Source organism: Pelodiscus sinensis, chromosome 22 (assembly GCF_052426305.1).
Source record: "Pelodiscus sinensis isolate ZL-2025 chromosome 22, ASM5242630v1, whole genome shotgun sequence".
In the NCBI taxonomy this organism is placed as follows: Eukaryota; Metazoa; Chordata; order Testudines; family Trionychidae; genus Pelodiscus; species Pelodiscus sinensis.
Window position 1 is genome coordinate 23,201,375 of NC_143073.1, and position 68,698 is coordinate 23,270,072.

Here is a 68,698-nt window from a genome sequence, read left to right on the forward strand (position 1 = left end):
CCCCAGAGTCATTCGAACTCTACTCCCCAGGGTTTCCTGGGGAGCTAAGTTGAGGAAGCGCGTCCACAGTAACGGAACCTGCCCCGGACTCATTTCAAGGCTTCCCATAGCGGGGTCTCACTATTTCGATTTTGTTATTTTGGGAGCTATGCAGTTGGTTTTAGTTATTTTGAAAGAGCTGCCTAGTGTAGACACACCCTGAATGAAGACCTCAAAGTGAATGGGAGTGGATAAAGGGCTAAGGAAGGCAGCCTGGCTCACGCACAGACCATTCATGGAAAGTTATATTTCTCCTGAGCAAGCAGGGAAGGAGGAATCAAAACAAGTGTCTCAATCAACGGAAGCGGGGTGTGCCTGGGCCGTGCCCTGTTACCATGGTTGCAAGTACCCAGAGCCCTTATTTAACCCTCAGACACCCCAGCAGACTCCCACAGAAGGGCCTGGCCTAGCTTTAAGGGACAAACATGGGTATGAAGGAGGCAATGTCCAGGGAGCGCATGAGGGGTTAAGCAAAACAGCTCACTCAGCTGTTGGCCACCCTGACTTTTGGCCTGTCACTTGTAATCACTTAAACTCTCGCTTTTGCAGTCAACACTCTTGTTTTGCTGCTTATCTTGACAAGGACGCTTGTGGTAAGCGTCTGGTAAGTCTGCTTTGGATGGCAAGGGCTGGTGCTGTCATACGTGGGTAGGGTAAGCTTGCAACCTTAGGTACATGGATTGTTTGGGAGCGGTAACCGCAGGAGTAGCAGGCTAGGCCAAGATCCACCCGCACTAGCACTCCTGGTTTTTGGGGCTGTGGCCCTCCTGGAAGAAACAAGTGATGGTCTGTTCGTCAGGTGGCTCTGGCTGTACGTTTACAGGTGCTCTCCACAAGTGAAGTAGAAACCCAGGTATAGATTTGTACAGCCCATCGTGAGCAGTGCAAGGTGGCCCGTCCCTGAGGGGCAGTGCTGGGAACTGGGTGGGTCTAGCTGGGCCCGTGCCTGGTGCAAGTCGTGACTGGCTCTGGCGTGGGGCTCCCCATGTGGTTGTGCTGAGTGACCGCAGGGCCTGCGGGGGTTTGCTGCTGGTCACTAGCAAAGCCCAGGGAGCCAGCTCAGGCCGGAGAGGCAGGGGGGGCTCAGCAGGCCCACAGTCCCAGGCTGCCCCCCAGGCGCCCTGTCCCACTCGTTTTGAAACAGTGGCTGATGCTTGCGTGGTGGTTTGTCTGAGACTGTCCGGTGTTCATTTCCGTTTATGGTTTTCAGAGTAGCTGGGGGCGGAGTGTGTAGGAGACACAGAGCTAAGGGGAGTGAACTCAACACACAGAGGAGGGCTCGGAACTGCAGGAGACAGACTCTCGGATGCTTTGCTGAGCAAACACACCCCATCAGAAGCTCTCTCTGCGCTGGCTTCATGTTTCCACAACCGGCTGCCCAGGTGAGTTGAGTCAAGGACAGAGGGCCCCTAGTTGGGTCTAAAGGGGGATTTCCATGCTAAGGCCTCCTAGAAGCTGCAGATTTTTTCTGTTGTCAAGGAAACCAGTGGAACTCCCTGCCACTGACTTTCATTGGGGTTACTCTGTGCAGGAAGAGTTACACCCTCTCCAGGGAGGGCTGGAGCCGATACCATAGAATTGTAGGACTGGGAAGGACCTGGAGAGGTTATCAAAGCCAGTTCCTGTACCCACGGCAGGACAGAGCACCATGCAGACCATCCCTGACAAGTGTCTGTCCAGCCTGCGCTTAAGTATCTCTAGGGATGGAGATTCTGCAACCTCCCCAGGCAATTTATTCCAGTGTTTAACCAGCCTGAATGAAAATTTTTCCTAATGTCCAACCTAAACCTCCCTGGCTGCAGTTTAAGCCCATTGCTGCTTGTCCGGTCCTCAGAGGCCAAGGAGAAGAATTTTTCTTCCTCCTCCCTGTGACTCCCTTTTAGATACTTGAAAGCTGCTCTCGTGTCCCTTCTCGGTCTGCTCTTTACCAGACTAAAGGAGCCCAGTTTGTTCAGTCGCCCTCCCAGGCCGGGTTTTCTCGCCCTTTCCTCGTTTGTGTCACTCTTCTCTGATCTTTCTCCAGTTTGGTCATATCTGTTCTGAAATGAGGCTCCCTGAGCTGGACGCGGTCGGGCAGGAGGAACAATCACTGCTTGTGCCTTGCTCACAACGTGCCTGCTACTGCACCCCAGAGCGGGGTTGTTTCTTCATGCAGCCGTGTCACCCTGTTGCTGGGGAGACGTGCGAAGGGGGCGCTGGGGGCAGGGGACCCTCCAAACACCGTGGGTGGGAGGAGCCGGGAGCCAGCGCCTCTGGCTGGCCTGGGAGACCAGCGGGGGCCTGGAGCCCACAGCAGGGGTCGCCCCCCACGGGCAGCAGCGGGGGGAGCAGAGCAACGCGGCGTCGCTCTCCCGGCTGCCGGCTGCATTACTCGGGGGGGAGGGGCTGTTGGGGGAAGGCCAGTGTGTACGTCCACCGTGTTGTGTTTGTCTGAGGCGCTGGTCAGCCGCCTGTCACCGACCCCGGCCTGGAAAGGGCGGGAAAAGGAAAAAGGCGGGAAAAGTGGGGTCCCCTGACCTCAATCTGCCTGGTGACAAGAGGGCTGACAAGGGCCCTGACCCCCTCCCCCAGGGCTCTGCACGACTAGGGGGGCCGGAGCCCCTCAGGCCATGGGGTCAAGCTTGCGCTTGTCGCGCTCGCCGGGCACAGCGTGTTCGTTTTAGGTTCAGGTGCCTGCAATCACACCAGGCAGCCAGATCCCTCCCTCTGTCTGTCTCTGTCTCTCACGCACACACGCATGCACACACATGCACACGCATGCACTCATGCACAGATGCACACATGCACTCACGCACAGATGCACACATGCACTCATGCACAGATGCACACATGCACTCTTTCACCATTTGCCTTTGCATCCGCACACCACACGCAGGACAAGGAGCCAAGGGAACGGAGAAGACAGAGGAGAGAGACCTTCCGCCTGCCTGAGCCTTTGACTCCTTCCCTCCATCTCGTCTCATCTCGTCTCATCTGGTTGCTGCAGGACCCAGTACAGCGCCTCAGCTGGGGTGTGTTTGCCCAGAAAAAGGTCGCTGAATCTGACCTGCCCCATGTGGTGAGTTCACTCCTCGGAGCTGTGACTTCTACACGCTCCACCCCAGCTGCTCTAAGAGCCACAAGCTGCAAACCAGAAATGGAGAGACAATCGTTCAGACACCGTCTCATCAGAGAAACCACCAAGGGAACAGCCGGTGGCCCCTGCTCCCTGCCGAGAGCCAGTGGAGACCTCAGGAGTCCTGAGCCACCCTAGCCTGGTTTAACTGCTACACCGGAGGCCTCAGCAAGAGATTCCCCCAGGCACTGGGACTGCCCCCACTGCTGCCTGCGCTTCTGTCCATCCAGCGGTTCTGTCAGGCCCTTGGGATTCCGGCTGCGGGCGGCCATTTGTTGAGAGCCTGTTGGATAACGCAACACAACTCAGCCCGACTCCTTAGGCTGCTCGGGCCAGGGATGCACAGGAATGTGGAGCTTGGTTCCCCCCCGGGAGATCTCAACACTTCCCACTGCCTCTCTGAGGGGTCGCAAGTCCAAAGGGCTCTCAGAGGCCACGTGCCCCAGAGACGCGACGCAGTGGCTGGCAGGGGCTCAGTCAGGTGGATGCCTCAGGGTCGGACGGGAGCGGGCAGAGAGGAAAGGGCTGTTGGACTGGGGGCAGCTTGCAGCCGGGCCTGGCCGACACTGAGCTGAGAACTGCCCACGGCCTCCCGCAGCAGGTGTGCTAAGGTTGCACCAGCATCCGGGCCTGTGGAGAAACCTCCCCCCTACAGAACCGGGGAGTGGCAGGACGCCGACATCCCCTCGCCCACTTGGCTGGGCTTGTGTCTGGCCATCTGAACCCAGGCTGGGGAGGAGTGAACAGGGCGGGCTTGGGGGCTCGTGATCCAGGATGCTCAGCGAAAGCTGCATGAAAAGGAGCCACTCTCAGTGTCTTCACACAGCTCGGAAACCTCCAGTGGCCAAAGCTGCCAGGGCCCTGCTGGAGTCTGCCAGATCAACGGGAGGGTGTTTGGTCAGTGGCATCATAAGATGCAGCCCCCGAGTCCGATCTGCTGTTAATATTCACTCGTTGTACTGATGCCCCCGTGCTTTGGAAACCGGCACTCGGTAATGGAGCAGGAGTGGGGTCTGTGATGCAAAGTTGGGGTGATTTGGCCCAGGTCACCCCATGATGCAGCCCCCGAACCCCACATGCTTGGACTGAACAGCATCGGATGGCTCCAATGTTCTCCGTGCAGAGAGAAAGAAAACGGCAAAGTCACCGACCTCTGCAAAATGTGAAACCCACACGGTCCCTGATCTCAGCTATGCAGCGAGATCAAAGATGGGTGCAGCCACCCTGCAAAAGGGAGCCTGCTCCTCCAGCTGTTCACGTCTGTGCTTGCGAGCGGTTCACACCTCTGTGAGATATGGTCTTCTCTGAAAACCACATGTCAGTAACATGCACACGGAACTGAGTCATGGGAACTTTGACACAGCCACTCAGCCGGTGCCAGTAACCAACTCTTCGGGGCCCTGGTTGTTCTGAAAACCTGGGTTTGGGGGGTCCACAGGGAGATGACCCCAAATGATTTTTTTTTGGCAAATGAAAAGGGCCGGGGGAGGGATTGTTTCAGGCCAAACAATTTTCCCCCCTTGCGCATGGTTTTTACACCTTTTAAATACAAATCAGATTTCAATGTAGCACGTGTGAAGACAAAGCTGTTTCAGACAAGAACACGGGATGTTTCACTGTGAATGTGAACGTTCGGCGGCCTCCAAGCCCAGCCCCTCTGTCTCAGGGGCCAGCCCCAGTCTGTATGGGCCATGCCTTGGTGGCAAGATTGGGTGCAAGGTGAAGGGGGGGACCCAGACCTGCCCACTACTCAGGGTCCCATCCCAGGGACCCTCTGGCAGGAGCTTTGTCCTGCCCCCCCCCAACTCCCTTTCAACTGCCTTGAATTCATGGGCCACTTCCCCTGAGATCCCAGCACCTTCCTGTCCCTTGTCACAAGGTCACAGCCTGGCAGGGACCAGGCAGGGGCCTCCCTCTCCAGCCCCCTGGCGCCCACCCAGCCCTGCTCTCCCCAAGGTGCCTCTCTGGGAAGCAGCTCTGCCCCCTTCCTGTTCAAGGCCTAACTGCGCCCTCTCTGCGGAGCAGTTCCTTTTATACAGGGCTGCCTCAGCCAGCTACACCCTGATTGGCTCCTTTAAAGCTCCTCTCCAATTGGCCAGGGCTCTGCACAGGCTCCCTCCAGCCTACTATAACTCCTTCTGGCCAATGTGGGACAGTTGCTTCCCCCAGTGAGCTAAACAATTTGGCCAATTTGATACTAGTGCATTAAAAGCTTTGGTGTCAGTAAGTCTGCTCTAACTGCTGGACATCACTCCCCTCCCAAAGCTGGGGAATGAATCCAGGAGCCCTGGCTCCCAGTCAAGGCCCACTGCCCTTCCAGAGCCTGGAGCAAAGCCCAGGAACTGAGAATGGAACTTAACAGAGCTCGCAGAACTATACTGGCAGAGGACCTGGCCTGTTTGATCCCTTCCCTGGGACCTTACAGAGTTCATACTCCGGAATACCGGGGGTTTTCTGTCAGGCAGCTATTTTAGGGAGGTTTCCCAGATAAACACCCTTAGGGAGGCCTGGTTTAACAAAGCGGGGGCCTGACTCCATTGTGACTGTTTCTAAAAGGCTCTAGCTTCTGCCGTTTGATGTTTGAAATGGAGCGACTTGGAGCCCAGGAGTGTCCAGAACTACGCACAGAAGTCACAGGATCCTACTCTTTTGTCAAACATCTCGCTACTGGAACTCGTAAGGTGCTAGCGCCTGTCAGTTCTGATTAGGTTTTAAGGCAGTGTCACACCTAGAACTCAAGAGGTTCAAAACAACCAAACATCTAGAAACCAGTTGGTACTGTTGGGTGTGTATTATTGATAGATAGATAGATAGATTAGGTAGGAACCAAATAGAACCCCTTGAGTTCTAGACATATGGATGGTACTTGAGCCTCTTGGGTTCTAGACCTAACAATGTAATTTTTTGACTGGAGTGGGCAGGTGGGATCTCCGGGGTGCAGAGCAAAACCTATTCTGGAATGCCAAGGGCTGGGCGGGCTGTGGAATGGAGAGCAGATTCTCCCAAAAGTGGTGGTAGCACAATAATTACAGTCCCCAATCAGTCACAAATCGAGCTTCTCATCCCCATACACTGGTAGGTTAGAAAGGAAGGAAGGAAGGAGTCAGGCAGCCAATCAGCAAATTGGTCCAGTAAAGTGAGAAGTAAGTTGCAATTCTATTCACAACCCAAAATGTTTTTCTGGTCCCTTGAGGGCCAGCCACGCTACCAGATCAATACCACGCTGCAGCCAACCCTAAACTCGAGGGATTCTTAGTAATGACAGAAAAAGAAAGAGCTGTCAAATGGCCAGAGCAATGAGAGACGTATGTAGGACTTCGGAGTTCCTAGCAGCACCAGTGAGTTTTCTGGCTGATGACCCCCTCTGGACCATGGCTTTGGCTTGAATGGTCTTCCAGCCCTTTGCTCTGAGCATCAGTTTGCAGAAATGTTGCTCCAGATGGGAGAAGCAGGATGAGGAATTGGCACTGGGGTCTCCATCACTCGGTAGTGTAGAGCAGTAATCGGTCTAGAGCAGGGCTTCTCACCACAAATTTTGGTGGTTCCCGGGTGCAATTTTTCTCAAAGACTTTAGGAAAATCAGATAAATATTCACACCTACATGACCAAAGCATTGACATTTATTTATGTAGAGGCTTTTGGCAGACTCAAACCTTGTCTATACTTACCTAGAACGTCGAATCAAGAACCACAACTCCATCTTCGTTAATTGCGTACCATCAGTGCCGTCTTAATTTGACCATCAGTGCCGTCTCCACAGCTGGAGGTTGATGGAAGCAAACACCAGTCGACTTCCCTTACGCCTTGTGAATTGAGGAGTACTGGCGTCAACAGAGGGTTAGAACACAGTGGAAGACCTAAGGCAAGCAGGATCCTGGAAAAGGCTACGGATCTGGTGCCACTGACAACCAACTGAAAAATTGGAGAGACCTAGAATATAAGGAATTCTGGGGAGAGGAGAGACTCTAGAACCCAGGGACACTGCAGGGTTTATAAACAGTGAGATACTTGGAGCTCACCAGGTTTCAGAAACATCGGGAGTCTAGGAACAAATAAATCGCCAAGTTTTCAGCTCTCCCTAAGTCTGGGCAACTTTTTAGTTCTTGACTTCTAACCTGTGTGTTCCACTAGTGCCGGGGCACTGCTGACGAATTAGTCAACAAATGCTGTCTTGACCAAGATGAGAAGAGACATCCTGAAGACCTCCCAGAACTTCTCCCCTCCAGATCCCATCTTGTGGTTCCATTCCAGACCTTCTGGAGATATTGTAATTGTTGAGGCAGGCGACTCTGCCCCCATCCAGCAGGCGGGTCTCCTGGAAAGCCAGGTAGGGAGCGCTGAGAGCAAAGGAGACCAGCCACACACTCATAGCCAGCTTCTCAGCCTGGGCCAGAGAGCAGTGGCTCTGGGACCAGACGGGATGGTGAGTGAGGGTGTAGTGGTCCAGGCTGATGAGGGTGAGCAGGAAGACGGAGGTGAACATGCCACGGAGACGCAGGTGTTGAGGAGTTTGCACGTGGCCGTGCTGAAGACCCCGTGGAAACCCAGGAGGATGTAGATGGCAAAGAAGGGGATCGGCAGGGTGAAGAGGAAGGAGCAGGAGACCAGGATGAGGTTGGGATGGCCCAGGAGGGAAAGGTGCTGTGAGGAGTCAGGCTGATGGGAAGGGGTAGGGGCTGTGAGGGGCTGGGACACGTGAGAAGGGGGGGGTTGTAATGGGCTGTGAGAAGAGTGGAAAAATACAGGGGAGACTGGAGACGAGGGAGAGTCAGCTGTGCAGAGCCCAGGCCTGGCAAACCCCATGTTCCAGTCTCCTCCCTGCACGAACCAGCAAGTCCCTCAGCTTGCTACAGGGAGAACCAGGCGTCCTGGCTCCCAGTCCCCACCCCTGGGCTTTCCCATTCTTGGCTCTCGAGGGTCTGGTTTGCCAAGAATACACACCCAGTCTGGGGAGGGCTTACTGGGGCTGAGGTTTTATGCAGGGCAGGATTTCAAAGGAGTTTTCTCACAGACACACGTCCCCACCACACGTCAATAGCACGAGAGATCTCAGAGCTATTCACCTGCTTTCACCACGGGACTCTTCCCCACTCCCAGAGATGGGTTCAGAACCCAGAAGTCCTGGCTCCCAGCCCCGCCCAAGCTAACCCCTCTTGCTGATCCTTCCCCCACTTGTTGTCCAGATAATGCATCATTTGTGTCTGAGCTTCTCTTGTGAGTTCACAGTTTATTTCTGTGGTTATCTCTGAAGTGCAGCTTGTGTCATGAAAAGGTGCAAAACACAGGCCCTTCCTCCCCACAGGGGCACCTCCCAATAGATGGGCTCCTAGCCCCACATCTGCTGTATTAGTGGGGCTGGGGGCCAGGGCACCTGGGTTCTCTCCCTGCCTCTGGGAGGGGAGCAAGGGCTGGCTCTAAGCTGGTGTCTGATGCCGTGGTGGGTTCTTTGCTTCAACTGTGTCCCGTGACCATTTGTTTACGGTTTGCAGCTTGTGGATCTCAGAGAGGAGCTGGGGGCGGAGAGTGCAGAAGACACAGAGTTAAGGGGAGTGAACTCCCCACACGGAGGAGGGCTCAGGAGTGCTGGGACAGACTCACAAATGCTTTGCTGGAGAAACACACCTCATCCAAGTCTCTATCTGCACTGGCTCCTGCGCCGCCCAGGTGAGTCGAGACGACAGGCAGAGGCAGGTTTTAAGGGGAATTTTCTTTCTAAGACCACGTAGAAGCCAAAGAAATGGGCCATTGTCAAGGCAGACCAGTGGAACTCCCTGCCACAAGGTTAAGATGAGGTAGCAGGGGAGGTCTGTCACAGGGGTGAATTTTACTCTTTTTCACATTAATCGGATGAGGTGTTCGCAACTTGGGAAGTTCTAAGACATAGCACTCCCGTTCCCTCCCACAACCCAAGGGAGGTGGTGGAATCTCCCTCTCTGGAGATATTTAAGAACAGGTTAGATAGACATCTGTCAGGGATGGTGTAGACGGAGCTTGCTCCTGCCTTGAGGGCGGGGGGCTGGACTCGATGACCTCTCGAGGTCCCTTCCAGTCCTATGATTCTATGATTCTATGAACCCTGGAGTTCTCACCCCCATCCCCAGAGTCAAGGAGCAAACCCAGGAGTCATGGCTTCCAGCCCCTCCTTCTCTAATCATTAGGTCATTCTAAAGTTCTTGGTGCTTTGCAGAATGTAAGAATGGCCATACTGGGTCAGACCAAAGATCCATCTAGTCCAGTATCCTGTCTTCTGTTAAAGTCATGGCCTTCACAATATCATCTAGCAAGGAGTTCCACAGGTTGACTGTGCATTGTGTGCATAAATACTTCTTTTTGTTTGTTTAAAACCTGCTACCTATTAATTTAATTTGGTGATCCCAGTTCTTGTGTTACGGGAATGAGTAAATAACTTTTTTTCTTAATTTCCTTTCTCCACACCAGTCATGGTTTTATAGACCTCAATCATATCCCCCATAGTGTCCTCTTTTTTTAAGATGAAAAGTCTGAGATTTTATAACCTCTGCTCATATTGCAGCTGTTCCAAATCCCTGATAATTTTTGTTGCCCTTTTCTGAACTTTTTCCAGTGCCAAGATATCTTTTTTCAGATTTGGTGACCACATCTATATGTAAGATGTGGGTATCCCATGGATTTATACAGAGGCAATAAAGTATTCTCTGTCCAAATCCCAATCCCTTTTTTAATGATTCCTAACATTCTGTTTGCTTTTTTTGGCTGCCACTGCACGCTAAGCGCATGTTCGTAGAGAACTGTCCACAATGACTCCAAGACCTCTCTCAAGAGTGGCAACAGCTAATACAGTCCCCATCAATTTGTACGTATAACTGGGATTATGTTTTCCAATGTGCATTACTTTGCAATTATCAACATTAATATTCATTTGCCGTTTTGTTGCCCCATCACCTAGTTTTGTGAGAGGCTTTTGAAGCTCTTCACAATCTGCTTTACTATCCTGATCAGTTTAGTATCATCTGCAAATGTTGTCACCTCAGTGTTTGCCCCTTTCTCCAGACCATTTCTAAATAAGTTCAGTGCTTTTTTTGGAAGAAAAAAGGTGCCGGTTCTCCGGGGGAAAATTGTTGAGCAAAAGCAAAACAAACAAACAAAAAAGAGGAAAAAAAGGTGGATTGGGGGCTGAAATGCGGTTGGGGCCCCTTTATGAACTGCATGTCCCAAGTGGGTTTCTGTCGGGAGCCAAGCTGCCCCAGGAAAATACCAGTGAAGTCTCCTCTGACAATAGGTGCCAGAACTCTGCAGGGAAATGCTGTTCATTTCCGGTATGCTGGGTAAATAGGTGCTGGCATGCCATACCGGGGCGTACCATCACAAAAAAAGAACTGAATAAGTTGAATAGAATTGGTCCCAGTATGGACCCTTGGAAGACCCCACTAGTTACCTCTCTCCATTCTGAAAACTGACTATTTATTTCTACCCTTTGTTTCCTGTATTTCAATCAGTTATCAATCCATGAGAGGGCCTCCCCTCTTATCCCATGACAACTTACTTTATTTAAAAGCCTTTGGAGAGGGACCTTGTCAAAGGCTTCCTGGAAACTAAGTACACTATATCTACTGGATCCCCCTTGTCCACATGCTCAAAGAACGCTAGTAGATTAGTGAAGCATGATTTCCCTTTAAAAAGAACCATGTTGACCTTCCCCAACAAATCATGTTCATGAATGTGTCTGACAATTCTGATAGAAATGTAGCCGTGTTAGTCTGGGGTAGCTGAAGCAAAATGCAGGACAATGTAGCACTTTAAAGACTAACAAGATGGTCTATTAGATGATGAGCTTTCGTGGGCCAGACCCACTTCCTCAGATCAAATAGTGGAAGAAAATAGTCACAACCATATATACCAAAGGATACAATAAAAAAAAATGAACACATATGAAAAGGACAAATCACATTGCAGAACAGGAGGGGAATGCGGGGGGGGGGGAGGAAGGAAGGAAGGTAAGTGTCTGTGAATTGATGATATTAGAGGTGGGGAGAATGGGATGTTTGTGAGCTAATGGTATTAGAGGTGATAATTGGGGAAACTATCTTGGTAATGGGTAAGATAGCTTGAGTGTTTGTTCATTCCTTTTCGGAGAGTGTCGAATTTTAACATGAATGACAGTTGAGAGGATTCACTTTCAAGTGCAGATGTAAAAGGTCTTTGTAGCAGAATGTAGGTGGTTAAGTCATTGAGAGAGTGTCCTTTCTGCCTGGTACTGATGTTAGACTTACCGGTCTGTAATTGCCAGGGTCACCTCTGGAGCCCTTTTTAAATATTGGCATCATGTTAGTTAAACTCCAGTCGTTACTTGTGGAAGCTGATTTAAAGGACAGGCTACAAACCACAGTTAATTGTTCCGCAATTTCACATTTGAATCCTTTCTGAACTCTTGGGTGAATGCCATCTGGTCCCGAGGACTTGTTAGTGTTCAGTTTATCAATTTGTTCCAAAACCTCCTCTAATGACACCTCAATCTGAGACAATTCCTCTGATTTGTCACCTGAAAAGAATGGCTCAGGTTTGGGAATCTCCCCAATATGTTCTGTCGTAATGGCCGAAGCAAAGAATTCATTTAGCTTCTCTGCAATGACCTTATCATCGTTGAGTGCTCCTTTAGCATCTCAATCGTCCATGGGCCCCACTGGTTGGTTAGCAGGCTTCCTGCTTTTGACATACTTGAGGCTGGCACACCCTGGCCAAGGCTTGATGGGTGCGAAAGCGATTTGGTATAAAAGATTCCAATTTTACAAGGCCATGGCTGGGGTACAGTCTGAGGTAATAACCCAGGGTATGTCTACACTACCCTCCTAGTTCGAACTAGGAGGGTAATGTAGGCATACCGCACTTGCAAATGAAGCCGGGGATTTGAATTTCCTGGGCTTCATTTGCATAAGAGGGGAGCCGCCATGTTTAAAACCCCACTGGTTCGAACCCCGTGCAGCGCGGCTACACGGGGCATGAACTAGGTAGTTCGAACTAGGTTTCCTAGTTCGAACTACCGTTACTCCTCGTGAAATGAGGAGTAACAGTAGTTCGAACTAGGAAGCCTAGTTCGAACTACCTAGTTCGTGCCCCATGTAGCCGCGCTGCACGGGGTTCGAACCAGCGGGGTTTTAAAAATGGCGGCTCCCCGCTTATGCAAATGAAGCCCGGGAAATTCAAATCCCGGGCTTCATTTGCAAGTGCGGTATGCCTACATTACCCCGCTAGTTCGAACTAGGAGGGTAGTGTAGACATACCCCCAGAGAAGCAGCTTTGAGGACAGAGGCTTCCTGTGTTACAGGGAGGGGGGAAGAACCCTGCCCGTTCCCATGGGCCGGGTGTAGCAGCAGTTCCCGTGACAGGTAGATAACAGCTTGTTCCACCTTGTAGCAGAGAGTTCCACTGGTGTCAGGTCCTGCAGGCTAGTAGACAGCAACACCGATGTGACCTTCTGAGCCGACCCCTCCCTGGAGATAGATTGGAGCCAGGCCTCCTAGAGGGGAAAGGCCCCATAGTCCATCCCCACCCCTCTGAGCCAGCCTGTCCTCCAGCTCACAGCCACGTGGTGTTCTCAGTGTAGCTGTGTGTTAGACCACCTACACTAGGGCTTTGTCTAGACTCCACCCCTTTTGCGGAAAAGGGATGCAGATTAGACACAGTGCAATTGCAAATGCAGCGGAGATTTAAATCTCCCCCGCTTCATTTGCATGAACATGGCTGCCGCTTTTTTCCGGCTCGGGGCTTTGCCGGCAAAAAGTGCCAGTCTAGACGCAGATCTTTCGGAAAATAAAGCCTTTTCCGAAAGATCCCTTATTCCTGATTTTAAGAGGAATAAGGGATCTTTCAGAAAAGGCTTTATTTTCCGAAAGATCTGCGTCTAGACTGGCGCTTTTTGCTGGCAAAGCCCCGAGCCAGAAAAAAGCGGCAGCCATGTTCATGCAAATGAAGCGGGGGAGATTTAAATCCCCGCTTCATTTGCAATTGCGATGTGTCTAATCTGCATCCCTTTTCTGCAAAAGGGGTGCAGTCTAGACACAGTCTAGGGCTACTTAACACTCATGTGGCCCACGACCCATTGGTTTGTGGCCCACGGTGCAGTTAGGATTTACATGGGGCTTGACACGTTGCCCACAAGTGGGAGCCAAAACAAAAAAGGAGTCAATAGAACTATGGCATTTTATTAATAACAGCAGAACTGACTTAAGTGGGCCTGTGTATTGTGTAGTCTTGCCTTAATCTTTGTATTCATGCCCATCAGTGTGAAAGAAGCTATTTGCATTTATTTGCATATGTATTTACATGTTTATGCAACCACACTTAAGTTGCGGTCCTCAACATGTGCTGTGAGTATCATTGTGGCTCCCGGGGCTTCCAAAGTTGAGTAGCCCTGGACTAGACTGTCCCCTTCCTCTGTCCTGCCATGTCTGCTCTTCCTCCTCTGCTGCTCATCACTCCACCTTGCAGCAGTGAGTTCCACTGGCCATAGCCCAGTTGCTGAGCATATCCAGCCTGGATGTTCTAAAGGACCAGATAGGGCCCGTAAATTCTGCTAAGATTCTGTCTTCTCCAATGGTATATTCCCAGCCCATTGTGGCATTTCTCCTTTCCTCCTCTTCCACACTCCTCTCATCCTGTGTTGTGCCTTCCAAATCTAACGCCTCTTCTGTCTCTCCCCAGGGAACCATGGAACACAAGATCACAACTCTCCCACCAACCACAGAGGCAAACTCCAGCCAGAGCCCAGCAGCTGTGAGCCCCATTCACCTGGCCACAGTCGGGTTGCTCTTCATCACCTTACTGGTGGGTGTGGTGGGGAACGGGCTGTACCTGTGGGTGCTGGGGCTGAAGATGAGGAGGACGGTGACCACGCTCTGGTTCCTCCACCTGGTCTCCAGTTCTGTTCTCATCACCCTGCTGATCCCCTTCTTCGCCACCTACGTCCTCCTGGGTTTCCACTGGGTCTTCGGCACGGCCATGTGCAAACTCCTCAACACCTGCGTCTCCCTAGCCATGTTCTCCTCTGCCTCCCTGCTCACCCTCATCAGCCTGGACCGCTACATCCTCATTCACCATCCCATCTGGTCCCAGAACCACCGCACCGTGCACCGGGCTGGGAAGCTGGCTGTGGGTGTGTGGCTGGTCTCCTTTGCTCTCAGCGCTCCCAACTTGGCTTTCCGGGAGACCTGTGAGGTGAACAGGGGCAGAATCGCCTGCCTCAACAACTATGCTCTTTCCAAAGACTGGGACAGAGCTGAGATGCTGGATCTGGGGAGACAGATCCATCTGGCTGACTTTGTGATCCAGTTCCTTCTGGGCTTCCTGCTGCCCTTCTGCACCATGGCAGGATGCTACAGCCGGGTGGTGTTGAAGATGAAGGAGAAGAGACTGCTTTGGGCTGGGAAGCCCTTCAAAGTCATGGTGGCTGCAGTGGTTTCCTTCTTCCTTGGCTGGCTGCCCTACCACCTCTACTACGGATTAAAGCTCTACAAGGATGTACCAGAGTCGGTGACGGGCGCTGTCTTGTTCATTTACGCTGTCATGTCCTGCTTCAATGCCTGTTGCACCCCAATCCTCTACCTGTTTGTGGGGGAGAAGTTCTGGGAGGTCTTCAGGACGTCTTTTCTCACCCTGGTCAAGGCGGCGTTTGTCGATGATCTTGAGCGCAGTGTCCACGAGTCTAGTGGAAGACACGGGTCAGAATTGCAGAACATTTAAAAGGGGATGATCTGAATTTGCATGGTCTTAGGGAGAGTTGAAAACATGACATGCCCCATTCATTGTTAGACCCCCCCAATGGTTCTTATGCCTGGTGAGTTCCAGGTGTCTCACTGTTTATAAACCCAAAGTGTTCCTAGATTCTAGATTCACAACTATCTCCAGATTCCCCTGGGTTCCAGATCTATCAATATTTTCAATCTCTGACAGTCGTCAGTGGCACCTTTTACTGGCACCAGAGTAGTAGCTAGATCTAGAACCTTGTTTGGTAAAATCTCTCACTGTGTTGTAACCTGAGTCGCTTGGTTTCTCCATCGCTAGCTGGCTCTAGAATCTCATTCATTCTAAGTCTCTCTGTTCAAACGCCAGATCATTTGTGGGTCATCCTGTGTTGTGAGCTGGGGATCTCTCCAGGTTGTGGGACACCCCTCTGCCCTCATGAAAGGACTTCAGCATACCACGAGCCCTTCCTCTCCCTGGGGTCTGTCTCAATCTGTGAGGTGCTGGTGAAGCATCTGGGGTATTAAAGCGGGGAAGTTGGAAACCAGGAACTTACAGACCAGATGGGGCGGAGCATGTAACAGACCTGCCCCCTGCGGCGGTGCTGACTGACAGGAATCAAATCCCACTTCATTGTCTCTGTGTTAAGCCACAGCGCTGGAGTCCCTCAGTCTCAGACCGTGTCCACGTGGGGGTACTGTGTAGCACTCCATGTCTCAGGCCAAAGGAAATTAAAATGCTTCTCCCTGGGGCCAGTGTCTGTAGGCGTATGTAACAGGAGGATTGAGGGGCTTTCCACGAGCACCCCGGCTAGGCCTGCTTCAGTCAGCAGGAGTCTTTCAAAAGCCTTGCAGCTACTCACCCCTCCAGCCGAGTCCCACGCCACAGGGGTGTTCACAGCCCCCTGCTGGGGTGCACCTCGAATAGGGCCCAGCCTGGTGTTCTTTGCTGAGTGTCCGAGTCCAATCCAGGCTCAGTCTATTTCCCGGCTCAGGAGGAGAGCAGTGCCAGGGGAGCTGTCCTGGAGACAGTGTCCAGACAGCTCCCCCCACTCAGAATTATGTCTGGTTCCACCAGCCCTTTTAACCATCTCCTTTCAGGTCTGGCCGCAACTGAGCTGCTACTGAGCCTGTGGCTTCTCTTATAGTCCTCCCCAGTTCCTGGTTGGCTGGTTATTCCATGGCCTCTCCAGCCTCCTGGAGGACTTCTCTATGGCCTTAAGGCCTAGTCCCATTACACCCCAATACAGCATGTGGCTGGGTAGATTAGGCCCTGAGATTTTTTGCTAGAAGCCTCGTGGCTTTGCCCCAGAAAAGCTCAAGGAAATGGATCCTCCAAGCTGCCTCAAGTGGCTGTGAGGGAAGCAGCCAATGAGAGAGCTGCAGACAGCAGCCAATGGGGGCCAAGCAGGCCCATATAAAAGGGGCTGCAGTGCAGCGCACCGTGGTGTTTCTTGCTGCAGTTGGAGGGGTGTTGCTGGAAGTGACAGGACCTTGGACAGAGCAGTGCTGCTGGGGATGGTGAGATGCGGGTCCTGGCTGAAGAACATGCTGGGGCCACAGGGAATTGTAGCAGTGACTGGGTGTGCTGAAGGGGACAAGGCAGATGGCTGAGGTCTATAGGGCCCTGGGGTGGAGTCTGGCGCAGTGGGGGGACCTGGGTTCTACCCCCCCATGAGGACTTTGGATGCACCTGAAAAGAGGGATCTGAACTCTGTTACTGGCTGGACACGTCCCAAGAGGGAGGAGGCCTCGCCTCCATGGAGGGAGCCCTGAAGAATTCAAGGGCAGGGCAATCGTAGGGAGCCCAGAGGGGCTGGAGCCACCCAGACGGGCTCTGTGCTGGGCCTCGTGGGACAGATCATCAAGTCTGGGACTGGGGAGTCTTTCATTCCCTCTGCGAGGCCCCGTGGGCTAGTTCCACCCGGCGAGCTGGCCGGGCAGTGCCTGTGCGCTATGTGCTCCTGGAAACACAGGCAGCTCGTACGGCAGGTCTCCCACAGCGTCATCATTCTTGTGGCTTGTCTCTGCCCCCTCCCTGATCTATCGCTGCTCCCGGGACTGGGGGCATTGGAACCAGACGCAGGCTCCTGGCAGGCAGGTCTAGCCCGGCCGTGAGGCGAACTGAAGTGGCTGCATCAGGTGCGGGGGGGGGGGGGGGGGACACACCACTAGGACCCAGAGTGAGGACAATTGTGTCTGCTGCGGGTGCATATGTAAGTAGCAGAGCAGTCCCCTGAGAGGAGCAGAACAGGAACAAGGCAGAATTGAACCTTTCAAAGTTTTGGCCCAAGCGAGGGGGCCTGGGGATGTCATTTGAGCTCCCCACCTCAGGTGCCAAAATGTTGTGGGCCGGCCATTCTGTCAGGGATCGAACAGGCCGAATAGTCTAGATCCTAGAAGGGAGAAACCGGGGCAAGGACTCCTGGGTTCAGTCCCAGCTCTGGGAGGGCAGTGGGGTCTATGGGTTAGAGCTGGTAGCCCAGCTCTTTGAATCATAGAATCCTTGCGTGGGAAGAGCTCTCAGGAGGCATCGAGTCCAGCCCCCTGCCCAAAGCAGGACGAATCCCAACTCAATCAGCCCAGCCAGGGCTTCGTCCAGCTGGGACTTAAACACCCCTAGGGATGGAGATTCCACCCCCTCCCTAGGGAACCCAGCCCAGGGCTTCCCCACCCGCCTAGGGAAATCGTTTTTCCTAACCTCCAACCTAGACCTCCCCCTCTGCAACTTGAGACCATTGCTGCTTGTTCTGTCACGTGTTGCTAGTGAGAACAGCCTCTCTCCAGCCCCTTTGGACCCCCCCTTCCGGGAGTTGAAGGCTGCGATGAAATCCCCCCTCCCTCTTCTCTAATGCAGACTGAACAAGCCCTAATCCCTCAGCCTCTCCTCATAGGTCTTGTGCTCCAGCCCCTGTATCATTCTGGTCGCTCTCTGCTGGACCCTCTTCAATGTGTCCACATCCTTTCTATAGTGGGGACCCAGAACTCAACACAATTCTCCAGATGTGGCCTCACCAGAGCCAAATAAAGGGGAACAATCGCTTCTCTGGATCTGCTGGCAATGCTCCTCCTAATGCAACCTGATATGCCACTAGCTTTCTTGGCTGCAAGGGCGCCCTGTTGACTCATCTCCAGCTTCTCATCCACTGGGATCCCCAAGGCCTTTTCTCCCAAACTGCTACTTAGCCAGACACTCCCCAGCCGGTAGGAGGGCTTAGGATTCTTCTGTCCCATGGGCAGGATTCTGCACATGTTCTTTTGGAACCTCTCTCTTTGGGCCCAATACTCGAATTTATCTAGGCCTCTCTGGACCCTGTCCCTGCCCTCCAGCGTATCTACCTCTCCCCCTAGCTTGGTGTCATCTGCGAACTTGCTGAGGGTGCAGTCCATCCCCTCAGCCAGGTCATTAACAAAGATCCTGAACAGTGCCGTCTCTGCGGACATTGATGCTGCTGGCCACACGCATGGGTCTGTTCTTGTCAGTTCCCCTCTCTGCTTGCGTTTGGTTCGTTCTCACACCACAACAAGTGCTGCCGAGAAAGTCGCCGCCCCCTCCCCGCAGCTGATACCTGCGTAGTCAGGCCACACTTTGTCATTGCTGGATCTGGCTTGCACGCCGACCACAGTTGGAGCCACGGCTCACACGCCGTTTTAGCAGCAAAAGCCACAGCAGCTGGGTCAGCTGCTTAAAACCCGGCTGAAGTTGCAGCCCTGCAGAGCCTGGTCCCGTGACCTGGAGCTGCAGCCGCATGTGACTATGCAGGGTCCCCAACCGGTGTGTTTGAGTCCCACCCCCGGCAGGTTTTGCTCTGAGAACATCTCTGTTCCTGCTGGACGTAGTGAATACAAGCAGAGAGCGGGTAAGTTTAGAAGATAGGATACAGAGAGAACAAGTTAAAAATCACTTAGGAAAGTTAGATGTCAGCAAGTCACCAGGTCCTGATGAAATGCATCCCAGGATACTCAAGGAGCTGATAGAGGAGGTATCTGAGCCTTTAGCTATGATCTTTGAAAAATCATGGCAGACAGGGGAGATTCCAGAAGACTGGAAAAGGGCAAATATTGTGCCCATCTATAAAAAGGGGAATAAGAACAACCCAGGAAACTACAGACCGGTCAGTTTAACGTCTGTCCCAGGGAAGATAATGGAGCAGGTAATTAAGGAAATCATATGCAAACACTTGGAAGGTAATAAAGTGATAGGGAATAGCCAGCATGGGTTTGTGAAGAACAAGTCATGCCAAACTAATCTGATAGCTTTCTTTGATAGGCTAACGAGCCTTGTGGATAAGGGAGAAGCGGTGGATGTCATATACCTAGACTTTAGTAAGGCATTTGATACGGTCTCGCATGATATTCTTATTGATAAACTAGGCAAATATAACTTAGGGTATGTCTACACTACCCCCCCACTAGTTCGAACTAGCGGGGTAATGTAGGCATACCGCACTTGCAAATGAAGCCCGGGATTTGAATTTCCCGGGCTTCATTTGCATAAGCGGGGAGCCGCCATTTTTAAAACCCCGCTGGTTCGAACCCCGTGCAGCGCGGCTACACGGGGCACGAACTAAGTAGTTCGAACTAGGAACGAGGTGTACCGGTAGTTCGGAATAGGAATCCTAGTTCGAACTACCTAGTTCGAGCCCCGTGTAGCCGCGCTGCATGTGGTTCAAACCAGCGGGGTTTTAAAAATGGCGGTTCCCCGCTTATGCAAATGAAGCCCGGGAAATTCAAATCCCGGGCTTCATTTGCAAGTGCGGTATGCCTACATTACCCTCCTAGTTCGAACTAGGAGGGTAGTGTAGACATACCCTCAGATAGGGCCACGATAAGGTGGGTGCATAATTGGCTGGATAACCGTAGTCAGAAAGTTGTTGTTAACAGTTCTAAATCCTGCTGGAAAGGGATAACAAGTGGAGTTCCTCAAGGGTCTGTTTTGGGACCCGTACTGTTCAATATCTTCATCAATGATGTAGATATTGGGATAGAGAGTACGCTTATTAAGTTTGCAGATGATACCAAACTGGGTGGGGTTGCAACTTCTTTGGAGGATAGGGACATAATTCAAAATGACCTTAGCAAGTTAGAGAGATGGTCAGAGGTAAACAGGATGAGGTTTAATAAAGAGAAATGCAAAGTGCTCCACTTAGGAAGGAACAATCAGTTCCATACATACAAGATGGGAAGCGACTGTCTAGGAAGGAGCATGGCGGAAAGGGATCTAGGGGTCATAGTGGACCACAAGTTGAATATGAGTCAACAGTGTGATGCTGTTTCAAAAAAAGCAAATATGATTCTAGGTTGTATCAACAGGTGTGTGGTAAGCAAAACTCGTGAAGTCATTCTGCCGCTCTACTCTGCACTAGTTAGGCCTCAGCCGGAGTACTGTGTCCAGTTCTGGGCGCCACATTTCAAGAAAGATGTGGAGAAATTGGAAAGGGTACAGAGAAGAGCGACAAGAATGATTAAAGGTTTAGAGAACATGACCTATGAAGCCAGGCTTCATGAACTGGGCTTGTTTAGTTTGGAAAAAAGAAGATTAAGGGGGGACATGATAGCGGTTTTCAAATATCTAAAAGGGTGTCACAAGGAGGAAGGAGAAAATTTGTTCCTCTTGGTTTCTGAGGACAGGACTAGGAGTAATGGGCTTAAAGTGCAGCAGGGGAGGTTTAGATTGGACATTAGGAAAAAATTCCTAACTGTCAGGGTGGTCAAATATTGGAATAAATTGCCAAGGGAGGTGGTGGAATCTCCCTCTCTGGAGATATTTAAGAACAGGTTAGATAGACATCTGTCAGGGATGGTGTAGACAGAGCTTGGTCCTGCCTTGAGGGCGGGGGGCTGGACTCGATGACCTCTCGAGGTCCCTTCCAGTCCTATTATTCTATGTTTCAAAGGCCTCACAGGCCCAGTGGGGTTGTCTTGAAACATGAGAGCTTTTTGGCCCTCTGAGGAAAGGGGCAAGAACCAACAAGATTGGTCAAGGGGCCTTACATAGACCTTCCCCCACCTGATGTAGGGTCTCTGAATTTTTTTCAGGTGGAAACTTAGATCTCCTTGGACTCCAGCCCAGTAGCACAGGGGCTGTCGGAGAGATTGTGCCCTTTTCTCCCCAGTGGGTATGTCTAGACTACATGCCTCTGCTGACAGAGGCATGTAGATTAGGCTACCTGACATAGTCAGTGAAGCGGGGATTTAAATAATCACTGCTTCATTAAAATAAAAACGGCCACCACGCTGTACCGACGATCAGCTGATCCGGCACAGCACGGCAGTCTAGACGCGGATCTGTCGGCAGGGGAAGCCTTTGCCGACCGATCCCGTAAACCTCGTTGATTAGGCATGTCGGGTAGCCTAATCTACATGCCTCTGTCGGCAGAGGTATGTAGTCTAGACATACTGAGTGAGACCACCAGGCATCAGGCTGCTTGTAGATCAGCGTTTCTCAGCCAGTGGTACCCTTAGGGGTAATTGAGAGAAGTCTGGGGAGTATGTGAACAGAACTGAAACTTAGAGAAAACTGAATTTTTGTTTCAAGTTTTACAGCCTTTATTATTTTTGCACTTGTTACACCCAAAAATGTCATGGCCTGCCTGGCTACAATTAAGTTTTTTAAATAAATATGTTGCAATGGCAGGAGAAAATGGTGTGTCTGAAAACGGTAGGTACTGGGGGTACTTATATATTAAACTATATATATTTTAAAAAGGGGGTACTTTATAATGAAAGGTTGAAAAACACAGAGCCAGGCCGGGGAAGATTGCAGATCCATAGGGATTGATTCTCTGCCCTCCTCGCTCCGTGTCTATTAGGGAGGAAAAAGTGCAACTGTGTACACAGCCAACAAGCCCGGGGTCATCGGCCAACCTTCATTGCTACACGCAGGCTCCCGGTACGCACCAAACCTCCTGGAGGGGGAGAGGGAGGGGGAGGCAGTGTTTGTAGGCAAGCACTGGCCTGTCTCCCATGGCCTGTGAGAGGGAGGGGTCATCCTCCAGGGTCCGGTGTACGTTGATTGTCAGTGATGTGCTGGAGGGGTCTAAGCTGGGGGCTGTGGGACCTGGTCTACACGAGAGAATTAATTTGAAATAACAAGCGGGGCCTCCGCACTGCCAAGCCCGTTATTTCAAAATCTGCCCTCCTGCTTTCCTCGAGAATAAGGGTCATACTGAAATAGCGGTTGTGTGGACACTCCACTGCTGCTATTTTGAAATAACGCCCCCCACCAGAGACATTCAAACTCCTTACTCCCCAGTGCTTCTTGGGGAGGGCTGACGGATGGTTTAACAAAAACACTGAACTCCTCGCCCCCCCCCCCCTCAGTAAAAACCACCAGGAAAAAATTCTGTTGAGAAAAAAAAAAGGGGGGAGCCAAAGTTATTAAGCAAAAGGTGCACCACTCCCTCCAGTTTGGGACCACACAGAACCCACAATGCACCCACATGTACCCCTGAGCCAGGCCTCCCGCAGCGTCCCCCATCCCTATGCTCTCACCCCCCTCAAACCCAGTCCCTCCTAGAGCCCCCCATCCCAGTGCACTCCCTCTCCCCCAGAGCCCCGTCACCAATCAAATCTCCCCCGTCCCCCGCAGAGCCAGGCTCCTGAGGAACAGGATGGCAGGGTAAATGAATCTGACCTTTTAAAGTGGTTGCTCCTGCTGCCTGGCTGCCTCAGCTCACAGCTTGTAGGGGAGGCATCACGTGGCCAGCTCCTGGGTCTCTGCTGGTCACGTGGGCCAGAGCAGTGCACTCCGCTCCCAGCCCAACCCAGCGCCTCCCTAGCGTGGTGCCCTGCGAGTGCCCCCTCATGCCCCTTTCACTGTGACTCTGCTGTGCTCTTCACGCCCCTGCCCCTGCCAGAGGAAAATTGTCCCCGCCTGGCTTCCGTCCCAAAGAAACAGGAAATACCAAACACTGCACATTGCACATGTCTGGGATTTTCTTTTTTTTAACCGGACGGAACCCGCAAATACCGGACAGTCCGGGTGAAAACCGGACACCTGGCAACCCTATTCCTGGGGCTCTTAATAGAGGTAGCACATCCATATTAAGGCTACATCTGTACTGCAGTGTTATTTCTGGAAGCCTCCGCTATTGCAAAATACCTATTGCGCATCTTTTGTGGGTGCCCATTATTTCAAACTGTAATGGCCTCGCTATTCCGACGTCCCTGTAAATCTCATTCCACGAGGAGTGAGGGACATTTTGGGAATAGCAGGTTATTTCGAAAGAAGTGCTGTGCAGACAGCGCCAAACTTCAGTTGAAGCTATTTTGAAACACGCTCAAACGTAGAGTATGTCTACACTACCCCGCTAGTTCGAACTAGGAGGGTAATGTAGGCATACCGCACTTGCTAATGAAGCCCGGGATTTGAATTTCCCGGGCTTCATTTGCATAAGCGGGGAGCCGCCATTTTTAAATCCCCGCTGGTTCGAACCCCGTGCAGCGCAGCTACACGGGGCTTGAACTAGGTAGTTCGGACTAGGGTGCCTATTCCGAACTACCGGTACACCTCGTTTCACGGTTGCTTTTCTGGAAAAAGTGGCCAGTCTAGACACAGCCAATGTGTTTGTGCTAGCCCTTCCTGTTACCCATAGGACCATGCTATCCTTCCCATCCAAATGACTGAGCATTGTGATCGCTCTGACATGCTGAGGAGACATGCTCTTGGCTTGCAAGTGTTAGTAGCTAATCACAAGGATCATTCCGACAGGAGGTCTTTCCCTTTCAGCCACAATCACATTGTCACTGGGATCATCGACCAAATTAAACACAATCGTCTGTTTTCAGATAGTTGTCTCCCCACAATGTCAGCGTTTCATTTTCCTCTATGCTATTTCCCGAATACCTGAAGCCAAGGACACAGAATCATGTTTTCAGAAGCAAAATGCAGGACAATGTAGCACTTTAAAGACTAACAAGATGGTTTATTAGATGATGAGCTTTCGTGGGCCAGACCCACTTCCTCAGATCAAATAGTGGAAGAAAGTAGTCACAACCATATATACCAAAGGATACAATTAAAAAAATGAACAAATATGAAAAGGACAAATCACATTGCAGAACAGAAGGGGGATGCGGGGGGGTGGGAAGGGGGAGGAAGGAAGGTAAGTGTCTGTGAATTGCTGATATTAAAGGTAGGAAGAGTGGGATGTTTGTGAGTTAATGGTATTACAGGTGATAATTGGGGAAACTGTCTTGGTAATGGGTGAGAAAGTTCAAAGTCTTGTTAAGTCCTTGTTGGCAAGTGTCGAATTTTAACATAAATGACAGTTCAGAGGATTCCCTTTCAAGTGCAGATGTAAAAGGTCTTTGTAGCAGAATGCAGGTGGCTAAGTCATTTAGAGAGTGTCCTTTCTGGTTAAAGTGGCAAGAAACTGTTTTCTCTTTGTGATCTTGTCTGATATCTGTTTTGTGGGCATTAATCCTTTGGTGAAGTGTCTGAGATGTTTGTCCAATGTACATAGCAGACGGACACTTTCGGCACATGATAGCATAGATTATATTTCTGGATGCGCAGGAATATGTGTTCTTGATCTTATAACTCACTTGGTTAGGTCCAATAATGGTATCAGCAGAATGAATATGTGGACAAAGCTGGCAACGGGGTTTGTTGCAAGGGAAGGTACCAGGGTTGGTATTAGTGTGGTATGTCCTGTGGTGGTTGGTAAGAATCATCTTGAGGTTAGGTGGTTGTCTATAGGAGACTATGGGTCTGTCTCCCAGAGCCTCTTTGAGTATGGTTTCCTGTTCCAATATAGGCTGTAGTTTATTGATAATGTGTTGGACAGGTTTAAGTTGGGGGTTGTAGGTGATGACATGTGGTGTTCTATTGTTGGTTTTCTTGGGTCTGTCTTGAAGTAGATGGTTTCTAGGTATTCGTCTGGCTCTTTCAATTTGCTATCATGTGCTATCATGTGCCGAAAGTGTCCGTCTGCTATGTACATTGGACAAACATCTCAGACACTTCGCCAAAGGATTAATGCCCACAAAACAGATATCAGACAAGATCACAAAGAGAAAACAGTTTCTTGCCACTTTAACCAGAAAGGACACTCTCTAAATGACTTAGCCACCTGCATTCTGCTACAAAGACCTTTTACATCTGCACTTGAAAGGGAATCCTCTGAACTGTCATTTATGTTAAAATTCGACACTTGCCAACAAGGACTTAACAAGACTTTGAACTTTCTCACCCATTACCAAGACAGTTTCCCCAATTATCACCTGTAATACCATTAACTCACAAACATCCCACTCTCCCTACCTTTAATATCAGCAATTCACAGACACTTACCTTCCTTCCTCCCCCTTCCCACCCCCCCGCATCCCCCTTCTGTTCTGCAATGTGATTTGTCCTTTTCATATTTGTTCATTTTTTTAATTGTATCCTTTGGTATATATGGTTGTGACTACTTTCTTCCACTATTTGATCTGAGGAAGTGGGTCTGGCCCACGAAAGCTCATCATCTAATAAACCATCTTGTTAGTCTTTAAAGTGCTACATTGTCCTGCATTTTGCTTCAACTACCCCAGACTAACACGGCTACATTTCTATCACTATGTTTTCAGAAGAAATCGGCATTACACCCTTTTAGGTACCTAGATGCACTAATTAGATTTTCAAAAGCAACAATACCTGGCATTACAAATCCTCGTAAGCGCTCACTGCCAGGCAGCCCCCAGGGTTGCTAAGAGAGGGTGCTGTCTCCCTGCCCTGGAATCTCTGAGGTATATTAAACTTCTCTAGCCTCAGCAGTCACAACACTGGCTCTTTCCTCAGCTCCTAGTGCACGTTTCCTGGACACTCACTTAATTCCATCTCAAACGGGGCTCCTCAGGCCTCCTGCCCTAGGCCAGGACCAGCACTGATCCCCAAGATACCCCAGTTACTTATACACACCTGATCCCTCAAAATCACCTGACCAGACTTGAAGCTTCTGGTTTGCAGTTTTCTCTGTCTGCTCCACCCCCTCCTCTTCAACAGCGTCTCCCCTGGTGCAGCCATGGCTGGAGCATGCACAAGCTGCCGTCTGGGACCACCTCCTCGGCCTGCGCAATGGGAGCCGCGCTCGGGGCGCCTCTGCCCAGAGCACACGGGGCATGTTGCCCAACCTCCCAGAGCGCGGCGCTGGAGGGGGGCCGCCGGGGGGTTGTGCCCCAGGCAGAGGTGGGACAGGCCTCAGGAAGATGGAGAGAGAGGCCCAGCTACTCGCTGTGCCCGGGCAGCATTTGCAGCCCCGGCCCCGCTGCCATCCCGCCTCTAGCCAGGCTCTCCTCCCCCACGCACTGAGCCTCCTTCCCCGAGCCACAGCTGGCCGTTTTTAAATATGGCGCCATAACGTCACGCCGATGTGGCTCCACCCCCTGTGGTGCGCCGCGCATGACCCTGCCCCCAGCACAGCCCTGGCTCCACCCATCTGCTGCTGCCCGTGTTGACGGCGCATGCTCCCCATGCCCACTTTCCCTTCCACTGGCCCGGTACCTTCCCCAGCTGGGGTCAGCTTGCCGGCCTCCTTGCCGGAGTTCCTCGGTCCGGCGGGGTCTTCTAGTGGGGCCGTCCGTCCCGGCAGAGTGGTGCCCCAGAAAAAGTGGTGCCCTATGCAGCTGCGTACTCTAAGGACAGCCCTGTTGCAGGTGTTTGTCTTGATTGGTAGGCCTGGAAGAAACCTGCTTGAATCTTTCCTTTAGGAGGCCTTCTTGAACTAACGGATCCCAGACAGACAGACAGATGCACATTTCTAAAATATAGAGATAGAAGAACAGCAGGTTTACCTGACATTGCTTGGTACGTCATTCCGAAATTCCATCAAGTGTATTTTATTCCTTCATCCCTATAAAGCCTTCACTACGTTTGAACACAAAGCGCGCGAGTCAATCTGGTTTCCAAATGTGAGTGCCCATCGAACGCACAATCGTCATCCTGGCATTTGAGTTAATTCAGGCAGTTCTTGCACCACAAAACTCCTGAAATCGGGGGTAGCCCTGAGCCCATTCCCCACTGGGGAGTTATTTCAGAACAAGCCTCCTTCTTTCGAAGGCATAAGTGGAACATCCACGCACCCGAGTCCGTCACGTCGAAATCTGCTCTCCGGCTCTCCTCGGGGAAGAAGGCTTGTTTCAAAATCGTTATTTTGAAACAGCAGCACCGGGGCGTCCACACTCCGGCTATTGCGAAATAACAACTCCCCAGACTCACTCGAACTCTGCTCCCCACCGTTGCCTGGGGCTCTGAGTGACCGCAGGGCCTGCGGGGGTTTGCTGTTGGTCACTAGCAAAGCCTGGGGAGCCAGCTCAGGCCGGAGAGGCAGGGGGCCCAGCAGGCCCACGGTCCCAGGCTGCCCCCCTGGGGCCCTGTCCCACTCGTTTTGAAACAGTGGCTGTTGCTTGCGTGGTGGTTTGTGTCAGACTGTCCGGTGTTCATTTCTGTTTATGGTTTGCAGAGTAGCTGGGGGAGGAGCGTGTAGGAGACACAGAGCAAAGGGGAGTGAACTCACCACACAGAGGAGAGCTCGGAAGTGCAAGGGACAGACTCTCGGATGCTTTGCTGGGCAAACACACCCCATCAGAGGCTCTCTCTGCGCTGGCTCTGTGGTTCCACAACCTGCTACTCTGGTGAGTTGAGACAAAGGGCAGAGGGCCCCTGGTTGGGTCTAAAGGGGAGTTTCCATGCTAAGGCCTCCTAGAATCTACAGATATTTGCTGTTGGCAAAGGAAACCAGTGGGACTTCCTGCCACTGGCTTTCAGCAAGATCAGTCTGTGGCACTCCCTGCCACTGGCTTTAAGTGGGGTTAACCTGTGGGACTCCCTGCCACTTGTGCTCAGTGGGATTAATCTGTGGAACTCCCTGCTGCTGGCGCTCAGTGGGGTTATCATGGGGATTGCGCAGTCAGAGTACGCAAGTGAGATGTGTGTTGTGTGAGTGACACTTCCATTTTATCTGAAACAGATGGCGTGTTCTCTAGTCACCAAATTCTTCTTCCCTCCCACTGCCCACTGCCCAGGAGTTTTCTCCCATCGCTTCCACCCTTCCTGGGAGTCCTGCCTCCCAGGCTCTCTAGCCATTAGGCAATTCTGCCCAGCACAGGGAATGCCAAGCTAAGAAGGCTGTGGGGATGCCGTGCCAGACAACCCCAAGTCTCAGATGCACGGCACAGCTCCAAGCACCACAGAGGACTAGAAACAGCTCTGTAGATTGAGACTTCCTGTGTGAGACGTGGGGAGGGAAGGACTCTGTCTATTCTCATGAGTCAGTGTGCAGCAGCCACCCGCAGAGGAGCCCAAGGGATGAGGTGCGGGATGAATGGATTTTTCCCCTTGCTGCAGGGAGTCCCGCAGGCCACACCTCCTGCAAGTGGGGCATTACCACAGCCAATTCCCACCTGTTTAGGTCAGTGAGTCCCCACACTGAAGACAGAACCAGCACCCCCTGGTGGGGAAAGGTGACACCCCCATTTCCCACCCTTCTGTATCAGCCGGCCCCTCCTTCTGGTCACAGTCTCAGTGTTGACCAGTTCTATGACTTTCTCTTCCCGCCCCCCTCTTGCACTCTGCTATGGAGCTTGTCTCCCCCTACTGGCCGTAGCGCTATCTTGCGGCGGTGAGTTCCACTGGCTCTGCCCAGTCATTGGGACTGCCAGCCTGGATAGTCTAGAGAAATTCCAGAGAACCAGAGGGTGTCTTGGTGCATTCCTTGCCTGCTCTGTTATGTCTCCCAGCCTCTTCTTCTACGCTCCTGACTCATCTTCTGTCGCCCTTTCCAATCCCTCTTCTGTCTCTCCCCAGGGCATGATGGAGCAAGGCAACGGGACCCTCCCACCAGTAACCTGGGCAAATTCTAGCCAGTCACCAGCATATACGAATTACATTCAGCTGGTTGCAGCCGGGTTGCTGATCCCCACTGTCCTGGTGGGTGTTGTGGGGAACGGTCTGTTCCTGTGGATGCTGGGGTGGAAGATGAAGAGGACGGTGACCACGCTCTGGTTCCTCCACCTGGTCTCCTGTTCTGCCCTCTTCACCCTGCTGATCCCCTTCTTCATCATTTACATCCTGATGGATTTTCACTGGGTCCTTGGCACGGCCATGTGCAAACTCACCAGCACCTGCACCCACCTGGGCATGTTTTCCTCCGTCTTTCTCCTCACCCTCATCAGCCTGGACCGCTACGCCATCATCTGCCACCCTTTCTGGTCCCAGGATCACCGCACCGTGCGCCAGGCCCAGAAGCTGGTTGCAGGGGTGTGGCTGGTCTCCTTGGCCCTCAGTGTTCCCTACCTGGCCTACCAGGAGAGCGGCATGTTGAAGGATGGCAGAGTCGCTTGCACAGATTATTACGTTATCTCCAGAAACCAGACTGGAGATGCCTCGCAGGAGCCCGCACACATTGTGCTGTTTGTGAGCCGGCTTCTGCTGGGCTTTGTGCTGCCCTTCTGTGTCATTGCAGGATGCTACATCCGGATGGGCCTGACAATGAAGGAGAAGGGACTGGCCCGGAGCGGGAAGCCCTTCAAAGTCATGGTGGCAGCGGTGGTGTCCTTCTTCTTCGGCTGGCTGCCCTACCACCTCTACTATATCCTGACGCTCTTCAAAGAGGAGCCCAAGTCATTGACTGTCATCTTCCAGCTCATTTGTGTCATCATGTTCTGCGCCAACGTCTGCTTCATGCCCATCCTCTACCTCTTTGTGGGGCAGACGTTCCGTCAGGTCCTCAGGGCGTCCTTGCTCTCTGTGATCAAAGCAGCGTTTTATGAGGATCTCGACAGCGATGGGTTGGGACCCGAATCCAGTGGGAGGAACCAGCGAGAAACTGACTGCACAGAAGTACAGAAAAAACTTGGGGCTGTGCTAGTTCTTGCTACCTAGTGACATTAGTTTCATGGGATTCTAGCTATTTTAACATTTTTTAGCTTGAATAGTTCCTTGGGTCTAGATTCAGAGCTGGCTCTAGATAATCTTGTGTTCTAGGCACCTTGGCACATTCTAATCCCCCTAGCATCTGGAGGGTTCTAGATTCCTCTTTGGTTCTAGAATGGTTTCAGGCCTTGTACATAAGTAGTTTTAAACTCTAAATGCTCCTGTGAGTTCTCTATTAAACTGACTCTAGAACTGTGTGTCGTTTTAGATGCCAAAATGTGTTCAAACTGCATAAACTCCTATGTATTCCAGATACATCACTGCACGCCAATCCCCCAAGGATTCCAACTTTCATTGTATGTCAGAGCCTGCTGGAATCACTTGGGTTCTAGATTTCTGGATATTGGTAGGACTTCACACTCTGTAACTGATTTGATACCCTCTACCCTCAGCCCTGAGCCCCCTCCCACACTCAGAACCCCTTGCCCTCACCCTTATCCCAAGAATTTGCTATGTTCCCCCATACGGCGGTGACGTGTCCCACATAACAAAATTCATTCTGCAGCTGGGTGTGAAAAATTGGAAGAGTGGTCAGAGCAAGGCGGGGCTTGGAGCAACATTCCCTCTCATATGATCCAGCCATGTGCAGATTGTTCCCATCCATGTGTGGAATAAATTTTGCAACGTGTGCTGGGGCATGTGCACCACCGGAAGAAACATAAACTTCACTGTGGGGCAGTATTGGAATCTCTCCTGAGAGACCCGGCTTCTAGGGGACACTGGCTTGGAGCCAGGACTCCTGGGCTGTGCCTTGGCGGTGGCAGGGGAGCGGTGTAGGTCTTGCTGTGACTCTCCCAGCACAGGTGGAGGGTGAACTCTGCTTGAACCCTTCCCCCCTGCCCTCCCACTGCTTTTGCAATGACACTGGTCTTGTGGAACCCTGCTGCCACGAGATAGGTCCGGCAGGGTGGCAGGAGACATCCACACACGTGGCTGGAGGCCGAGCCGGGTCCCACGGTGCCGCTGGCCGCGGGCTTGCTGGGATCTGCAAAGGGGCTGGGAGGCTGCTGAGGCCATGAGGAGAGGCAGGATGTGCACAGGCCAAGGCCGGCTCAAAAAGCGGCTGAGGGGGGAGCTGGGCTCTGGGTCGGCTCAGGGAGCTGCTGAGGGGGGAGCTGAGTTCCAGGAGCTGCCGTGACCATCTGGCATGTACAGAGCAGCTTGGGAAATGCTGTGATGGGAACTGAGACGGGCCCTGGTCCTTCCGCCCAGCTCTGAAGGGGACGTGAACGTCACACAGAGGTGGGACCCGACCTCCTGCAGAGCTGAGCTGCCCCACACCAGGGAGAGCTCCGGCAGCCCAACCAAATCCCCCTCCCGCAGCGCCAGGCACCAGAGGACCGAGACAGGTAAGTTAATCTGACTTTTAAAGTGGCTGCTCCTGCCACCCGGCCTGACTGCCTCTGTTCGCAGTGTGTTCAGGGAGGCAGCATGTGGCTCAGCTTCTCCTGGCTCACTGCTCCGCTCCCACCCCATCCTAGCACCCCCCTAGCGTGTCGCCAGGAGACAACTGCCCCCCTTCTCCCTCACTACGTCTCTGATGTAGGACTTCTGAGTTCCTAGCAGCACCAGTGAGTTTGCTGGCTGGTGACCCCTTCTGGACCACGGCCTTGGCTCAGACGGTCGGCCAGGCCTTTGCGCCGAGCGTCACTTTGCAGAGACGTTGCTCCAGACAGGAGAAGCAGGCTGAGGAATTGGCATTGGGGTCTCCATCACTCGGTAGGGTACAACAATAATTGGTCCAGAGTAATTATTGGTCTACAGCAGTAAACGGCCTAGAGCAGTAATCTGTCTAGGGTATTAATCGGCCTAGGGCAGTAATCAGTCTAGAGCAGGGCTTCTTCCAACAAATTTTGGTGGCTCCAGGGTGCAATTTTCCTCAAATACTTTAGGAAAACCCGAGAAATAGGCAGTTACATGGCCAAATTATTGCCATTTATTTATGTAGAGGCTGTTGCAAGACTCAGGCCTTGCTTGTACTTTCTTAGAAGGTTGACTCAAGAAACACCACTCCATCTTCGTTACTTGCACAGCAGGAGTCGATGTGCCTTAATTTGACCATCAGTGCGGTCTCCACAGCTGGAGGTGGACAGGTGCAAACGCTCCTGTTGACCTCCCTTACATCCTGTGAATTTCGGAGTCCTGGTGTCAACAGAGGGTTAGAACACAATGTAAGACCTAAAGCAAACACGATCCTGGAGAAGGCTACTGATCTGGTGCCACTGACAACCAACTGAAAAATTGGAGAGACCTAGAACATATGGAATTGTGGAGAGAGCAGGGACTCTAGAACCCAGGGACACTGCAGGGTTTATAAACAGTGAGAGACCTAGAACCCACATATTGGAAGGGGGCAGTGTCATGATTATGGGTTAGCCAGCAGCCTGGGGATTAAGGGGTTAACTACACCTAGCCAGGTGGAGTGACCAGTAGGAATGTAGGTGGGACTTTCAAACTGGGACAAAGGAATTTGGGTTTTTTCCTTTCTCCCTTTTGTCTCTCTGACTGTGTGAGTCCTCTGCAGCTACAGAGAGGGACAAACATGTCTCTCTCTCTCTCCAAGACACCATTCTTCATTTTCTGTAAGTAGGGTAAGGTTTAGTTAGTTTCGTTAGGCTTTATTGTTTTAAGGGTTGGGTATGGGATCTGATGTCTGGCACTGCTTAAAAGATGTTTTGGTTTTTCTTTGTAACTAAAGTTCTAGGCCCATGGAGTTTCTCCATGGGTGTGTCTAGACTACATGCCTCCTTCGACGGAGGCATGTAGATTAGCCAGATCGGAAGAGGGAAATGAAGCCGCGATTAAAATAATCGCGGCTTCATTTAAATTTAAATGGCTGCCCCGATCTGCCGATCAGCTGTTTGTCGGCAGATCGGGGGAGTCTGGACGCGATGCCCCGACAAAGAAGCCTTTCTTCATCGACACAGGTAAGCCTGGTTTCACGAGGCTTACCTGTGTCGATGAAGAAAGGCTTCTTTGTCGGGGCATCGCGTCCAGACTCCCCCGATCTGCCGACAAACAGCTGATCGGCAGATCGGGGCAGCCATTTAAATTTAAATGAAGCCGCGATTATTTTAATCGCGGCTTCATTTCCCTCTTCCGATCTGGCTAATCTACATGCCTCCGTCGAAGGAGGCATGTAGTCTAGACACACCCTAGGAGTATATTTTGTTACCTTCCTCTCTAGTCATTATACTTGCAACAGGAATATTGTTGTAATAATAAAAGTTCTTTCTTTTCTTTTTATTAACCTGGCAGTGGTTAATTGTGTGCCTTGATTTTTGATTTATGGGTGAGATTTCCCAAATGATCTTTCCCCTGATTTCTTTGTCAACATTTGGGTGGTGGCAGCGGAAGTTTTATTCCCAAGATCTAGGTTTTTAAGATTTTGGAGGAAGTTTTATACCAAAGCCTGGTAGATAAGGCTTTGGGGTACACTTGCTGGCCCCCACTTCTGCATTTATCATGCCAGAGTGCGGAAGGAGCCATGACAGGCAGAATCGCCTGCATCCAAAGACTGGAACAGAGCTGAGGAGACAGATCCATCTGTCTGTGTTTGTGATCTGGTTTCTGCTGGGCTTCCTGCTTCCCTTCTGTACTATGGCAGGATGCTATGGCTGGGTGGGGTTAAAGATGAAGGAGAAGAGGATGGGGTGGGCTGGGAAGCTTTTCAATGTGATGGTGGCCGCAGTGGCTTCCTTCTTCCTCAGCTGGCTGCCCTACCATGTCTACCACAGATTGAAGCTCTATAAGGATGTACCAGAGTTGGTGACTTGGTCATTTGCACTATCATGTCCTGTTTCAATGCCTGTTTCAACCCCATCCCCTGCCTGTTTGTGGGAGAGACGTTCTGGTAGGTCTTCAGGATGTTTCTTGTCACACTGATCAAGGAGGCGTTTGTCGACGACCTGGAGAGCAGTGCCCGTGGGTCTAGTGTAAGACATGGGTCAGAATTCTAGACCTCTTCAGAGGGGATGATCTGAATTTGCCTAGACTTAGGAAGAGTTGAAAATTTGGCATCCCCCATTCATTCTTAGATCCTTAATGGTTCTAAGTCCTGGTGGGTTCCAGGTGTCTCACTGTTCATAAACCCTGAGTGTTCCTGGATTCTAGATTCACAGCTATCTCCAGATTCTCTTGGGTTCTGGAACTATCAGTATTTCCAATCTCAGACAGTCATCCGTGGCACCCTTCAATGGCACCAGAGCTCTCACTGTGTTCTCACCTGAGACACTTGGTTTCTCCATCACTAGCTGGCTCTGGAATCTCATTCATTCGAAGTCCTTGGGTTTTAGATTCCTGACTGGATCCAGGACATCAGTGGAGTCTAGAGTTGTATTCAAACCACATAGAATCCAACCAGTTCCAGATTGGTGGCTAGAAGGTTAATTGTGGTTCTAGATTTCCAAATGGTTGAAAAATCCTGACACAGGATATTTGTAGGATTAACCTATGGGATGCAATGCAGAGGGCTGGACTGATGTCAGAGGGTGACTTACAGTCAATGAGATGAGATGTTCCCTATTTATAATGCTCAATCTCTGTCCCTGGTCAGAGTCAGGTTCCTGCCCAGGAGTCTTGATTCCCAACCACCCTCCTCCTCTGCTCTAACCACTAGGCTCCCCAGTCCTTGGCTAGGAGTTGCATCATTTGTGGGTCATCCTGTGTTGTGAGCTGGGGATCTCTCCAGGCTGTGGGACTCCCCTCTGCTCCCATGAAAGGACTTCAGCAAGTCACAGGCCCTGCCTATCCTTGGGCTCTGTGTGAATCCGTGAGGTGCTGGTCAAGCATTGGGGGTAGCAAAGCAGGGAGGTTGGAAGGCAGGATCTTACAGACCAGATGGGGCGGAGCATGTAACAGGCCAGCCCCCTGCGGCGATGCTGACAGACGGGGAGCAAATCCCACTTCATTGTCTCTGTGTTAAGCCACAACGCTGGAGTCCCTTAGTCGCAGACCCTGTCGACATGGGGGCGCCATGTAGCACTCTAGGTCTCAGGCCAAAGGGAAATAAAACGCTTTCCTTCCCAGAGCCAGTGTCTGTGGGCGTGTGTGCCGGGGGGGCACTCCCCTTCTGTGAGCACCCCCACAGCGGTCCTGCTTCAATCTTTAAAAAGCCTTGGGGCTGTTCACCCCTCCAGCCCAGTCCCACGCCGCAGGGGTGTTCACAGCCCCCTGACGGGCTGGACGTCTAATAGGGCCCAGCCCGGTGCCCTCTGCCGAGTGTCCGACTCCAGTCCAGGTTCCATCTCTTTCCCCTCTGAGGAGGAGAGCGGAGACTCCAGGGCTTCTCCTCCTGGAGACAGTGACCCGGCAGCTCCCCACTCCGAGCTGTGTCTGGTTCCACCAGCCCTTTTAACCATCTCCCTTCAGGACTGGGCTGCAACTGAGCAGACCTGATCCTGCAGATTCTCTTATAGTCCTCCCCGGCTCCTGATTGGCCGGTTACTCCTGGGCCTCTCTAGCATCCTGGAGGACCTCTCTGTGGCCTTAGAGCCTAGCCCCAGTACACCTTACTACAGCGCGTGGTTGGGTAGACTAGGCCCTGAGATTTCTTGCTAGACGGCTTATAGCTTTGCCCCAGAAAAGCTCAAGGAAATGGGTCCTCCAAGCTGCCTCAAGTGGCTGTGAGAGAAGCAGCCAATGGGAGAGCTGAAGAGAGCAGCCAATGGGGGCCAAGCAGGCCCATATAAAAGGGGCTGCAGTGCAGAGCACAGGATGGTTTCTCGCTAGAGTTGGAGGGGTGTGGCTGGAAGCAACAGGACCTTGGACAGAGCAGTGCTGCTGGGGATGGTGAGATGCGGGTCCCAGCTGAGGAACATGCTGGGGAACCAGGGAATTGTAGCAGTGACTGGGTGCATTGAAGGGGACAAGGCAGATGGCTGAGGTCTATAGGGCCCTGGGGTGGAGTCTGGCGCAGTGGGGGGACCTGGATTCCACCCCCCATGAGAACTTTGGATGCACCTGAAAAGAGGAAACCGAACTCTGTTACTGGCCGGACAGGTCCCGAGAGGGAGGAGGCCTCGCCTCCAGGGAGGGAGCCCTGGAGAATTCATGGGCAGGGGAGCCCATGAGGGGCTGGAGCCAGCTGGACGGGCTCTGTGCTGGGCCTCGTGGGACGGATTGAGCAGCAAGCCTGGGACTGGGGAATCTTTCATCCCCTCTGTGAGGCCCCAGGGGCTAGTTACACGCGGCGAGCTGGCCGGGCAGTGCCTGTGCGCTATGTGCCCCTGGAAACACAGGCAGCTCGTACGGCAGGTCTCCCACAGCGTCATCATTCTTGTGGCAGGACCAACCCCAACTCAATCATCCCAGCCAGGGCTTCGTCCAGCCGGGACTTAAACACCCCTACGGATGGAGATTCCACCCCCTCCCTCGGGAACCCAGCCCAGGGCTTCCCCACCCGCCTAGGGAAACCGTTTGTCCTAATCTCCAAGCTATACCTTCCCCACTGCATCTTGAGCCCATTGCTCCTTGTTCTGCCATGTGTTGCTAGTGAGAACAGCCTCTCTCCAGCCCCTTTGGACCCCCCCTTCCGGGAGTTGAAGGCTGCGATGAAATCCCCCCTCACTCTTCTCTTCTGCAGACTAAAGAAGCCCTAATCCCTCAGCCTCTCCTCATAGGTCATGTGCTCCAGCCCCAGAATCATTTTGGTCGCTCTTTGCTGGACCCTCTCCAATGTGTCCACATCTTTTCTCTAGTGGGGGGCCCAGAACTGGACACAATACTCCAGATGTGGCCTCACCAGAGCTGAATAAAGGGGAATGATCACTTCTCTGGATCTGCTCGTAATGCTCCTCCTAATGCAACCTGATATGCCATTCACCTTCTTGGCTACAAGGGCGCCCTGTTGACTCATCTCCAGCTTCTCATCCACTGGGATCCCCAGGGCCTTTTCTCCCAAATTGCTACTTAGCCAGACAGTCCCCAGCCGGTAGGAGGGCTTAGGATTCTTCTGCCCCAAGGGCAGGATTCTGCACATGTTCTTTTAGAACCTCTTTCTTTGGGCCCCATCCTCGAATTTATCTAGGCCTCTCTGGACCCTGTCCCCTCCAGCGTATCTACCTCTCCCCCAGCTTAGTGTGATCCATGAGCTTGCCGAGGGTGCAGTCTATCCCCTTAGCCAGGTCATTAACAAAGCTGTTGAACAAAACCAGCCCTAGAACTGATCCTTGGGGCATTCCGCTAGAAACCGACTGCCAGCCAGACATCGAGCCATTGATCACTACCCGTTGGGCCCGACAATCTAGCCAGCTTTCTATCCACCTTACAGTGCATATATCCAATCCAGACTTCCTTAGCTTGCTGGCAAGAATCCTGTGGGAGACCATCAAAAGATTTGCTAAAGGCAAGATGTGTAACATCCACTGCCTTCCCCATGTCCACAGAGCCAGTCACCTCATCACAGAAGGCAACCAGGTTGGCCAGGCAGGACTTGCCCTTGGTGAATCCATGTTGACTGTTCCTGATCACTTTCCCCTCTTCCAAGTGCTTCAACATGGATTCCATGAGGATCTTCTGCAAGATTTTTCCAGGGACTGAAGCAAGGCTGACTGGCCTGTAGTTCCCTGGATTGTCCTTCTTCCCTTTTTTGAAGATGGGCACCACATTTGCCTTTTTCCAATCATCTGGGACCTCTCCCGATCTCCACAAGTTTTCAAAGGTAAAGGCCAATGGCTCTGTTGTCACATCTACCAACTCCCTCCATGCCCTCGCATGTAGATCCAGGACCATGGGTTTGTGCATGTCTAGCTTTTCTAAATAGTCCTTACCCTGTTCTTTCCCCCCGCGGGCTGCCTGTCTCCTCCCCTTACCGCTCTGCCTAGTGCAGCAGTCTGGGAGCTGACCTGCGAAGACAGAGGCAACAAAGCTTTGATTCCTTCAGCTTTTCCCACTGTCTGTCACTCGGTTACCTCCCCCTCTCTGATCATCCTCTTCTTGCTAACAGGCCTGTCGAAAACTTTCTTGTTCCCCTTCACATCTCTTGCCAGCTGCAACTGCCCTTTGGCCTCCCTGATAGCTCCCCTGCCTGCCCAGGAAATAGATTTATCCTCCTCCCTTGGGCTCTGTTCTGTTTACCGGTGTGTGCGGCGGCTCCCCCGGATGTGGTGCTCCCTAGCGGGGACCAGCCCCACGGCCCATTCCCACCCCCTGAGCCAGCCCGTCATCCTGAGCTGAGCCAGGCCACGTCCTCTGCCTGCATCCGTGTCTGACCCGGTGCAGGATTCCCCCCGTCTCCTCCCCCCTTCACTGGCCTCCTGTCCCTGGCCACCCACCAGATTGCCAGTGCGAGTACCAGCCGTGAGGTAGACGCTGCGAGTGCTCTCTGGCCACAAGGTGGCGCTAAGGTAGCAGGCGCCCTTGTACAGAGACCCTTGGGTCAACCCTGCTCCAATCCAGTGGTGGAGGGTCCCACGGGTTAACCACACCAAGTATCCAGTCGCGGGGAGTCCCAGGGGTAACCACTTCCAGTATCCAGTGGAGGGAATGCCAGGGATTAACCACCCCCCCCGTATCCAGCCGTGAAGAGTGCGAAGGGTTAACACCTGGTATCCAGAGGAGCAGGGCGTGCCAGAGGTTAACTGTGCCTGGTAACCAGTAGCAGGAAGGGCCAGGGGTCATCCACACCTGGTATCCAGTAGCAGGGAGTACCATGGGTTAACTGCCCTTAGGCTCAGCACTTGCAGTTGCTGATCTGTCTGGAGCAGCAAAAGCTTCTTTTTGCCCCGAGACTTTTCCTTTCTGGTGTTGCACTTTTTGGTGCAGAGGTTTGCCGTATTGTGAGCATCCGCGCCCCAGGCAGGACAGTCCCACACGGCTTCGCCTGTGTTCATAACAACGCCCCATTGCTCCCCTCTCTCCTGTTTGCACAGCTCAGGCTGGCAGGTTTCAATCAGCAGCAGGACCCCTCTGGCCTCTGCCCAGAGGGCTGGGTGCTCACGGAAGGCAGATTCACAGGGCAGACTCAGCCCGGGGTTTTCCAGCTCAGCTGACCCTTTCCATTGTGTTGCCAAACTCACAGGATTTGAAATATGCCCCCGTCGGTCGGTTTAGTCCCTGGGGGACTGGCTGGCAGCGAATATTCCTGTCTCTTGGCCGGGTTAGGCTTCTCCGCCATGTACCAATCACTCGACGACTTGTACATTTTAATCTGCGGCGCTATCAGACTGAAACCAGTTCAATTTCCTCTCCTGAGGCTTTGTCTGCACCTGGGGGAACCCATCTATTTGCCATCCTAGGTCTCTGGCTGCAGGCGGCCTGGCTCCCCCCATGGCTTTCACTTTCCTGCTTCTCGCCATCCCAAATGTTCAGAAATGCGGAGTCAGACCCCCCACAAGTCGCGTGATTGGCTTTCAGATCCGGAGATGCTGCACATCTACTCGACGTGGGGGTCTTTCATTTGGCTTCTCCTTCCAGAGCTTTGAGGGGCTGGGGTCACCTCTGGATGCGAGTTAGAATCTCCCGTCCATGGCTGAAATGAGCCCAGATCCATTGATGCTTTTGAGGCTTTGTGGGGAATGTTCCTCGTTGTGTGACTCGTGGACAAAGCCAGGGGCTGGCGGCGCCGTCTCTGAGGACGCTGCCGCTACTGGCCATGCGAGTTGTCCCGTTCTTGTGCGTTCCCCTCTCTTCTTGCTTTTGGTTCGTTCTCACGCCACAACAAGTGTTGCAGAGAAAGCCACCGCCCCCTCCAGTCACCGCCTGTGTGGTTATTGCTGGATCTCGCTTGCACGTACGCCTGCAGCAGGCTCAGGCAATGCCGACCACAGATGGAAGCCACGGCTCAGATGCTGTTTTAGCAGCAAAAGCCACGACAGCTGAGTCAGCTGCTTAAAAACCCAGCTGAAGTTGCAGCCCTGCAGAGCCTGGCTCCGAGACCTGGGGCTGCAGTGGAGAGTGACTATGCAGGGCCCCCACCCGGTGTGTTTGAGTCCTGCTCTGCGCAGGCTTTGCTCTGAGAATATCTCCCTTCCTGCCTGAAGAGCCCATATTTCAAAGGCCTCGCAGGCCCAGCCGGGTTGTCTGGAAACATGAGACCCTCTCGGCACTGGGAGGAAAGTGGCAAGGACCGACTGACTGGGATCAATCAGTCAAGGGGCCCTTCATAGACCTTCTCCCGTCCCACTCTGAATTTTTTTCAGGTGGAAACTCAGATCCCCTTGGACTCCAGCCCAGTAGCACAGGGGCTGTCGGAGAGATTGTGCCCTTTTCTACCCAGGGAGACCACCTGGCCTCAGGCTGCTTGTAGAGAGCCAGGTGGGGGAAGATGGCAGATCCGTAGGGCTTGATTCTCCACCCTCCACGCTCTGTGTCTATCGGGGAGGGAAAAGTGCAACCGTGTACACAGTCAGCCAACGGGCCTGGGGTCATCAGCCAACAATCATAGCAACATGCAGGCTCCCGGTACGCACCAAACCTCCCAGAGGTTGTTCTGGTTCCGGGAAGGGGGATTGTCTGTAGGCAAGGACTGGCCTGTCTCCCACGGCCTGTTAGAGGGAGGGGTCATCCTCCAGGGTAAGTTGTAGATTGATTGTCAATGTTGTGCTGTAGGGGTCTAAGCTGGGGATGTAGGTCCTGGTCTGCACTAGAGAATTAATTCAAAATAGCAAGTGGAGCCTCCGCACTACCCAGACCGCTATTTGAAAATCTGCCCTGCTGCTTTCCTCGAGGGATACGGGTTGTTTCGAAATCACGGTGATGTGGATGCTCCGCTGCTGCTATATCGAAATAACTCCCCCCCTCCTCCCCCGAGTCGTTCAAACTCATTACTCCCCACTGCTTCCCTGGGCTCTAAATAGAGGTAGCACGTCCGTGTTAAGGCTGCATCTACACTAACTCTGGAACCCTGAAATGCCAATTCCGCATCTTTTCAGTGCCCCCGTTATTTCAAAATGTAGTGGGCTCACTATTCTGCTGTCTCTGTAAACCTCATTCCACAAGGAGAATGGGATGAATAGCGGGTTAGTTCAAAATAAGCGAGGTGTAGACAGCGCCAAAATTCAAAATAAGCTATTTTGAAATAAGATCAAACTAAATTACACAGTGTGCCTAGCTGAAATGGCGGATCTTATTTCGAGCTACAAGTTCAGTGCTGACGTACCCTATAGGAGCCTGCCTTGGACTAATTTTGAGGCTTCCCTGTATTGTGGATACACTATTTTGAAATTGCTATTTCAGGAGTTATTATTTTGAAATAAGTTATTTCACAGTAATTTCCTAGTGCTGATGTGCCCAAGGTGATGACCAGTGGGGTTCTGTTATTTTCCTTGTCGGGCCTGTTTTGAAGTAGCTGACTTTTGGGTGCTTGTCTGGCTCTGTCACTCTGGGTATGTCTACACTACAAAGTTAATTCGAACTAACAGACGTTAGTTCGAATTAACTTTGATAGGCGCTACACACGCAAACCGCTAGTTCGAACTTAATTCGAACAAGCAGAGCGCTTAATTCGAACTAGGTAAATCTCATTCTACAAGGACTAACGCCTAGTTCGAATTAAGTAGTTCAAATTAAGGGCTGTGTAGCCACTTAATTCGAACTAGTGGGAGGCTAGCCCTCCCCAGCTTTCCCTGGTGGCCACACTGGGTACCACCAGGGAAACTCGTCTGCCCCCTTCCCAGCCCCGGAGCCCTTAAAGGGGCACGGTCTGGCTACGGTGCCCGTGCCAGGTGCAAGCCTGCCAGCACCCAGCCAGCAGACCCTGCACCTGGCACGGCACGAGCCAGCCACCCGCTGCCACCCAGCCTCCGCCTCTTCCCGGGACCAGGCTGGCAGCTCCCAGGAGCCTGCCCGGGGCCGCAAGAGGTGGGCGCCCGCCTGGTCTAGTGTGGAGATCATGGACCTCATCCACGACCTCCGCAATAGGCACAGAGAAGTGGCCCTCTAGGGCAGGAGAGCTGCCAGCCTGGCCACCCAGGAGCAGGTTTGCATGAAAATCAGGGTGGTCCAGTGAGACCCCCGACCCTGAGCCCTGAGCTTAGAACATAAGAACATAAGAATGGTCGTACTGGGTCAGACCAAAGGTCCATCTAGCCCAGTAGCCTGTCTGCCGACAGTGGCCAACACTAGGTACCCAGGAGGGGATGGACCGAAGACAGTGACCAAGCCATTTGTCTCATGCCGTCCATCTCCAGCCTTCCACAAACAGAGGCCAGGGACACCATTTCTACCCTCTGGCTAATACCACTCCATGGACCCAACCTCCATGAATTTATCTAACTTCTCTTTAAACTCTGTTCTAGTTCTAGCCTTCACAGCCTCCTGCAGCAAGGAGTTCCACAGGTTGACTATTTGCTTTGTGAAGAACAACTTTCTGTTATTAGTTTGAAGCCTGCTACCCATTCATTTCCTTTGGTGTCCTCTAGTCCTTCTATTATGGGAACCAATGAAGAACGTTTCTGTATGCACCCTCTCTACACCACTCATGCTTTTATAGACCTCTATCATATCCCCCCTCGGTCTCCTCTTTTCTAAGCTGAGAAGTCCAAGTCTCTTTAGCCTCTCTTCATATGGGACCTGTTCCAAACCCCTGATCATTTTAGTTGGCCTCCCCTCTCTCTTCCCGTCTCCCACCTCCTTTTCCCAGTCTCCCCGAGTTTCGTTCAATAAAGAGAGTTTCTATTTTTCAACACACGTGTCCTTTATTTTGTACATCAGGAAGGGGGCTAGGGAGGGGTAAATGGAAGGAGGTGAGGAGGAATGGGGTACGAGCCCCCAATGGGGAGGACTGGGGTGGCTCTGCGGGCTCCTTGGGGTGGAAGCTCTCCTGCAGCCCCCCGATTGACACCCCCCCCGGATGGCAGCCTGCGGCAAGTGCAGCCGGGTTGATGGCCAAGTGCTGTGATGTGCCCAGTGTGGGCACTCAGGGCACTCCAAGCCAGGACTGCTTTGCAAGCGGGGAACCCCTGAGAACTGTCTGTCCAGGGTGGGGGTCAGGTCCCTTTAAGCACAGCCCTCGGCTAGCCTGAGACAGCAGCTCCACACTCTAAGTCCTAATCTGATGCCCTGCCGGCACTTCTTCCGGACATCCTTAACCTCGGTTCAGGATCCACTCAATGTGGACATGCTAGTTCGACAAACTAGTTATTAGTTCTAGCTGCACTAGTTCGAATTAGCTTAATTCGAATTAACTAATTTGAATTAAGTTAGTTCGAATTAGTGCTGTAGTGTAGACATACCCTCTGTTTTCCCACTTCCCCAGGTAGGTATTTTAGTTTTAAGAATGCCCAATAAAGATCTTGCAGATGTTTGTCTCCTTCTGTAGGACTGGAGCAAACCCACTTGTATCTTACCTTTAGGAGGAGTTCTTGAACAAACCGACTCGCAGACAGACGGACAGATGCACATTTCTAAAATATAGAGACAGAAGACTAGCAGATTTACCTGACATTGCTTGGGTCCGTAACTCAGGAATTCCATCAAGTGTATTTTATTCCTTCATCCCTATAAATCATTCGCTATGTTTTAACACAAAAGAGCGCTAATCAATTTGATTTCCAAATACGTTTTCTTCTAGTTTTCAAACCTTAAGCTTTGATTTAGCTGGGCCAAAGCTGAGCACTACTCCAAGTTTCTTGGTTTCATCTCTTTTCTGTAAGGCTTATTGAGAAGCGATCCTGTTTCAGGTTCTTCCTATTTTTCTGGCTCATCTTGGTTCGATTTCTTTCAACATTCACTGAGTGAGATCAACCTAGGGGCCTGGACTTGATTTGGTGATTCTGTTTCTTTGCTGTTTTGTCTTATGAGAAGCAATCCCATTCCAGGCACATCCCATTTGCCTGGCGCAACCCAACCCTGACCTCGCTTTTAGTTACGAGCAGCGGACGCTGCCTGCCAAATTTGGTGATCTTAGCTCAGACAATTTAGGAGGAGTTCTTCACCAAGCAGAGAAACTCTCAACTCTATAGCAGATTGTGATCTTGCAAATAAAACAGGCCAAATTAAGAAAGGTTATGAAAGACTGAAACCCACTGTTCTGGCTAAATGTGTATATGCAGTTGTGAAATTGTGTTCATACAAATCCGGGGCGGGCAGGGACCTCTGGAGTCATCGAGTCCAGCCCCCTGACCAACGCAGGACCAGCCCCAACTCAATCTTCCAGCTGTGCTGCAGGCCTTTATTACAGATACTCACTCCTCCTGGGCCCCCCGAACCCGGGATGCGAGTGAGCAACGGACTAACCCAGGTTCACCCTGATATCTTAGCGAGGATGTAAATACGCGGATCCATTGCATCACTCATCGAATCCACAATCATCACCCTGTGATGAATAGATTGAGACCTGCCCCCTTCACACCGTTTGAATTGACTCAGGCTGTTCTCGCACCACAAAACTCCTTCAATCGGCAGCTACAAGCGGGAACGGGGATGTGACCCCGAGCCCTGGTCCCCAGTAGGGAGTTATTTCGGAACAAGCCCCCTTCTTTCGAAGGCAATAGCGGAACGTCCACACGCCCGAGTCCGTCACGTTGAAATCTGCTCTCCGGCTCTCCTCGGGGAAGAAGGCTCGTTTCAAAATCGTTATTTCGAAACAGTCCACACTCCCGCTATTGCGAAATAACGACTCCCCAGACTCACTCGCACTCTACTCCCCTGCGCTGCCTGGGGCTCTGAGTGACCGCAGGGCCTGCGGGGGTTTGCTGCTGGTCCCTGGGGAGCCAGCTCAGGCCGGAGAGGCAGGGGGCCCAGCAGGCCCACGGTCCCAGGCTGCCCCCCAGAGGCCCTGCCCCACTCGTTTGGAAACAGTGGCTGTTGCTTGCGTGGTGGTTTGTGTCAGACTGTCCGGTGTTCATTTCTGTTTATGGTTTTCACAGCAGCTGGGGGCGGAGCGTGTAGAAGACACAGAGCTAAAGGGAGTGAACTCACCACACAGGCAGGGGACAGATTCTCGGAAGCTTTGCTCGGCAAACACCCCATCAGAGGCTCTCTCTGCGCTGGCTCCGTGGTTCCCCAACCTGCTACTCTGGTGAGTTGAGACAAGGACAGAGGACCCCTGGTTGGGTCTAAAGAGGAATTTCCATGTTAAGGCCTCCTAGAAGCCATAGATTTTTGCTGTTGTCAAAGGAAACCTGTGGGACTCCCTGCCTCTGGCTTTCAGTAGAGTTACTCTCTGGAATTCCTTTCCACTGGCTTTCAGTGGGTTAACCTGTGGGACTCCCTGCCACTGGCTTTCAGTAGAGTTACTCTCTGGAATTCCTTTCCACTGGCTTTCAGTGGGTTAACCTGTGGGACTCCCTGCCACTGGCACTCCATGGGGTTAATCCGTGGAACTTCCTGCCACTGGTGTTCAGTGGGGTTAAGCTGTGGAACTCCCCACCACTGGCATTCAGTGGGGTTATCATGGGGACTGAGTAGTTTGCAAGTGAGATGTGTGGTGTGGACGACACTTTCTCCCATTTTACCCTAAGCAGATGAGGTGTTTTCTATTCACCAAACTCTACCCAGAGGTAGGGCTGGAACCTGGATTCCTGGCTCCCAGGCCCTCTAACCATTAGGTCATTCTGCCCTGCACAGGGGATGCCAACCTAACAAGGGTATGGGGATGCTGTGCCAGACAACCCCAAAGGTCCCTGGTGCATGGCACAGCTCGTAGCACCTCTGAGGGCTGAAAACAGCTCGGTGGATTGAGGCTTCCTGTGTGAGAAGTGGGGAGGGAGCAGCAGCGGCCCGCAGAGGAGCCCAAGGGACGGGCTGTGGGATGAATGGATTTTTTTCTCCTCGCTGCAGGGAGTTCCGCAGGCACCAGCTCCTGCAGGCAGTGCTCACCATGGCCAATTCCCACTTGCTTGGGCCAGTGAGTCCCCGCACTGGAGACAGATCCAGCACCCCCGGTGGGGAAAGGCCAGGCCTCCTATTCCCTTCCCCTCTGAGTCAGCTTGTCCCCCCCCCCGTCCCCATCACAGTCATTAGTGGTCTTAGTGTTGACCTGTACTAAGACTGTCTCTCCCGTCCCCAACTTTCCACTCTCCTAAGGCATTCATCTCCCCCTACTGGCTGTAGCGGTATCTTGCAGCGGTGAGTTCCACTGGCTTTGCCCAGAAACTGGGACTGCCAGCCTGGAAAACCTAGAGAAATTCCAGAGGAACAGAGGGTGTCCTGGTGCTTTCCTTGCCTGCTCGGTTATTTCTCCCAACCTCTTCCTCCAAGCCCCTGTCTCATCTTCTGTTGCCTTGTCTAATCTCTCTTATGTGTCTCCCCAGGGCATAATGGAGCAAGGAAATGGGACCCTCCCGTCTGTAAACTGGGCAAATTCTAGCCAGTCCCTAGCACCCACGAATGATGTTCAGCTGGTCTCAGCAGGGTTGCTGTTCTCCATCTTCCTGGTGGGTGTGGTGGGGAACGGGCTGTACCTGTGGGTGCTGGGGTGGAAGATGAAGAGGACGGTGACCACGCTCTGGTTCCTCCACCTGGTCTCCTGTTCTCTCCTCTTCACCCTGCAGATCCCCTTCTTCATTGTCTACACCCTAATGGGTTTCCACTGGGTCCTCGGCACGGCCATGTGCAAACTCATCAGTGCCTGCACCCACTTGGTCATGTTCTCCTCCGTCTTCCTCCTCGCCCTCATCAGCCTGGACCGCTACGCCTTCACCTGCCACCCCGTCTGGTCCCAGGATCACCGCACTGTGCGCTGGGCCTGGAAGCTGGTTGCAGGGGCGTGGCTGGTCTCCTTGGCCCTCAGTGCTCCCTACCTGGCTTTCCAGGAGACCAGCATATTGGAGGATGGCAGAGTCGCTTGCACAAATTATTACAATGTCTCCAGAGACCAGGCTGGAGATGCCTGGAAGGAGCACATACACCTCGTGCTGTTCATGAGCCGGCTCCTGCTGGGCTTCCTGCTGCCCCTCTGCGTCATTGCAGGATTCTATGTCCGGATGGGCCTGACAATGAAGGAGAAGGGACTGGCCCGCAGTGGGAAGCCCTTCAAAGTCATGGTGGCAGCTGTGGTGTCCTTCTTCTTCGGCTGGCTGCCCTACCACCTCTACTATGGCCTGACGCTCTTCAAAGATGAGCCAAAGTCACTGACTGATGCTTTAGAGCTCATTTGTGTCATCATGTTCTGCATCAACTTCTGCTTCACACCCGTCCTCTACCTCTTTGTGGGGCAGACGTTCCAGCAGGTCCTCAGGGCGTCCCTGATCTCTGTGATCAAAGCAGCGTTTTACGAGGATCTCGACAGCAATGGGTTGGGACCCAATTCCACTGGGAGGAACCAGAGAGAAACTGACGGCACGGAAGTATAGAAAAAACTTGGGGCTGGGCTAGTTCTTGCTACCTAGTGACATTAGTTTCATGCGATTCTAGGTATTTCGACATTTTCTAGCTTGAATAGTTCCTTGAGTCTGGATTCAGAGTTGGCTCTAGATAGTCTTGTCTAGCACCTTGGCACATCCTAATCCCCCTAGAATCTGGAGGGTTCTAGATCCTGGAACCTCGTGTATTACGGGGACTGACAGATCCCTCTTTGGTTCTAGAATGGTTTTGGGCCATGTGCGTAAGTAGTTTTAAACGTTATATGCTCCCATGAGTTTTATATTAAACTAACTCTAGAACTGTGTGTCATTTTAGATGCCAAAATGTGTTCAAACTGCATAAACTCCCATGTATTCCAGATACATCACTGTACGCCGATCCCCCAAGGATTCCAACTTTCATTGTATGTCAGAGCCTGCTGGAGTCGCTTGGGTTCTAGATTTCTGGATAGTGCCAGGACCTCAGACTCTGTAACTGGTTTGAAACACTCTGCTCCCAGCCCTGAGCTCCCTCCCACACTCAGAATCCCTTGCCCCCACCCTCACCCCGAGAATGTGCTACGTGCCACCGTACGGCGGTGACATGTCCCACGTAACAAAATTCATGCTGCAGCTGGGCATGAAAAATCAGAAGAGTGATTAGAGCAAGGTGGGGCTTGGAGCAACGTTCCTTCTCATCTTTCCCAGCCATGTGCAGATTGTTCCCATCCATGTGTGGAATGAATGTTGCTCTATGCGCCGGGGTATGTGCACCACCAGGAGAAACACAAACCTCGCTGTGGGGCAGTGTTGGAATCTCTCCTGAGAGGCCCGGCTTCCAGGGTACACTGGCTTGGAGCCAGAACTCCTGGGCTGTGCCTTGGCGGTGGCAGGGGAGCGGTGTAGCTCTTGCTGTGACTCTCCCAGCACAGGCGGAGGGTGAACTCTGCTAGAAGCCCCCCCTGCAACACCGTCCTCCCGCTGCTTTCTCGGTGACACTCGTCTTGTGCCATCTCTGCCGCAGTGAGATGGGCCTGGACGTCTCGTTTGCAAGCCGGTGGCAGGACACGTCCACACACGCGGCTGGAGGCCGAGCTGGGTCCCATGGTGCTGCTGTCCACCAGCTTGCTGGGGTCCACAAAAGGGCTGGTCCTAGATTAGCCCAGGAGGCTGCTGAGGCCATGAGGAGAGGCAGGATGTGCACAGGCCAAGGCCGGCTCGAAAAACAGCTGAGGAGGGATCTGGGCTCCGGGCCGGCTCCGGGAGCTGCTGAGGGGGAAGCTGAGTTCCAGGAACTGCCGTGACCATCTGACGTGTGCAGAGCTGTTTGGGAAATGCTGTGATGGGAACTGAGATGGGCCTTGGTCCTTCCGCCCAGCTCGGAAGGGGAAGTGAACATCACACAGAGGTGGGACCCGACCTTGCACGGAGCTGAGCTGCACCACACCAGGGAGAGCTCCGGCAGCCCAACCAAATCCCCCTCCCGCAGAGCCAGGCACCAGAGGAAGCAGACGGGTAAGTGAATCCGACTTTTAAAGTGGCCGCTCCTGCCGCCCGGCCCGGCAGTGTGTTCAGGGAGGCAGCACATGGCCAGCTCCTCCCAACTTGCTGCTCCGCTCTCACCCCATCCTGGCACCCCCCTAGCGTGTTGCCCAGGGACAACTTCCTCCCCCACCCCGCTCTCCCCCATTACACCTCTGATGTAGGACTTCTGAGTTCCTAGCAGCACCAGTGAGTTTACTGGCTGGACACTGCCCCGGACCATGACCTTGGCTCAGATGGTCGGCCAGCCCTTTGCTCCAAGCGTCAGTTTGCAAAGCTGTTGCCCCCGACAGGAGAAGCAGGCTGAGGAATTGGAATTGGGGTCTCCATCACTCGGTAGTGTACAGCAATAATCAGTCTAGAGTAATAATCGGTCTAGTGCAGTAGTTGGTCTAGAGCAATAATCGGACTAGGGCAGTAATCAGCCTAGGGCAGGGCTTCTTGCAACTAATTTTGGTGGCTCCAGGGTGCAATTTTTCTCAAAGACTTTAGGAAAACCAGAGAAATATGCACACCTACATGGCCACATCATTGCCATTTATTTATGTAGAGGCTGTTGCAAGACTCAGGCTTTTTCTGTACTTTCCTGGAAGGTCGACTCAAGAAACACCACTCCATCGTCGTTAATTGCACAGCAGGAGTCGATGTGCCTTAGTTTCACCTATGGTGCAATCTCCACAGGTGGAGGTGGACGGGTGCTAATACTCCTGTTGACCTCCCTGACGCTCTGTGAATTGAGGACCAAGGGTTAGAACACAGCGGGAGACCGAAGGCAAACACGATCCTGGAGAAGGCTACTGATCTGGTGCCACTGACAACCAACTGAAAAATTGGAGAGACCTAGAACATATGGAATTATGGAGAGAGCAGGGACTCTAGAACCCAGGGACACTGCAGGGTTTATAATCAGCAAGATACCTAGAACCCACCAGGTTTCAGAAATATCAGGGTTCTAGGAACAAATAAGTCGCCAAGTTTTCAGCTCTTCCTAAGTCTGGGCAACTTTTTAGTTCTCAACTTCTAACCTGTGTGTTCCACTAGTGTCTACGTTCTCCTGGGTTTCCACTGAGTCTTCGGCATGGCCACGTGCTAACTACTCTACACCTGCATCTCTCGAGCCATGTTCTCCTGTGTCTTACTGCTCACCCTCATCAGCCTGAACCGCTACACCCTCACTCACCATCCCGTCTGGTTTCAGAACTACCGCACCTTTTGCTGGGCTGGAAAGCTGGCTGTGGATGTGTGGCTGGTCTCCTTTGCTCTCAGTGCTCCCTACCTGGCTTTCTGGGAGACCCGCATGGTGGAAGGGGGCAGGATCGCCTGCATCAACAACTATGCTCTTTCCGAAGACTGGAACAGAGCTGAGATGCTGGATTTGGGGAGACAGATCCATCTGGCCATCTTTGTGATCTGGTTTCCGCTGGGCTTCCTGCTGCCCTTCTGCACTATGGCAGGATGCTACAGCCGGGTGGGGTTGAAGATGAAGGAGAAGAGGCTGGGTTGGGCTGGCAAGCTTTCAATGTGATGGTGGCCGCAGTGGCTTCCTTCTTCCTTGGCTGGCTGCCCTACCGTGGATTGAAGCTCTACAGGAATGTACCAGAGTCGGTGACAGGTGCCGTCTTGGTCATTTACACTGTCACATCCTGCTTCAATGCTTGTTTCACCCCCATCCTCTACCTGTTTGTGGGGGAGACGTTCTGGTAGCTCAGTGGTCCCCAACGTGGTGCCCGCAGGCGCCATGGCGCCCACCGGGGCACTTATGTGCACCCGCCAGATGCCGGCTCTAGGCACCAGCAAACCAAGCACATGCTTGGCGTGGCACATTGCCAGGGGCAGCATTCTGGCCGCCCCTGAGAGAGGGCGGAGAACTCCTGAATTCCTAACCCTTACCGCCTGACGTGGGCCTCCCTGTGCCCACCCCAGGCAGCGGGCGGGGCAGTGGAGCAAGTGATGGGTCAGCAATGAGCCACCCTGGGCAAGCTGGGTGCGTGATTGGCTGAGGCGCCATGACATCATGGTTCCAGGGCTGCCTTCCTCCGGCACCAGGGAGAAAAGTGCGCCCTCTAGTGAGCGCGAGAGGGCGTCGCGGCGGGGCGGCCCCGGCAGGAGCGCTGGCCACGCGCCGCTCCAGTTGCCTTCCCGGCGCAGCTTCCAGTGCCCAGCACCCAGCAGCAGCGGAGCGGGAAATGCCCGAGGGAGCCTCCCATCCATGAAGCAGACTCCGGCGCCCGGGGATAATTTGCGCTCCTCTGACTGGCACCAGCCAGCTCAGCCCGACGTGCAGGGGGGCGCAGCAGCCCGGTCTGGTTGGTCTGGCGGTGAGGCTCTGCTGGAGGGGGCCTTGCCTGCCCCGGCTCAGAGATTTGGGGGTTGGGGGGGAGAGGTGTCCCTGGCCTTGCCCTTTATGTTTCCCGGCTGTGTCCATGTGCATCTGCAGGGGGACCTGTGCCACTTTCACCCTTTCCTCAGGGTGCGCCGAAGTTTCTGCACGTGCTGGGAGGAGGGGACAGGAGGGTTTGGTGGGGAGCGGGAAAAGAGATGGAGTTCGGTCAGTGGGGGGACGTGGGAGAGGGGTACGGACTGGGTCAAGGGGGGAGGGAAGAGGAGAGGAGTGATGGGGTTTGGCTGGGAGGGAAGACAGGGCACAGGGTGGATCATGTGGAGGATAGAAGGGGGGGGCAGACTGCGTCCAGTCACTGGGGGGTAGAGTTTGCCTGGGAGGGGAGAGGAGGTGGAAACTGAGTTTGGTGAGTGGCGGTTGGGGGGTCAGGATGTGGGTGGAGGGGAGACAGGACGTAGGCTGGGTTTGGCCGGAGGGCGCGGTGGGAGTCAAAGAGCTGCAAGGTGAAAGGGGCGCTTTCCTCAGTGCCTGTCCTGTAGCAGTGTGCAAGGTGGGGGAGGAGAACGGTGTGTGGACAAACCTTTTTTTGCTTGAGACGGTAAAAAACCTAGAGCTGGCCCTGCTCGCAAGGCACGTGTGGCCCCACCCCCAGACGTGCGGCATACACACGGCCCCGCCCCCAGTGCCCGGCGCACGTGCAGCCCCACCCCCAGGCGCCCAGCAGCCCCAAAAGGTTGAGGACCACTGTGGTAGCTCTTCAGGATGTCTCTTCTCACCCTGGTCAAGGAGCCGTTTGTCGAACTCGAGAGCAGTGCCTGTGTGTCCAGTGTAAGACAAGGGTCAGAATTCTAGACCACTTAAGACGGAATGATCTGAATTTCCCTGAAGTTGAAAATTTGGCATCCCCCATTCATCGTTAGATCCCCAATGTTCCTAAGTCCTAGTGGGTTCCAGGTGTCTCAATGTTCATAAATCCAGAGTGTTCCTGGATTCCAGATTCACAGCTATCTCCAGATTCCCCCGGGTTCTAGATCTATCAGTATTTCCAATCTCAGACAGTCATCAGTGGCACCCTTCAATGGCACCAGAGCTCTCACTGTTCTATCCTGAGTCACTTGGTTTCTCCATCACTAGCTGGCTCTGGAATCTCATTCATTCGAAGTCTCTCATTGTGTTCAAACTCCATGTCCTTGGGTTTTAGATTCCTGACCAGATCCAGGACATCAGAGTCTAGTTCAAACCACATAGAATCTAACCAGTTCCAGATTGGTGGCTAGAAGGTTAATTGTGGTTCTAGATTTCCAAATGGTTGAAAAATCCTGACACAGGATATTTGTAGGATTAACCTATGGGATGCAATGCAGAGGGCTGGACTGATGTCAGAGGGTGACTTACAGTCAATGAGATGAGACGTTCCCTATTTATAATGCTCAATCTCTGTCCCTGGTCAGAGTCAGGTTCCTGCCCAGGAGTCTTGATTCCCAACCACCCTCCTCCTCTGCTCTAACCACTAGGCTCCCCAGTCCTTGGCTAGGAGTTGCATCATTTGTGGGTCATCCTGTGTTGTGAGCTGGGGATCTCTCCAGGCTGTGAGACACCCCTCTGCCCCCATGAAAGGACTTCAGCAAGTCACAGGCCCTGCCTCTCCTTGGGCTCTGTGTGAATCCGTGAGGTGCTGGTCAAGCATTGGGGGTAGCAAAGCAGGGAGGTTGGAAGCCAGGATCTTACAGACCAGATGGGGCAGAGCATGTAACAGGCCAGCCCCCTGCGGCGATGCTGACAGATGGGGAGCAAATCCCACTTCATTGTCTCTGTGTTAAGCCACAATGCTGGAGTCCCTCAGTCTCAGACCGTGTCCACACGGGGGCGCCGTGTAGCACTCCAGGTCTCAGGCCAAAGGGAAATAAAACGCTTCCCTTCCCAGAGCCAGTGTCTGTGGGCGTGTGTGCCGGGGGGGGGCACTCCCCTCCTGCGAGCACCCCCACAGCGGCCCTGCTTCAATCTTTAAAAAGCCTTGCAGCTGTTCACCCCTCCAGCCCAGTCCCACGCCGCAGGGGTGTTTACAGCCCCCTGCCGGGCTGGACGTCTAATAGGGCCCAGCCCGGTGCCCTCTGCCAGGTGTCCGACTCCAGTCCAGGTTCCATCTCTTTCCCCTCTGAGGAGGAGAGCGGAGACTCCAGGGCTTCTCCTCCTGGAGACAGTGTCCCGGCAGCTCCCCACTCCGAGCTGTGCCTGGTTCCACCAGCCCTTTTAACCATCTCCCTTCAGGTCTGGGCTGCAACTGAGCAGACCTGAGCCTGCAGATTCTCTTATAGTCCTCTCCGGCTCCTGATTGGCTGGTTACTCCAGGGCCTCTCTAGCCTCCTGGAGGACCTCTCTGTGGCGTTAGCGCCTAGCCCCAGTACACCTTACTACAGCGCGTGGCTGGGTAGACTAGGCCCTGAGATTTCTTGCTAGAAGCCTCGTGGCTTTGCCTCAGAAAAGCTCAAGGAAATGGATCCTCCAAGCTGCCTCAAGTGGCTGTGAGGCAAGCAGCCAATGGGAGAGCTGAAGAGAGCAGCCAATGGGGGCCAAGCAGGCCCATATAAAAGGCGCTGCAGTGCAGAGCACAGGAGGGTTTCTCTCTGGAGTTGGATAGGGGTGGTTGGAAGCAACAGGACCTTGGACAGAGCAGTGCTGCTGGGGATGGTGAGATGCGGATCCTGGCTGAGGAACATGCTGGGGCCACAGGGAATTGTAGTCATGACTGGGTGTGTGGAACGCAACTAGGCAGGTGGCTGAGGTCTATAGGGCCCTAGGCTGGGGTTTGGCGCAGTGGGGGGACCTGGATTCTACCCCCCCATGAGGACTTTGGATGAACTTGAAAAGAGGGAAACGAACTCTGTTACTGGCCCCCAGGAGGGCAGAGGCCTGACAGGACCTGAGAGGGCGAAGTCCTCACCCCAGGGAGGGAGCCCTGGAAAATTCCAGGTCAGGGGCAAATGGAGGGGGGAGCCCAGAGGGGCTGGAGCCCACCAGATGGGCACTGTGCTGGGCCTTGTGGGACAGATTGCTCAGCGAGCCTGGGACTGGGCTGCAGACGGACGTTCCAGAGGGGCTGAGACTGGCCCCCGTTAGCTGCGGAACCAGGCCGGGGTCTGACAGGCTCACAAGGCTGTTCCTTACTCTGGCATGATGAATGCAGAAGTGGGGGCCCCCGAAACACCCCCCAACCTGATCTCCACAGGCTTTGGTACAAAACGTCCCCGCACAATCCTAATACCGGGACTTTGGGGAATCCGCTGCCACCATCAAGTGCTTTTGAACCCACAACCAGGGGTGGACACTTGAACCCAACCCCAGGGGCATCCCAACCTCCTTTCCCCAAAGAGCTTGAAAAAGAAAAGAGAAAACACACCCTGCAGACTGCGGTTGCTGTCCCTAGCCAGGGGCACGGAGATATCCACAGACAGAGTCTCCAGGACACAGAAATGAACCAATCCCAGGTTAAATTAAAATAAAGAAAGAACTTTTAATATCAAAATAATATCAGAATTGCAAGGATAGTTGGAATGGCTAGATGGTAAGAGCCACCAATTAATATACTCGGGGGGGGGAGGGGGGAGAGCCTATGGGCTCAGGACTTGGTTACAAAAGAGAGGAAAACCAATTCCTAACAGCACAGACATCAGATCCAAATTCCCAAACCAGAAAACACTAAACCCTGACAGATTTATCTAGACTTTACCCAACTTACACGTTATGACGAGTCTTTTTCTTGGAGAGAGACTTGTCTTCTGTCTCCCTCGGAATCTAGAGAGCAACTTTTCTCAGAGTCAAAGGAGGGAAAACCCCAAAATTCCTTTGTCTCGGTTTGAAATTCCTTTCTGCATTTCTATTGTCTGTCTGCTACCTGGCTAGGCACAGGGACAAAGTTAACCCCTAGGGTATGTCTAAACTTGCGGCCTAATTCAAACTAGGACTGCAGATGTAGGCATTGGGAATTGCAAATCAAGCCCGGGATTTAACCATCACCTGCTGTTGTCCAGCAAGGGTGCTACAGCGCAATGAGGCCACATCGAGGGAATCACTCAGTCCTGCCAGGGGACTCAGGGACACCCCCAGACAGGCCTTGTGATCCGTGTCCTCCAGGCACATGCGCTACAGGAATGGAATTACACCCAGGGGTCCCAGGCTCCACCAGCCCCCTGCCCCACCTGTGTTGCAGGCCCCCACGGCACTGAAAACCTGAGGACACTGATGGAAAGAACAGGCAGAGGCAGTGGAGGAAGAAGGCACCTTTATTGCAGATACTCGCTCTGCCTGGACCCCCCCAATCCGGGCTGCAAGTGAGCAATGGACCAACCCAGGTTCACCTTGATGTCTTAGCGAGGATGTAAATACGCGGATCCATTGCGTCACTCTTGATTCCCTAATTCAGTCATGTGAGCGCCTGTCGAATCCCCAATCATCACCCTCACCCAGTGATGAACAGACTTAGACCCGCCCCCTTCACACCGTTTGAGTTGACTCAGGCTGTTCTCACACTTTGAAACTTCTTCAATCGGCAGATACAAGGGAGAAGGGGGACGTGACGCCGAACCCTGGTCCCCACTAGGAAGTTATTTCGGAAGAAGCCCCCTTCTTTTGAAGGCATAAGTGGAACATCCCGAGCCCGAGCCCGAGCCCGAGCCCGTCACGTCGAAATCTGCTCTCTGGCTCTCCTCGGGGAAGGAGGCTCATTTCAAACTCGTTATTTTGAAACAGCAGAACCGGGGCGTCCACACTCCGGCTATTGCGAAATAACAACTCCCCAGACTCACTCGAACTCTCTACTCCCCTGCGCTGCCTGGGGCTCTGAGTGACCGCAGGGCCTGCGGGGGTTTGCTGCTGGTCCCTAGCAAAGCCTGGGAAGCCAGCTCAGGCTGGAGAGGCAGGGGGCCCAGCATACCCACGGTCCCAGGCTGCCCCCCTGGGGCCCTGTCCCATGCGTTTGGAAACAGTGGCTGTTGCTTGCGTGGTGGTTTGTGTCAGACTGTCCAGTGTTCATTTCTGTTTATGGTTTGCACAGCAGCTGGGGGCCCCTGGTTGGGTCTAAAGGGGAATTTCCATGATAAGGCCTCCTAAGACCTTGGTTTTTTTTGCAGTTGTCAAAGGAAACCAGTGGGATTCCTTGCCGCTGGCTTGCAGCAAGATCAGTCTGTGGAACTCCCTGCCACTGGCTTTCAGCGGGGTTAGTCTCTGGGATTCCTTACCACTGGCTTTCAGTGGGGTTAGTCTTGGGACTCCCTGCCAGTGGTGCTCAGTGGGGTTAAGGTGTGGAACTTCCTGCCACTAGTGTTCAGCATGGGTTAACCTGTGGAACTCCTATGCACTAGCGCTTTTGAGGATTAACTCGTGGAACTCCCTGCCACTGGCATTCAGTGGACTTATCATTGGGCCTGGGAGTCAGAGTATGCAAGTGAGATGTGTGTTGTGTGAGTGGCAGTGTCTCACATTTCAGCAAATTCTCCCACTACCTAGGATTTCTGACCTGCCGCCTCCGCCCCTTCCCAGAGGTAAGGTTGGAACCTGGGAGTCCTGGCTGCCAGGCCCTCTAACCATTAGACAATTCTGCCCCATAGAAGGGAGACCAACCTTACAGGCTGTGGGGATGCCATGCAAGAGAACCCCAAGGTCCGATTTACTGCACGGCTCGCAGCACCACTGAGGACTAGAAATAGCTCAGTGTATTGAGGCTTCCTGTGTGAGAAGTGGGGAGGGAAGCCTCCTGTCTATTCTCAGAAGTCAGCGTGCAGCAGCAGCAGGCAGAGGAGCCCAAGGGACGGGGTGTGGGACAAATGGATTTTTTCCTGTTGCTGCAGGGAGTTCCATGGGTACCAGCTCCAGCACTCAGGGCATTACCACGGCCAGTTCCCACCTGCTTGGGCCAGTGAGTCATAGAATCTTGGATTCATAGAACCATAGAGCTGGAAGAGACCTCAGCAGGTCATCAAGTCCAGCCCCCTGCCCTAGGCAGGACCAATCCCAACTAAATCAACCCGGCCAGGGCTTTGTCAAGCCGAGACTTTAAAATCTTGAGGGCTGGAGATTCCACCCCCTCCCTAGGGAACCCAGCCCAGTGCTTCACCGTCCTCCTAGGGAAAGAGTTTTTCCTAATATCCAACCTAGTCCTCCCCCACTGCCACTTGTGTCTCCTCACTGGAGACAGATCCAGCGCCCTCTGGTGCGGAAGGGCCCTGCATCCCATTCCCCATCCTTCTGAGTCAGCCTGTCCCCGCCCCGTCACAGTCACATGACGTTCTTAGTGCTGACCTGTTCTACCACTGTCTCCTCCCTCCTTGCACACTACTATAGCATAAAGCTCCCCCTGTTGGCCGTAGCACTATCTTGTGGCGGTGAGTTCCACTGGCTATGCCGAGAAATTGGGACTGACAGCCCAGATACTGGGTGTCCTGGTGCATTCCTTGCCTGCTCTGTTATTTCTCCCAACCTCTTTTTCCACGCTCCTGTCTCATCTTCTGTTTCCCTGTCTAATCCCTCTTGTGACTCTCCCCAGAGCATGATGGAACAAGGCAACGGGACCCTCCCACCTGTAACCTGGACAAATTCTAGCCAGTCCCCCGTACCCACGAAGGATGTTCAGCTGGCCTCAGCCGGGCTTCTGTTCCCCACTGTCCTGGTGGGTCTTGTGGGGAACGGTCTGTACCTGTGGGTGTTGGGGTGGAAGATGAAGAGGACGGTGACCACGCTCTGGTTCCTCCACCTGGTCTCCTGTTCTCTCCTCTTCACCCTGCTGATCCCCTTCTTCATCATCTACATCCTGATGGGTTTCCACTGGGTCCTCGGCACAGCCATGTGCAAACTCATCAGTGCCTGCATCCAACTTGGCATGTTTTCTTCAGTCTTCCTCCTCACCCTCATCAGCCTGGACCGCTACACCTTCACCTGCCACCCTGTCTGGTCCCAGCATCACCGCACCGTGCACGAGGCCAAGAAGCTGGTTGCAGGGGCGTGGCTGGTCTCCTTAGCCCTCAGTGCTCCCTACCTGGCTTTCCAGGAGACCAGATTGTTGGGGAACGGCAGAGTCACTTGCACAAATTATTACACTGGCACTGGAGACCAGGCTGGAGATGCCTGGAAGGAGCACATGTACCTCGTGCTGTTCATGAGCCGGCTCCTGCTGGGTTTCCTTCTGCCCCTCTGCGTCATTGCAGGATGCTACGTCCGGATGGGCCTGACAATGAAGGAGAAGGGACTGGCCCGCAGTGGGAAGCCCTTCAAAGTCATGGTGGCAGCAGTGGTGTCCTTCGTCTTCGGCTGGCTGCCCTACCACCTCTACTACGGCCTGATGCTCTTCACTGAGGGGCCCAAGTCATTAACTGCCACCTTCCAGCTCATTTGTGTCATCATGTTCTGTGCCAACATCTGCTTCACACCCATCCTCTACCTCTTTGTGGGGCAGACGTTCCAGCAGGTCTTCAGAGCATCCCTGATCTCTCTGGTCAGAGCAGCATTTTACGAGGATCTCGACAGCGATGGGTTGGGGCCTCATTCCCATGGGAGGACCCAGCGAGAAACTGACTGCATGGAAGTATAGAAAAAACTTGGGGCTGGGCAAGTTCTAGACACCTGCTGACCTTAGCTTTATGGGGTTCTAGGTATTGCAATCATTCCTTAGGGTCTAGATTAGAACAATAAATCAGAGAGCTGGAATAGACCTTAGGAGGTCATCAAGTCCAGCCGCCTGCTCAACGTAGGACCAATCTCAACTAGATTTCTGACTGGCTATAGATTTATAGCAGGCTCTAAACAGTCTTGTGTTCTAGGCACGTTGGCATATCCTTACCCCCTTAGTGTCCTGAAGGTTCTGGATTCCTGTTTGGTTCTAGAATGGTTTTCGGCCATCTGCATAAGTAGTTTAAAACTCTTTATGCTCCTGTGAGTTCTATATTAAACTGACTCTAGGACCGCAAGTTGTTTTAGATGTCAAAATGCTTTTGAACTGTATAGCTCTCCTGTATTCCGGATACATCACTGCGGGCAGATCCCCCAAGGATTCCAACTTTCATTCTGTGTCACAGCTTGGTAGAGTCGCTTGGGTTCTCGATTCCTGGGACGTGCCAGAACCTCACACTCTGGAACTGGTTTGAAACTCTTTGCCCCAGCCCTGAGCCCCCTCCCCCACTCAGAACAACTTGTCCCCACCCTCACCCCTTGTCGCCACGTTTAGCCAGAGAGTTTGCTGCAATCCCCATATGGTGGTGACGCGTCCCAGGAAACAAAATTCATGCCGCAGTTGGGTGTGAAAAATTGGCAGAGTGGTCAGAGCAAGGCAGGGCTTGGAGCAACATTCCCTCTCATATTATCCAGCCATGTGCAGGTTGTTCCCATCCATGTGCGGAATACATTTTGCAACGTGCGCCGGGGCATGTGCACCACCAGGAGAAACACAAACCTCGCTGTGGGGCAGTGTTGGAATCTCTCTGGAGAAGCCCGGCTTCCAGGGGACACTGGGTTGGAGCCAGAACTCCTGGGCTGTGCCTTGGCGGTGGCCGGGGAGCGCTGTAGCTCTTGCTGTGACACCTCCAGCACAGGTGGAGGGTGAACTCTGTAAGGACCCCCCCACTTCCACTTTTGCAATGACACTGGTCTTGTGCAACCCCCTGCTGCGGCGAGATGGGCCCGGAAGTCTCTTTGGGAAGCAGGCAGAGGGATACGTCCACACGCACGGCTGCAGGCCGAGCTGGGTCCCACAGTGTCGCTGGCCGCCTGCTTGCTGGGATCTGCAAAGGGGCTGGTCCTAGGTCAGCCAGGGAGGCTGCTGAGGCTGTGGGGAGAGGCGGGATGTGTGCAGCCCAACCAAATCCCCCTCCCGCAGAGCCAGGAACCATAGGAGTTATTTCGGAACAAGCCCCCTTCTTTCGAAGGCATAAGTGGAACATCCACGAGCCCATCACATCGAAATCTGTTCTCTAGCTCTCCTCAGGGAAGGAGGCTCATTTCGAACTCGTTATTTTGAAACAGCAGCACCAGGGCGTCCACACTCCGGCTATTGCGAAATAACGACTGCCCAGACTCACTCAAACTCTCTACTCCCCTGCGCTGCCTGGGGCTCTGAGTGACCGCAGGGCCTGCGGAGGTTTGCTGCTGGTCACTAGCAAAGCCTGGGAAGCCAGCTCAGGCTGGAGAGGCAGGGGGCCCAGCATACCCACGGTCCCAGGCTGCCCCCCTGGGGCCCTGTCTCACGCGTTTGGAAACAGTGGCTGTTGCTTGCGTGGTGGTTTGTGTCAGACTGTCCGGTGTTCATTTCTGTTTATGGTTTGCACAGCAGCTGGGGGCGGAGTGTGTAGAAGACACAGAGCAAAGGGGAGTGAACTCACCACACAGGCAGGGGACAGACTCTCGGATGCTTTGCTGGGCAAACACACCCCATCAGAGGCTCTCTCTGCGCTGGCTCCGTGTGTCTGCAGCTTGCTACCCTGGTGAGTTGAGAAAAGGACAGAGGGCCCCTGGTTGGGTGTAAAGGGGAATTTCCATGATAAGGCCTCCTAGGATCTGTGGTTTTTTGCTGTTGTCAGGGGAAACCAGTGGGATTCCTTGCCACTAGCTTGCAGCAAGATCAGTCTGTGGAACTCCCTGCCACTGGCTTTCAGCGGGGTTAGTCTCTGGGATTCCTTACCACTGGCTTTCAGTGGGGTTAGTCTTGGGACTCCCTGCCAGTGGTGCTCAGTGGGGTTAAGGTGTGGAACTTCCTGCCACTAGTGTTCAGCATGGGTTAACCTGTGGAACTCCTATGCACTAGCGCTTTTGGGGGTTAACTCGTGGAACTCCCTGCCACTGGCATTCAGTGGACTTATCATTGGGCCTGGGAGTCAGAGTTTGCAAGTGAGATGTGTGTTGTGTGAGTGACAGTGTCTCACATTTCAGCAAATTCTCCCACTACCTAGGATTTCTGACCTGCCGCCTCCGCCCCTTCCCAGAGGTAAGGTTGGAACCTGGGAGTCCTGGCTGCCAGGCCCTCTAACCATTAGACAATTCTGCCCCATATAAGGGAGACCAACCTTACAGGCTGTGGGGATGCCATGCAAGAGAACCCCAAGGTCCGATTTACTGCACGGCTCGCAGCACCACTGAGGACTAGAAACAGCTCAGTGTATTGAGGCTTCCTGTGTGAGAAGTGGGGAGGGAAGCCTCCTGTCTATTCTCAGAAGTCAGCGTGCAGCAGCAGCAGGCAGAGGAGCCCAAGGGACGGGGTGTGGGACAAATGGATGTTTTCCTGTTGCTGCAGGGAGTTCCATGGGTACCAGCTCCAGCACTCAGGACGTTACCACGGCCAATTCCCACCTGCTTGGGCCAGTGAGTCTTGGATTCATAGAACCATAGAGCTGGAAGAGACCTCAGCAGGTCATCAAGTCCAGCCCCCTGCCCTAGGCAGGACCAATCCCAACTAAATCAACCCGGCCAGGGCTTTGTCAAGCCGAGACTTTAAAATCTTGAGGGCTGGAGATTCCATCCCCTCCCTAGGGAAACCAGCCCAGTGCTTCACCGTCCTCCTAGGGAAAGAGTTTTTCCTAATATCCAACCTAGTCCTCCCCCACTGCCACTTGTGTCTCCTCACTGGAGACAGATCCAGCGCCCTCTGGTGCGGAAGAGCCCTGCATCCCATTCCCCATCCTTCTGAGTCAGCCTGTCCCCGCCCCGTCACAGTCACATGACATTCTTAGTGCTGACCTGTTCTACCACTGTCTCCTCCCTCCTTGCACACTACTAAAGCATAAAGCTCCCCCTGTTGGCCGTAGCACTATCTTGTGGCGGTGAGTTCCACTGGCTCTGCCGAGAAATTGGGACTGACAGCCCAGATACTGGGTGTCCTGGTGCATTCCTTGTCTGCTCTGTTATTTCTCCCAACCTCTTTTTCCACGCTCCTGTCTCATCTTCTGTTTCCCTGTCTAATCCCTCTTGTGACTCTCCCCAGAGCATGATGGAACAAGGCAACGGGACCCTCCCACCTGTAACCTGGACAAATTCTAGCCAGTCCCCCGTACCCACGAAGGATGTTCAGCTGGCCTCAGCCGGGCTTCTGTTCCCCACTGTCCTGGTGGGTCTTGTGGGGAACGGTCTGTACCTGTGGGTGCTGGGGTGGAAGATGAAGAGGACGGTGACCACGCTCTGGTTCCTCCACCTGGTCTCCTGTTCTCTCCTCTTCACCCTGCTGATCCCCTTCTTCATCATCTACATCCTGATGGGTTTCCACTGGGTCCTCGGCACGGCCATGTGCAAACTCATCAGTGCCTGCATCCAACTTGGCATGTTTTCTTCAGTCTTCCTCCTCACCCTCATCAGCCTGGACCGCTACACCTTCACCTGCCACCCTGTCTGGTCCCAGCATCACCGCACCGTGCACGAGGCCAAGAAGCTGGTTGCAGGGGCGTGGCTGGTCTCCTTGACCCTCAGTGCTCCCTATCTGGCTTTCCAGGAGACCAGCATGTTGGGGGATGGCAGAGTTGCTTGTACAAATTATTACACTGGCACTGGAGACCAGGGTGGAGATGCCTGGAAGGAGCACATACACCTTGTGCTGTTCATGAGCCGGCTCCTGCTGGGCTTCCTGCTGCCCCTCTGCGTCATTGCAGGATGCTACGTCCGGATGGGCCTGACAATGAAGGAGAAGGGACTGGCCAGGAGCGGGAAGCCCTTCAAAGTCATGGTGGCAGCGGTGGTGTCCTTCGTCTTCGGCTGGCTGCCCTACCACCTCTACTACGGCCTGATCCTCTTCATTGAGGGGCCCAAGTCATTAACTGCCACCTTCCAGCTCATTTGTGTCATCATGTTCTGTGCCAACGTCTGCTTCACGCCCGTCCTCTACCTCTTTGTGGGGCAGACGTTCCAGCAGGTCCTCAGGGCGTCCCTGCTCTCTGTGATCAAAGCAGCGTTTTACGAGGATCTCGACCGCGATGGGTTGGGGCCTCATTCCCATGGGAGGACCCAGCGAGAAACTGACTGCATGGAAGTATAGAAAAAACTTGGGGCTGGGCAAGTTCTAGACACCTGCTGACCTTAGCTTTATGGGGTTCTAGGTATTGCAATCATTCCTTAGGGTCTAGATTAGAACAATAAATCAGAGAGCTGGAATAGACCTTAGGAGGTCATCAAGTCCAGCCGCCTGCTCAACGCAGGACCAATCTCAACTAGATTTCTGACTGGCTATAGATTTATAGCAGGCTCTAAACAGTCTTGTGTTCTAGGCACGTTGGCATATCCTTACCCCCTTAGTGTCCTGAAGGTTCTGGATTCCTGTTTGGTTCTAGAATGGTTTTCGGCCATCTGCATAAGTAGTTTAAAACTCTTTATGCTCCTGTGAGTTCTATATTAAACTGACTCTAGGACCGCAAGTTGTTTTAGATGTCAAAATGCTTTTGAACTGTATAGCTCTCCTGTATTCCGGATACATCACTGCGGGCAGATCCCCCAAGGATTCCAACTTTCATTCTGTGTCACAGCTTGGTAGAGTCGCTTGGGTTCTCGATTCCTGGGACGTGCCAGAACCTCACACTCTGGAACTGGTTTGAAACTCTTTGCCCCAGCCCTGAGCCCCCTCCCCCACTCAGAACAACTTGTCCCCACCCTCACCCCTTGTCGCCACGTTTAGCCAGAGAGTTTGCTGCAATCCCCATATGGTGGTGACGCGTCCCAGGAAACAAAATTCATGCCGCAGTTGGGTGTGAAAAATTGGCAGAGTGGTCAGAGCAAGGCAGGGCTTGGAGCAACATTCCCTCTCATATTATCCAGCCATGTGCAGATTGTTCCCATCCATGTGCGGAATACATTTTGCAATGTGCGCCGGGGCATGTGCACCACCAGGAGAAACACAAACCTCGCTGTGGGGCAGTGTTGGAATCTCTCTGGAGAAGCCCGGCTTCCAGGGGACACTGGGTTGGAGCCAGAACTCCTGGGCTGTGCCTTGGCGGTGGCCGGGGAGCGCTGTAGCTCTTGCTGTGACACCTCCAGCACAGGTGGAGGGTGAACTCTGTAAGGACCCCCCCACTTCCACTTTTGCAATGACACTGGTCTTGTGCAACCCCCTGCTGCGGCGAGATGGGCCCGGAAGTCTCTTTGGGAAGCAGGCAGAGGGATACGTCCACACGCACGGCTGCAGGCCGAGCTGGGTCCCACAGTGTCGCTGGCCGCCTGCTTGCTGGGATCTGCAAAGGGGCTGGTCCTAGATCAGCCAGGGAGGCTGCTGAGGCTGTGGGGAGAGGCGGGATGTGTGCAGCCCAACCAAATCCCCCTCCCGCAGAGCCAGGAACCATAGGAGTTATTTCGGAACAAGCCCCCTTCTTTCGAAGGCATAAGTGGAACATCCACGAGCCCATCACATCGAAATCTGTTCTCTAGCTCTCCTCAGGGAAGGAGGCTCATTTCAAACTCGTTATTTTGAAACAGCAGCACCAGGGCGTCCACACTCCGGCTATTGCGAAATAACGACTGCCCAGACTCACTCAAACTCTCTACTCCCCAGCGCTGCCTGGGACTCTGAGTGACCGCAGGGCCTGCGGGGGTTTGCTGCTGGTCACTAGCAAAGCCTGGGAAGCCAGCTCAGGCTGGAGAGGCAGGGGGCCCAGCATACCCACGGTCCCAGGCTGCCCCCCTGGGGCCCTGTCTCACGCGTTTGGAAACAGTGGCTGTTGCTTGCGTGGTGGTTTGTGTCAGACTGTCCGGTGTTCATTTCTGTTTATGGTTTGCACAGCAGCTGGGGGCGGAGTGTGTAGAAGACACAGAGCAAAGGGGAGTGAACTCACCACACAGGCAGGGGACAGACTCTCGGATGCTTTGCTGGGCAAACACACCCCATCAGAGGCTCTCTCTGCGCTGGCTCCGTGGGTCTGCAGCTTGCTACCCTGGTGAGTTGAGAAAAGGACAGAGGGCCCCTGGTTGGGTGTAAAGGGGAATTTCCATGATAAGGCCTCCTAGGATCTGTGGTTTTTTGCTGTTGTCAGGGGAAACCAGTGGGATTCCTTGCCACTAGCTTGCAGCAAGATCAGTCTGTGGAACTCCCTGCCACTGGCTTTCAGCGGGGTTAGTCTCTGGGATTCCTTACCACTGGCTTTCAGTGGGGTTAGTCTTGGGACTCCCTGCCAGTGGTGCTCAGTGGGGTTAAGGTGTGGAACTTCCTGCCACTAGTGTTCAGCATGGGTTAACCTGTGGAACTCCTATGCACTAGCGCTTTTGGGGGTTAACTCGTGGAACTCCCTGCCACTGGCATTCAGTGGACTTATCATTGGGCCTGGGAGTCAGAGTTTGCAAGTGAGATGTGTGTTGTGTGAGTGACAGTGTCTCACATTTCAGCAAATTCTCCCACTACCTAGGATTTCTGACCTGCCGCCTCCGCCCCTTCCCAGAGGTAAGGTTGGAACCTGGGAGTCCTGGCTGCCAGGCCCTCTAACCATTAGACAATTCTGCCCCATATAAGGGAGACCAACCTTACAGGCTGTGGGGATGCCATGCAAGAGAACCCCAAGGTCCGATTTACTGCACGGCTCGCAGCACCACTGAGGACTAGAAACAGCTCAGTGTATTGAGGCTTCCTGTGTGAGAAGTGGGGAGGGAAGCCTCCTGTCTATTCTCAGAAGTCAGCGTGCAGCAGCAGCAGGCAGAGGAGCCCAAGGGACGGGGTGTGGGACAAATGGATGTTTTCCTGTTGCTGCAGGGAGTTCCATGGGTACCAGCTCCAGCACTCAGGGCGTTACCACGGCCAATTCCCACCTGCTTGGGCCAGTGAGTCTTGGATTCATAGAACCATAGAGCTGGAAGAGACCTCAGCAGGTCATCAAGTCCAGCCCCCTGCCCTAGGCAGGACCAATCCCAACTAAATCAACCCGGCCAGGGCTTTGTCAAGCCGAGACTTTAAAATCTTGAGGGCTGGAGATTCCATCCCCTCCCTAGGGAAACCAGCCCAGTGCTTCACCGTCCTCCTAGGGAAAGAGTTTTTCCTAATATCCAACCTAGTCCTCCCCCACTGCCACTTGTGTCTCCTCACTGGAGACAGATCCAGCGCCCTCTGGTGCGGAAGGGCCCTGCATCCCATTCCCCATCCTTCTGAGTCAGCCTGTCCCCGCCCCGTCACAGTCACATGACATTCTTAGTGCTGACCTGTTCTACCACTGTCTCCTCCCTCCTTGCACACTACTATAGCATAAAGCTCCCCCTGTTGGCCGTAGCACTATCTTGTGGCGGTGAGTTCCACTGGCTCTGCCCAGAAATTGGGACTGACAGCCCAGATACTGGGTGTCCTGGTGCATTCCTTGTCTGCTCTGTTATTTCTCCCAACCTCTTTTTCCACGCTCCTGTCTCATCTTCTGTTTCCCTGTCTAATCCCTCTTGTGACTCTCCCCAGAGCATGATGGAACAAGGCAACGGGACCCTCCCACCTGTAACCTGGACAAATTCTAGCCAGTCCCCCGTACCCACGAAGGATGTTCAGCTGGCCTCAGCCGGGCTTCTGTTCCCCACTGTCCTGGTGGGTCTTGTGGGGAACGGTCTGTACCTGTGGGTGCTGGGGTGGAAGATGAAGAGGACGGTGACCACGCTCTGGTTCCTCCACCTGGTCTCCTGTTCTCTCCTCTTCACCCTGCTGATCCCCTTCTTCATCATCTACATCCTGATGGGTTTCCACTGGGTCCTCGGCACGGCCATGTGCAAACTCATCAGTGCCTGCATCCAACTTGGCATGTTTTCTTCAGTCTTCCTCCTCACCCTCATCAGCCTGGACCGCTACACCTTCACCTGCCACCCTGTCTGGTCCCAGCATCACCGCACCGTGCACGAGGCCAAGAAGCTGGTTGCAGGGGCGTGGCTGGTCTCCTTGGCCCTCAGTGCTCCCTATCTGGCTTTCCAGGAGACCAGCATGTTGGGGGATGGCAGAGTTGCTTGTACAAATTATTACACTGGCACTGGAGACCAGGGTGGAGATGCCTGGAAGGAGCACATGTACCTCGTGCTGTTCATGAGCCGGCTCCTGCTGGGCTTCCTTCTGCCCCTCTGCGTCATTGCAGGATGCTACGTCCGGATGGGCCTGACAATGAAGGAGAAGGGACTGGCCAGGAGCGGGAAGCCCTTCAAAGTCATGGTGGCAGCGGTGGTGTCCTTCGTCTTCGGCTGGCTGCCCTACCACCTCTACTACGGCCTGATGCTCTTCATTGAGGGGCCCAAGTCATTAACTGCCACCTTCCAGCTCATTTGTGTCATCATGTTCTGTGCCAACGTCTGCTTCACGCCCGTCCTCTACCTCTTTGTGGGGCAGACGTTCCAGCAGGTCCTCAGGGCATCCCTGATCTCTCTGGTCAGAGCAGCGTTTTACGAGGATCTCGACCGCGATGGGTTGGGGCCTCATTCCCATGGGAGGACCCAGCGAGAAACTGACTGCATGGAAGTATAGAAAAAACTTGGGGCTGGGCAAGTTCTAGACACCTGCTGACCTTAGCTTTATGGGGTTCTAGGTATTGCAATCATTCCTTAGGGTCTAGATTAGAACAATAAATCAGAGAGCTGGAATAGACCTTAGGAGGTCATCAAGTCCAGCCGCCTGCTCAACGCAGGACCAATCTCAACTAGATTTCTGACTGGCTATAGATTTATAGCAGGCTCTAAACAGTCTTGTGTTCTAGGCACGTTGGCATATCCTTACCCCCTTAGTGTCCTGAAGGTTCTGGATTCCTGTTTGGTTCTAGAATGGATTTCGGCCATCTGCATAAGCAGTTTTAAACTCTTTATGCTCCTGTGAGTTCTATATTAAACTGACTCTAGGACCGCAAGTTGTTTTAGATGTCAAAATGCTTTTGAACTGTATAGCTCTCCTGTATTCCGGATACATCACTGCGGGCAGATCCCCCAAGGATTCCAACTTTCATTCTGTGTCACAGCCTGGTAGAGTCGCTTGGGTTCTCGATTCCTGGGACGTGCCAGAACCTCACACTCTGGAACTGGTTTGAAACTCTTTGCCCCAGCCCTGAGCCCCCTCCCCCACTCAGAACAACTTGTCCCCACCCTCACCCCTTGTCGCCACGTTTAGCCAGAGAGTTTGCTGCAATCCCCATATGGTGGTGACGCATCCCAGGAAACAAAATTCATGCCGCAGTTGGGTGTGAAAAATTGGCAGAGTGGTCAGAGCAAGGCAGGGCTTGGAGCAACATTCCCTCTCATATTATCCAGCCATGTGCAGATTGTTCCCATCCATGTGCGGAATACATTTTGCAATGTGCGCCGGGGCATGTGCACCACCAGGAGAAACACAAACCTCGCTGTGGGGCAGTGTTGGAATCTCTCTGGAGAAGCCCGGCTTCCAGGGGACACTGGGTTGGAGCCAGAACTCCTGGGCTGTGCCTTGGCGGTGGCCGGGGAGCGCTGTAGCTCTTGCTGTGACACCTCCAGCACAGGTGGAGGGTGAACTCTGTAAGGACCCCCCCACTTCCACTTTTGCAATGACACTGGTCTTGTGCAACCCCCTGCTGCGGCGAGATGGGCCCAGAAGTCTCTTTGGGAAGCAGGCGGAGGGATACGTCCACACACACGGCTGCAGGCCGAGCTGGGTCCCACAGTGTCGCTGGCCGCCTGCTTGCTGGGATCTGCAATGGGGCTGGTCCTAGGTTAGCCAGGGAGACTGCTGAGGCTGTGGGGAGAGGCGGGATGTGTGCAGCCCAACCAAATCCCCCTCCCACAGAGCCAGGAACCATAGGAGTTATTTCGGAACAAGCCCCCTTCTTTCGAAGGCATAAGTGGAACATCCACGAGCCCATCACATCGAAATCTGTTCTCTAGCTCTCCTCAGGGAAG

The 68,698-nt window shown here is 53.2% G+C and overlaps 6 protein-coding genes and 1 pseudogene across 6 annotated transcripts; all 7 read left to right on the plus strand.

Moving 5' to 3' along the window:
* Positions 1 to 8,629: 8,629 nt before the first annotated feature.
* Positions 8,630 to 16,122, plus strand: LOC102459983 (putative G protein-coupled receptor 33). The gene is made up of 2 exons (XM_089772644.1): positions 8,630 to 8,818; positions 13,832 to 16,122. The coding sequence occupies exon 2, from the start codon at positions 13,838 to 13,840 to the stop codon at positions 14,867 to 14,869; it is 1,032 nt and encodes a 343-aa protein (XP_089628770.1). The 5' UTR covers positions 8,630 to 8,818; positions 13,832 to 13,837; the 3' UTR covers positions 14,870 to 16,122.
* A 12,440-nt stretch (positions 16,123 to 28,562) lies between these two features.
* LOC142819569 (putative G protein-coupled receptor 33) lies at positions 28,563 to 30,016 on the plus strand. Its single transcript, XM_089772613.1, has one exon. The coding sequence runs from the start codon at positions 28,577 to 28,579 to the stop codon at positions 29,729 to 29,731; it is 1,155 nt and encodes a 384-aa protein (XP_089628739.1). The 5' UTR covers positions 28,563 to 28,576; the 3' UTR covers positions 29,732 to 30,016.
* A 15,965-nt stretch (positions 30,017 to 45,981) lies between these two features.
* Positions 45,982 to 47,277, plus strand: LOC142819645 (putative G protein-coupled receptor 33). Its single transcript, XM_075908036.2, has one exon. It carries the CDS (start codon positions 45,982 to 45,984, stop codon positions 47,014 to 47,016), a length of 1,035 nt encoding a protein of 344 aa, XP_075764151.2. The 3' UTR covers positions 47,017 to 47,277.
* Positions 47,278 to 47,578: 301 nt separating this feature from the next.
* Positions 47,579 to 50,250, plus strand: LOC142819695 (putative G protein-coupled receptor 33; annotated as a pseudogene).
* Positions 50,251 to 57,431: 7,181 nt separating this feature from the next.
* On the plus strand, positions 57,432 to 58,833 carry LOC102457658 (putative G protein-coupled receptor 33). Its single transcript, XM_075907819.2, has one exon. The coding sequence runs from the start codon at positions 57,432 to 57,434 to the stop codon at positions 58,464 to 58,466; it is 1,035 nt and encodes a 344-aa protein (XP_075763934.2). The 3' UTR covers positions 58,467 to 58,833.
* Positions 58,834 to 61,850: 3,017 nt separating this feature from the next.
* On the plus strand, positions 61,851 to 63,179 carry LOC142819694 (putative G protein-coupled receptor 33). Its single transcript, XM_089772650.1, has one exon. The coding sequence runs from the start codon at positions 61,851 to 61,853 to the stop codon at positions 62,883 to 62,885; it is 1,035 nt and encodes a 344-aa protein (XP_089628776.1). The 3' UTR covers positions 62,886 to 63,179.
* Positions 63,180 to 66,263: 3,084 nt separating this feature from the next.
* LOC149521862 (putative G protein-coupled receptor 33) lies at positions 66,264 to 67,548 on the plus strand. The gene has a single exon (XM_089772668.1). The coding sequence runs from the start codon at positions 66,267 to 66,269 to the stop codon at positions 67,302 to 67,304; it is 1,038 nt and encodes a 345-aa protein (XP_089628794.1). The 5' UTR covers positions 66,264 to 66,266; the 3' UTR covers positions 67,305 to 67,548.
* The last annotated feature ends 1,150 nt before the right edge of the window (positions 67,549 to 68,698 follow it).

What these genes read in the sequence shown, in the direction of transcription:
- LOC149521862 (XM_089772668.1), top strand. Translation starts at nt 66,267, where the DNA reads ATGATGGAACAAGGCAACGGGACCCTCCCACCTGTAACCTGGACAAAT.
- LOC102459983 (XM_089772644.1), top strand. Translation starts at nt 13,838, where the DNA reads ATGGAACACAAGATCACAACTCTCCCACCAACCACAGAGGCAAACTCC.
- LOC142819569 (XM_089772613.1), top strand. Translation starts at nt 28,577, where the DNA reads ATGTCTCCCAGCCTCTTCTTCTACGCTCCTGACTCATCTTCTGTCGCC.
- LOC142819694 (XM_089772650.1), top strand. Translation starts at nt 61,851, where the DNA reads ATGGAACAAGGCAACGGGACCCTCCCACCTGTAACCTGGACAAATTCT.
- LOC102457658 (XM_075907819.2), top strand. Translation starts at nt 57,432, where the DNA reads ATGGAACAAGGCAACGGGACCCTCCCACCTGTAACCTGGACAAATTCT.
- LOC142819645 (XM_075908036.2), top strand. Translation starts at nt 45,982, where the DNA reads ATGGAGCAAGGAAATGGGACCCTCCCGTCTGTAAACTGGGCAAATTCT.